Genomic DNA, 72,089 nt, shown 5'->3' on the forward strand with positions numbered 1-72,089 from the left:
GTTTGTGCAATATGGCCAATATACCACACTCCTTCTGGGCTTATTGCGTTAAAATAACCAATATGAATATAATGCAAAGTTATACCACCCTGTCAACTTATTTGTCAGACAGTTCTGGTCTCTAATGTATCTACCTCTCCTCAGCTGTATGAGACGGCCAACAAGTACCACTTCTATCACAGCATAGCTCTGCTGGGGGCCTCTCGCTGTCGAAAACCTGCTGTGGTATGTACTGTATACCTCACTCCAATTCTAATTACAGAATGAACTATTGGAACTCTAGTGTTGTAATAGAACATACGGTGTCTTCAGAAAGTATTCCTACCCCTTTAGACTTATTCCACATGTTGTTGTTACAGTCTGAAATCAAAATGGATGAACCATCTACACACAATAACCAATAACGACAAAGCGGAAACATGTTTGTTGAAATTAAATCCAGAAATATTTACATAAGTATTCACACATGTTAGAATCACTTTTGGCAGTGATTACAGCTATGAGTCTTTCTGGATATGTCCAAGTGCTTTTCACACCTGGATTGTACAATATTTGCACATTTATTCTTTAAATTCTTCAACCTCTGTCAAGTTGGTTATTGATCGTTAGACAGCCATTTAAGTCAAATCGATAACTAGGCCACTCAAGGAACATCCAATGTTGTCTTGGCAAGTAACTCCAGTGTATGTTTGGCCTTGTAGTTTAGGTTGTCTTGCTGTGTCTGTCTGTAAGGAATGCAGAATGAACCAGGTTTTCCTCTAGGGTTTTGCTTGTGCTTAGCTATATTCCATTTGATTTTTATCCTAAAAAAAACTCCTTGCTGATGACGATCATACCCATAACATGATGTAGCCACCACCATGCGTGAAAATATGAAGTGGTACTCAGTGATGTGTTGGATTTGCCCCAAACATAACACTTTGTATTCAGGACATAAAGTGAATTTCTTTGCAGTTTTACTTTTGTGACTTTTTACAAACAGGATACTTGTTTTGGAATATTTTTTATTCTGTACTTTGTAAAGGCTTCCTTTTCGTTCTGTCAGTTAGGTTAATATTGTAGTTTAACTACAATGTCGATCCATCCTTAGTTTTTCCTTTGACAGCCATTGAACTCTGTTTTTAAGTCACCATTGGCCTCATGGTGAAATCCCTAAGTGGTTTCCTTCCTCTCTGGCAACTGAGTTAGGAAGGACGTCTGTATCTTTGTAGTGACTGGGTGTATTGATACACCATCCAAAGTTATTTCTTACCCGTCTACCAATAGGTGCCCATCTTTGCGAGGCATTGGAAAACCTCTTTGGTTGAATCTGTGTTTGAAATTCACTGCTCGACTGAGGGACAGATAATTGTATGTGTAGGGTACGGAGATGAGGTAGTCGTTCAAAAAATAATGTTAAACACTTCTTGCACACAGTGAGTCCATGCATCTGAACTTATTCAGGCTTGCCAGAACAAAGGGGTTGAATACTTATTCACTCAAGACATTTCAGCTTTTCATTTTTAATTAGTAAAAATGTCTAAACAATTTCACATTGACATTATGGGGTATTGTGACATATACATGTTGTAACAACAAAGTGGAATAAGTCAAGGGATGTGAATACTTTCTGAAGGCACAATAATTATGTATCTCTGTGGTTTATTTTAATCCTCCGCCCGCATGTATTCTCCATTTTTGTTTGCATTAGTGATTTGATGTCCAACTACATGTATTTTCAGATACTGTATGCCACATTCTGAGAAGGCTGTGTGTACGTCTTAAATGGTCAGCACACAGTCACTTTCCCCTCTTCTCTCTGCAGGCGGGCGCCCTCCTGGTAGTGGGCATGGGGGCTTTCTGTGGTGCCCTGTATCACCAGGCCCTGACGGAGAACCCTGTCCTGAGGAAACTGGCTCCTTACGGGGGCATGTTCCTGATCGCTGGCTGGCTGGCCATAGCCATCTGAACTCTGTCATTTTAACCACTGACCCCTACTGGTGGTGAATGACCTTTCTCTACAGGACACAAACTGACTTATGTTCAGAGAAGAAGGGGCGTTGGTAAAATGTCACTTATCTATCCTGCTGTTCTGTCATGGGTGTAAAGAGAAGATAAGGTTGTGAGGGATCACTTTTGAAAATGTTCTGTCATCACAGGCTGCGACGTACTCGTGACTTAAATTTCTCTGTTTTTGTGTGTGGGTGTTAACGCACCCACGTTTCAGTTTGAATGGATACGATGTATATTAATCCTTAATCATAAATAAACCTTTTGAAAAGAGTTGATCACTTCTCTGTAACCCCTTATTTGTTCCTACTGAGGAAGCCTTCTGATAGTGAATGTCTCTGGCCCATCAGCATTTCATCTTCTAAGTACCGGTGTACAGAGAACACGGAGTTCATTAACCACTGGCCTCACTTTAGCCGGGGCTACGTTCCTTCAAACCTATCTGTATTCAAATTGGATGAAGCGTTAATTCCTTCCTTCATTCCATCCTCCCGTTTCCTGATTGTAGGCTGTGTGTGTGTGTGTGTGTGTGTGTGTGTGTGTGTGTGTGTGTGTGTGTGTGTGTGTGTGTGTGTGTGTGTGTGTGTGTGTGTGTGTGTGTGTGTGTGTGTGTGTGTGTGTGTGTGTGTGTGAAGGCCGTCTGCGCGAGGATCTTTTGAAAATTGCTTTATAAATCTCCAGGTCAATTTGCAGGGGGTGGCTCGACGCTCATAAGCCAGCCCACTGACTCGGGAGTCCATTGAAAGTAGAAATCCTATTGACTAAAGCACATCCCAGTGAACTTTGATCACGACTCATAAAATGCTAATTAGAAGGCCGATTAGTGGGCTTTGGGGAAAACGGGGTCAGGCTATCAAACTGCGATTGTTATCTCTGGAATGGAAACACTGGTTACACAAGTTAGTTAATTTGGGCTCCTGAGACAAGGAGAGGAAGCAGGAAAATGTATGGGCTGTTTGTGTGGGAGGGCTGCTGGAGGCTCATGTATGCGCATTTTAAGTTGATAATGTGAGATGGTGCCACGGACAAAGGAGAGAGATCTGCACCATCATAATGTGTTCAGAATCCATTCACACTCACCCAGCCACATCACATTGTGCCCGTTTCCCTCCACCTCCTGGTTGCTGACATTTTGGGCGTGCAGCGTTGGGACTACACACACTCCCAAACAGTCACTCATTACTGAAGCAGCACAGTATCCCCTCGTTAGAATTGACAACCCTGATCACAACGTTCTGCTCCAACACGCTGTGTTAACTCCCTTTTTTTGGTTTCTCAATCTCTGGTCTCTCTTTCTCCCTCTCTCTCAGGCTGTGTCCCTCGCTCTTGGGCTCAGTCTCTCTCTCTCAGGGCCTGTGCTTCACACTTTCTCTTTTGGTCTCTGTTCACTATCCCAGTCTTTGTTTTTGCAGGCCAAAGAAATCACTGGCCTATGAGGATTCACCCGGTGAGTTTATTGCCTCAGCAATAAACTCTGCCGTTTTATTCTGTGTCCTCACTCAGCTTTTATTATCCTAAAGTTGAGGCTGGGCACATACTGTAAAGCAGGTTGCAATGCAATTAGCCCTTTGGCTAAGGGGTTAGGAATGGTGTTCTAGCTACAACTGGACCTCTCTCTGGTGTAGTAGGCGGGAGAGAGAAGGGAGATATTGTTAATTGTATCTCAAGGGAGTTTTGCTTCACAACCCTCTACTTTTGTTACACTGTAGAATGTATTAATTAGTTTAAAGTATATATTTTTATTTGTTTCTCTCACACCACCAAACTCGGTTAGGTAATTACCTCAGAACTGAGCTGTGTCCCAAATGGCATCATATTCCCTGCATTGTGCACTATTTTTGACCATGGCCCTTAGTGCTCTTGTCAAAAGTAGGGCACTCTGAAGGGAATAAGGTGCCATTTGGCATGCAGAACAAGCTTCTTTAGGGAGAGCTCTACGGCCAATTGATTTCTTGGTTGTGGTCAAAATGAGCGTGAAGCTTGGCTGGTGTAAGACTATCGCTCACACAAATAGTCTGTCTGAATGCTGGTGGGACTGAGAGGAGAGAGAGACTGACGACTAGATGGGAAGATGTGCTTCTCAGGATATTTTCCTCAATAAAAGTGTGAAATGAAACTATGCCTATACCACCCGACACGATTACCCAAAGCCTCTCTCTCTCTCTCTAATACATTGAACACACACTATACTATTGAGAGAGAACAGCAGCAACTAATCCTCTCTCTGAAGCATCAATTCACAGTACACAGCAGCCCACACATTGAAGCGGAATAAAAAGTCATGGCTGTTCAAAGCTCTCACACCACTGCTCCCTCCTGACCTTTACAGACCCTTAAATGGTCAGCACTGTCACACATTCAGGTAGATCATCATCCCCTCCCTTCAATGGGCACCGCGCCTCCGCATTAAACACTGGCCAAGTCCCAAATGACCTACATAGTGCACTACTTTTGACCAGGACCCATAGGGTGCCATTGCCTCTTTCAGAGCAGCACACACCTCTTTCTCTATCCCATTGTATTACTGCAATTGAGGCTTCTATACAGGTTAGACACTGCATGTCAGGCTAAGAGGAGTATGTATGGCATATAAAATTTCCCCCAGCAACCACCCAATGATTGCTACCTTTGATGGAATGACTGAGGCTGCAGAGTAATGTTGACAAATAAATAGACTGCATTCACACAGAACTCGTATGTCATAGACATAAACTGTAGCTATAAGTGCTGCCCCTCTCTGCCCTGCACCTCTCTGTCTCTCTACCACTTTCCTCACTTTGTCTTTGATGAATTTGCTGATAGAAGAATTTGAGAAGTGGTTCAACAGATTTCAGTTCCTGGTTGGCTCTAGGTCCTCTCGAGTCTCTCCTCCATTACCTCCACTGGGCCAATTATCTGCACTGTCAGCCTCTCTGATATGGCTTCAAAGGGGGAGGTATTTCAAGGTGACACCGGCAAAGATGGGGTGATGGAGGAGAAACTGGTAATGGTTTGAAGATCTTTTGATGACTTTGCAAATCTCTCCCGTCCTGAAGAAAAAGGGCAAAGGAGGAGAGGAAGGAGTTCAGAAGCTGTCAGAGGCAGAGCATCTCGTTCTGCAAGGGGAGCCTGTGGTGTCCCTTTGTCTTTTAAAAGCAGAGGGCTAGTTCAGGCGCCATCTCACCCCCTTGTTCTGCATACGAGTAGAGGTGTCACTTCACGTCAGCTGTATGGAAGCTTTATTTTGCATATTTTTTTATTTATTTAACCTTTATTTAACTAGGCACGTCAGTTAAGAACACATTCTTGTTTACAACCATGGCCTACCAAAATCCTTCCGGCTTGGACGGGGGAATAAAAATATAGGACAAAACACACAATGACGAGAGACACCACAACACAACCTAAAGAGAGACCTAAGAAAACAACAGAAGGTGGAGACAACAATACATCATGCGTAGCAACCACAACTGTCAATAAGAGTGATTGGGTCTTTGAATGAAGAGATGGAGAAAAAAACTGTCCAGTTGGAGTGGTTTTTTTTTTTGCAGCTTGTTCCAGTCACTAGCTGCACCGAACTGAAAAGAGGAGGAACGCGAGTTTACTGAGATGACCTGTTTACAGAGGAGTATAGAGTGCAGTGATGTGTCCTATAAGGAGCACTTGTGGCAAATCTGATGGCCGAATGGTAAAGAACATCTAGCCCCTCCAGAGCACCCTTACCTGCTGATCTATAAATTATGTCTCCGTAATCTAGCATGGGTAGGATGGTCATCTGAATCAGGGTTCGTTTGGCAGCTGGGGTGAAAGAGGAGTGGTTACGATAGAGGAAACCAAGTCTAGATTTAACCTTAGCCTGCAGTTTTGATGTGTGCTGAGAGAAAGACAGTGTACCGTCCAGCCATACTCCCAAGTCCTTGTATGGGGTGACTACCACAAGCTCTAAACCACATGACCTTTGTTTTGGAGGTGTTCAGAACAAGGTTAAGGACAGAGAAAGCTTGTTGGACACTAAGAAAGCTTTGCGGTAGAGTGTTTAACACAAAATCCAGGAAGGGGCCAGCTGAGTATAAGACTATCATCCAACTGCCTGAGCTATGTTGTTGATGTAAATTAAGAAGAAAGTGGGGCCTAGGGTCAAGCCTTGGGGTACTTCCTTGGTAACAGGCAGTGGCTGAGACAGCAGATGTTCTGACTTTATACACTGACCTCTTTGAGAGAGGTAGTTAGCAAACCAGGCCAAAGACCCCTCAGAGACACCAATACTCCTTAGCCGGCCCACAAGAATGGATTGGTCTAGCATATCAAAAGCTTTGGCCAAGTCAATAAAAATATCAGCACAACATTGCTTAGAATCAAGGGCAATGGTGACACCATTGAGGACCTTTTGAGGTTGCAGTGACACATCCATAACATGAGTGAAACCAGAATGCATACCAGAGAGAATAGTATAGACATCAGGTAAGCCAGTCAGTTGATTATTGACAAGTTTTTCCAAAACTTTTGATAAACAGGGCAAAATAGAAAGTGGCCACCTTGATCTCCCCGTTTAAATAAAGAACGCGCCTGTGGCTGCCTTACAAGTAATGGGAACCTCCCCAGAGAGGAGAGACAGGCTAAAAAGGTCAGAGATTGGCTTAGCGATGATAGGGGCGGCAACCTTAAAGAAGAAAGGGTCAAAACCATCCGATCCAGATGGTGACTTGGGGTCAAGTTTAAGGAGCTCCTTTTGCACCTCAGACTGAGTGACTGCCTGCAGGGAGAAAGTTTGTAGCTGGACAGAGGAAAAAGAGGGAGAAGCATCAGGGCTAGTCGCATACGAAGGGGTGGGAGATGAGGAAATGTTGGACGGGCAAGGAGGCATGGCTGGGTCAAGTAGGAATCCTGACATAATGAGGTGGTGATTAAAGAGCTCAGCCATGTGCTCCTTGTCAGTAACAACCACATTATCAATATTAAGGGTCATGGGCAGCTGTGAGGAGGAAGACTTATTCTTTTACCGTTTTCCAGAACTTCTTAGGGTTAGACCCACAGAAAGAGAACGGCTCCTTAAAGTAACTAACTTTGGCCTTCCGGATAGCCTGAGTGTACTTATTTCTCATTTGCCTGAACGAGAGCCAGTCAGCCTGAGTATGCATGTGCCGAGCCTATTGCCAAATGGAATTCTTGAGGTGGGTTAACTCGGATCACAGTCGAACCAGGCGCTGAACCTGCTTTTAATTATCATTTTCTTTATGTGGGCGTGTTTGTTAACAATACCACTGAAAATATTTAAAAAAAGAAAGTCCAAGCATCTTTGACAGAGCTAATTCTATATCAATTTACAGAGGCCAGGTCATGAAGGAAGGCTTGCTCATTAAAGTTTTTTAGCAAGAGTCTTTGACAAATCAGGATAGGTCGTTTTACTGATTAGCCATTATGAACACAGGCTTTAAAACAGTGATCACTAAGGTCATTACAGGAAACACCAGACTGATACATGTCAAGATTATTGGTGAGGATAACATCAAGGAGAGTAGCCTTTTCTGGGTATTTGGAGTCATACCTTGTGGGATTGGTAAAAATCTGAAAAAGATTTAGGGAGTCCCATTGCTTTAGGACTTGGTCATGCGGTTTAAGCATGTCCCAGTTTATGTCACCCATCAGGACAAATTCAGACTTAGTGTAAGGGGCCAGGAGAGAGCTTAGGGCAGGTAGGTTACAGGCCGGTGCTGATGGTGGACAATAACACCCGGCAACAGTCAACAAAGAACAATTTGAAAGTCTAATGCTTAAAACAGAGCAAATCCAATTGTTTGGGGACAGACTTGTAGGAGACAACCGAGCACCGAAGGTGTTCCTTGGTCAAGATTGCTACTCCACCACCTTTGGAAGATCTGTCTTGCTGAAAAAGTTGTAACCAGTGTTCAAAACACTCTTTCTTAACCACGTCTCAGTAATGACCAACACATCTGGATTGGAGCTGTGAGCCCACACTTTCAATTGATACATTTGAGGTAATTAGCTTCTAGTGTTAACGTGCAGGAAACCCAGGCTTTTACGAGAGTAGAAATCAATTAAGCAGATATCAGAGCACAAGTCACAATTGAGCACAAGTCAGAATATCATCAGCAGTAATACAATCAGGGCACGGCAGAGGACACAGAGAGCTCTGCAGTGTTCATTTTTTATGACATTTGAATGTGCATCAGATAGCAGCAAGATCATATTGTATAGCAATTTCAACAGGTAACATGAGTACCAAGCCAGTGAGATGTGGTTAGAATAGGATGGGAGGCCAAGAGTCTGTGTAACCAATAGTGTCCCGAGTGTGGGAACAAACAGTCTGTTCTACGGTCAAGTAAACAAGCATGTTCATAGTCAACAAAGCACAGGCCAGGGCAGACGGTGAACAGATCGCCAGGTGAAATCCAAGCTGCAGTGAGGCAGGCAATGGAAGTAGGTGTCACACCCACTTGGGAGAAGCTTTTCTTCAGGAGGCAGATTCCTTGTAGAAAATCCCAGCTAGCTAGCTAACGTAGCTGGCAAGTCTCTGTCCACCGTTTTTTTTACATGGAAAAGTAGGTTGTTAGCTAGCTATATCTCTTCAGTTTCAGTGAATGGTCCTTTATGACATCCAAACAAGGTTTGGACAACAGTCCTGTGGCTGTTGTATTTTGGAGATTGCGAGGAGGATGTTTTCTGATGTGATCAAAGCAACAATATTGTTTTCTTATTGAGGTAATTTACAACTGAAGTGTCCTGGCTGCATATCAGTTCAAAATAGAGATGAATCCAGGGGGTACTATATTGTAATGACGTCTGCACAGAGGGAGGGGGCTTCAGGCCTCTGCATTTGGGTGGGGGAGGCTGTGAAATTCTCCTGCCATTGCTGGGCTCAAGGGCTTTGACACCTCTCACTTCACACCTAAGTGCTAATTGAAGTTGCAGTCGGGATCTGTTCTGTCCTAGCAAGCTTGGTAGCCTTAATTTAGCATTCAGCCCTTATAAGGTAAAATATATCATTTTAATGTATTTTTCTGCTTGGCTTTAAAAGTAGCTTCAGAGTAAACATTACTCACTCAGTTCCAAGTTGAATGGTGTTTTCAGGTTTCTGTTGTGCTTCTTTTGCTGGTTGTTGGTTTGCCAGAGCATTTGCTGTCTTGGCATTGGAATTATCATGTAAATTATAAATTATAGTCCTATTAATTGCATGCAAATGCTTCATAATCATGTTAACCACCATGTTCTATTGGGAAATAATAATCTTGATTTTTAATTGTATTAGATTTATTTGTAATCGCATTAGACTCCAACAGAATTGATAATCATAGCACCCTATGAAATCTCTGACCAGGGCTGTGCTGCACTGTCCTTATCTCAAGTGATCCACTTTACAGTAGTCCAGGGTTTCCCAATCCCCCAGCACTACACAACTGTTTCAAATAACCAACTCATCCATCAAGCTTTGATTATTTTAATCAGCTGTGTAGTGCTAGTGTAAAAAAACAAAAAACAAAACGTGCACCCAGGTGGGGCCTCAGGACCGAGCATCGGGAAATCATGCAGTAAGCTACAGAGTGACACAAATGTAATCATAGGCTTCAAATCAAGCTTTGTAGTTTTGAGGCGATATTACAAACACTACTAATCCCAAGATTCTCAGTGGAGGGCCGTGATTTCCGGGTTCTGTGTTGCTAGGGGGAAGGTGGCGCAGAGGACCTGTTGGAAATGACGGTAGAAGAAGTCGGATTTCAATATAAAGTCCAAAACAGTAAACCTGGAAGATAGCAAAGAAACTTCACCAGACCTGCGTGCTAAGGGTGTGTGTGCGCGCGCTCGCGCGCTTGTTCAAATGTGTATTTATGTAGTCAAATAATGCAACGCTGCGGTGTGTGAAGGAATCGCTGGCTCGCTTGCTGCTAGCTCAGCTGTGTTGTTGCACTTATCCCCACCTGTGTGGGTAACACGCCAATCGGCTAGCTAGCTAATTTATTATCGAAAATCGACTCCGGTGTCCTCTCCGAATAATCTGAACTAGTTAGGAAGTCTAAACTGTTATCCAAATATGGCTGTTGTGTTAAGATAATTTGCAGTTAACTTGCTTCCTAGCTAGCTGAATAAGTGGCTAACGTTAGACTCATAAATTAGCCAGCTAATTAGCATGCTAGCCAGTTAGTTAACTAGCTAGCTAATTGACCTAGTTTTGAGGACAGCGCCCATGCTGTCAGTGCTTGACTACTGTATACGTAGTGTATGAGATTAATATTACTTTTGATGTTCATTTGAGGTCTGCGTTTACTGTGGATTAAGAGATCAAAACAATGACACTTAGTCTAATTTGTTAGCTAGCTAGGTAAAATAGTTGATATGATTAGCTAATAATCAATGTGTGTGTGATTCATAATCATAACAATGGTTCACAACCCTCCAAGTTCCTGGTGTCACGCCCTCAGAATTCCAATTAATCCAGTTAGTCAGTGCTAGGACTGAGAGTGTAATAACAAAGTTTTACAATCCACTTTGTTTGCCTCTCACACACAATATGCAAACAACTGTCCTCTCCCCTCCATGATAAACATTCCTGACACCCGTCTGCCCCCTCCCTCTCCTTCATAGGGTGTGACTCACCATGGAGTCCCTGATGAGTGCGGTGGCCCCACGGACCCCGGCCCTGTTGAAGAAGGCCTCTGAGGTGGACTTCCGGTCGGGGGCCACACTGGAGCAGCTGTCGGCCCAGGTGTCTGAGTTGGTCACCCTGGAGCAGGGGGACTTCGGGGACCAGCTCGCCCTCGAGGTCCACACGGCCAAAGACTTCATCTTCAACATGCTGGGTAAGACTCACCCACAGGCATTTTATATATGCTATTACATTTGGGTTAATACATTTTTGATTCACTACTGATATAGACAGTATTATAAGCTGGGTGCTTCGAACCCTGAATGCTGATTGGCGGACAGCTGTGGTATAGCAGACCGTATACCACGGGTATGACACAACATTTATTTTTACTGCTCTAATTACGTTGGTAATCAGTTCATAATAGCAATAAGGCACCTCGGGGGTTTGTGATATATGGCCAATATACCACGGCTAAGGGCTGTGTCCAGGCACTCCGCTTTGCGTCGTGCATAAGAACATTCCTTATACCGGGTCCATTAATGCCATATACAGTATATAAGACTTTGACCGAGGCCTATTGTGTGCTTGATAAAAACGTATCGTGAGTAATGTGGTTGTGGATAAGTACAGATAGAGGAAAGGTGGTGGCTCAGCTGTGTTTATTTTCTGTGTCATGGATCAAGGTCCTAATATGCTTATCAGCCAGGTGAAGTGAGGTTCATTGTCCAATAGGTGGCACTATTCCCTCTCCCTCTGTTCCTCAAGCTCTGCCTTTGCCTGCTCCTACGCCCTCTCCTCTCTGCTTGTCCCAGTGCAACTGGAACCGAAGCCCCTTTTGGCCGGGATCCCTCCCTCTCTTGAGCCGCATATCCTCTCCTTTATTTCACTTTCTTTTGTTTTACTACTCTATCCATCTCTTTCTTTCTCTCTTTCTGTTTTGCTTACCCCCCTCCTTATTGTGCCTGTTTGTTGATCATGTGCAGTTTGAGTGGGAAGCACAATACAAACAATCTAACTAGCACTAAGTCCACTCCCCTGTCCACCCCCCTGTAACTATGGCTGTGAATAGGAGCCATGATTGGCAGTGAGTATTGTTTGCAGTAAAATATCATAACAGCCCCTTCTAATCCGGTCATATTGGATTAGTTTACTGCCAACCCTCCTGTATCTCTCTGCCTCTCAACTTCTGCACTAGATAGCCTAGCGTCCTCTTTTCCACTCTTGCTCTCGCTCTCGCCACACTCTCTAGCTCTCCTCTCGCTCTTTGCTCTCCTCATCTCTTTCTCCTCTCTCCTCTCTCTCTCTACTCACTCTCTCTCTACTCACTCTCTCTCTACTCACTCCTCCCTCTTTCTCTCCTCCCGCTTTCTCTCTTCACTCTCTCAATGTGTACATGCCTGAGAACCCCCCCCCCAAAAAAAACAGTCATCTGTGCCTATTATCATCCTATTAAGCCTGGTGACTGAGAAGCATGTGTAAGGAATGTTAATACATTGTTTGTCATTAACACTTTTTAATTACTGTTGAATTAAAAACCAGCCTCATGGCTTCCCGTCCTCCCTCATCTGTGAGATGGGTCTCTCGCTCGCTCTCGACCATTTTGCACTCTCACTCACACACTTAACCCTCTATCCCAATTGAATGACTCCCCCTGCCCTCACGGTGCACCCCCCCCCCCCCTTTTCCTGCTTCTCCCATATTTTTTTTGTTATTAATTAACTCATCCGCTGTCTCCGTTGTCAGTCAGGCTGACTGCTCTTTAATTTCCAACCGTTTGCCATTAAAAATAATATAAATTTGCACCTTGACAGGGAAGTGTAGGATTTAAGATGATTTGTAAATGCACGGTGTGTGCATTAGCGAGTAGCACTGTGACACTGTTTTTGAAGAACTTTGAAGAGGGAGCCCAGGCAGTTGAAAGGAAACATCTCCCCAACTACTAGAGCTCTTTATATGGAACATTTGCAGTGGTCTGTGTGTGTGCATCTCTATGGCTGTGTTTACACAGGCAGCCCAATTCAGCTCTTTTTCCCACTGGTAAAAACAAATATATAAATCACATATTTTTCTGAGCTGATCTGATTGGGCTAAATACCAATTAGTGACAAGATCAGAATTAGGCTGCCTGTGTAAACGTAGCCTACGTGTCTGTATCCTTGTGCATGTTAGCCCGCGTGTGTTTGTTTGACTTTCTTTTCTAGTTGGGTCTTTGTAAAAGTTCTCTAGCCTAGTTTGAGAAGCAGGAGGCTCCCCACCGGGAATTCAGTGCTGACAGACAGGGAGAAGAGAGGAGGCGATGCATTGCACCACACAGTGAAACAGATCCACAGTTTGACAGATCCAAGGAAGGAAAAGCCACTTATTTACCCGGTAGCTCTTCAGTAAACAGTGTTAGGCTGGCCTATAGCATGCCTGTGGAAACATGGATCTAGAATTCCCACAGGACTATATGGGTTGTGGGAATGTAGAATAATGACCAAAGGCTGGTTTATACTTGGTCTAACAAACATGTCTGTATACCACAAGTGATTTGAGCTTATTTACGGTTAGATAATATATCTTATTATTGTAGAGGTGTAGCTTAAACCCCCTCAGGTTGATGTGAAATCTAATTAGTATAAATAAATAAATCCCCTTAATCTGCCAGTTTAAGGTAGAGATGCAGTGCATTCGGAAAGTATTTAGACCCCTTGACTTTTCCCACATTTTGTTAAGTTAGGCTTATTCTAAAATTGATTTAAATTTGTTTTTCCTCATCAATCTACACACAATACCCCAAAATGACAGAGCGAAAACCGTTCTTTACATTTTTTGTGGAAATCTATTAAAAAATAAAAACGGACGTTAATTACATACGTATTCAGACCCTTTTCGAAATTGAAGTCTGGTGCATTCTGTTTCCATTGATCATTCTAGAGATGTTTCCTCAACTTGATTTGGAGTCCACCTGTGGTAAATTCAATTGATTGGACATGATTTGGAAAGGCACACACCTGTCTATATAAGGTCTCACAGTTGACAGTGCATGTCAGAGCAAAAACCAAGCCATGAGGTCGAAGGAATTGTCCCTTGAGCTCCGAGACAGGATTGTGTTAAGACACAGATCTGGGGAAGGGTACCAAATAATTTCTGCAGCATTGAAGGTCCTCAAGAACACAGTGGCCTCCATCATTCTTATATGGAAGAAGTTTGGAATCACCAAGACTCTTCCTAGAGCTGGCTGCCTGGCCAAACTGAGCAATCGGGGTAGAAAGGAGGTGACCAAGAAGCCTATGGTCCCTCTGACAGAGCTCTAGAGTTCATGTGGGGATGGGAGAAACTTCCAGAAGGACAACCATCTCTGCAGCACTCCACTAATCAGGCCTTTATGGTAGTGTCCAGACAGAAGCCACTCCTCAGTAATAGGCTCATGACAGTCTGCTTGTAGTTTGCCAAAATGCACCTAAAGGATTCTCAGACCATGAGAAACACGATTCTCTAGTCTGATGAAACCAAGATCGAACACTTGGGCTTGAATGCCAAGTGTCTCGTCTGGAGGAAACCTGGCACCGTCCCTACAGTGAAGCATGGTGGTGGCAATATCATGCTGTGGGGATGTTTTTCAGCGGCGTGGACTGGGAGACTAATCAGGATTGAGGGAAAGATGAATGGATAAAAGTACGGAGATCCTTGATGAAAACCTGCTCAGGACCTCAGACTGGGGCGAAGGTTCACCAACAGGACAAATTCTACAGATTCTAAACTTTAAAATGTATGTAAATAACATGTAGATTTGCACATTCTCTTTTTCCATGTGTCTCTGACTACGGCTGACCTCGCCTTCCCCACAGAGCTCATTAAACAAGCCTATGTTTTATTTTTTACATTTAACCTTTATTTAACTAGGCAAATCAGTTAAGAACAAATTCGTATTTACAATGATGGCCTACCTACCCCAGTCAAATCTGGACGACACTTGTGCACCATCCTATTGGACTCCCGATCACGGCCGGATGTGATGCAGCCTGGATTCGAACCAGGTACTGCAGTGACTCCTCTTGCACTGAGATCCAGTGTCTTAGACCTCTGCGTCACTCGGGAACCCCTTTTAATACGGCGTTAACGTCGGTTTAATTCAAACACAAAGAAGGCCAGAGGGTTGGAAACAGGAGGGGAGCTCCATTTCACGTTCAGCCGACACAAAAACTAAGAACGGGGTGCAAGTCAGCCGTTGTCTCTTAAGAAGTCCAGACCCACAGAGTTGAGGCTGAAAGACTAAACAAAACCAAAACGCCCAAACAAGCGGTTTTGTTTCTTCCCGCAGAGCTTGTTTTTTGTGGTCTGCGTTTCGGCTCGTCCCTCTGACAGTGGTTTTCAATGTCATAATCTATTTCATATTGAATAATATTTGATAATGTAACTTTTCACTAAAATCAAGCTAGCTAGATTGATTAAAGATTTCTAGCATGTTTTTCTGTCAGTAATGCCAACCCAATCACTGTCAGAATGTGAACTGAATGTTGAGTTATTGTTTTTATGGCTATGGGCTAGGCTGTAGCAGCTACTGTCATTCAGCCTGTGTTCAGGTAATGATCGGTTGTGTTGACTGCTCCCAAGTTGGTCTGTATTTTATGACTTCTGTTCTCAGGGTGTCGCTCCCACTCGCATACTTTTTGAGGAATGTCGCTGTAAATACCTACGGTCCACTGTAGCTCTGGCAGCCGGCAGACACACAGCAGCTCCCGCTGGAGCCCTTGAGGTGAATTCAGACGAAGCCGCCTTGAAGGAGTTCAGTACCGTCGCTTATATGGGAATGGAAATTCGCCGCATGTGTCGCAGGCTTTTGGTTGAGGTTCTCCCAGAGAATCTGAAAGGTCGGTTAGGCCTCGTTTGACATGAGCAAATCACTACAGAGCGTGGGAGTGTTCCCAAAGAATATTGTTGGTCTCACGTGGGGACACTGTGCATCTCGGTATGGAGTGCAGTTCACTATTCATGCATCATCTTATCAGCTGATTACTTTTTTTGTGACCAATACATGTGCTCCTGCATAGCCTCTAGGCAGGCTACACAGTAATATCATTGCTTTAATTAAACTGGTGCGCACTCCATTCAAATAGCATTTCTGGGCCTTGTTAACTGTCAAGAGTAGACCCATCACTGATCCAAATGGTTTGCCTAATCGGGCTTCGGCTAGATGCAGTTTGAATGAAACGTGCATTCAAAACGCAGATCTTTCGAGCGTTTATTTAGAAGACCTATTCACTGTAGTTTACACTATAGACTAGTGTTGTACCACTCAAGCGACAATACCGTTCATTGCGTTGTCTTTTTGGGGAGATTTTCAAACTGCGTGCTCTGACTGAGCGCATCTGTCATTTCATAATCTAACTTATTTTTTTCTTGCACTGTGATATGTAAATTTAGCCTGTATGTATATGCTCTGTTTTTAAAAAGATGTGGAACTATGCATTGCGCAGGTAATACATTCAATGCCGTATTAACCTTGTGTTTAGCTAATGTATGATGGGTTACTATGCATAAGCTTCTAACTCATCTAGTCGATGTCTTACTGTTCTCTGACGCTTTAAGAATATACACCCCTGCTCTCTTGTGCAGTCCCAGGAAAAGCTGGACTATAATAGCTTGGACATTTTAAAGACTTAATTTTTTAAATGTACTAATATACTGTTCGAAGAGCGTCGCAAGCTTGCTCATTTTTTATTTTTAGCTGAATGCAAAGTACTTGTGCAGTTAGAAAGCGAGAATGAGCGACGCGTAGAGCAGACAGTTGTTTATTCAGACCCGTAAACATGAAGCTCTCGTGAAGAGAACTCTTTTGATCTTATTCTAGTCCCATGTTATGAGAGCAAGAGAGAGTCAACCTATTAATTATTTAAATAGGCCCTATTATTATAATTTAATATCAGTTGAAATGAACTATCCTGTAATTGGAACTTCGTAGGCTGCGTGTCCTGCACAAATCAATGAACTATCACCGTTGCGCGTTCTCTCCCAGCTTCATGGTTTGACAGTGGTGTGGAATTCCAGTCCATATACTACAGTACAATCCACACACCCAAAAATATTTTTACTGGAGCTTGTTTAAGTTATTTACCCAAGAGTGCATCCATCTATGGGCTGCTATTTTTTTCTGTTGTGCGTAATGTACATGGGACTGGTCTAAATTGGTAGTTGGATCATGGGGTGCGGGCGTTCTGATGAGTTGGGTCTGGGGGGAGTCGGGATGGAATTGATTTTCAACTAGCCTTAGTCACTCACTGTCATAGCAGCTCTGCTAGCACCATCGTTGTTCTGACTGCATCTCCTCCTACGTTCGCTAACGCACACCAAGTCTCCCGTCTATGAACTGCTCTATGTGTGTGTGTGTGTGTAGCGACCCTATCCATATGACCCTGTCCCTCTGGTGTAGGGTCGTATGGGCAGCAGGAAGGTTACAGCTCATTAACTGAAGACTAACTGATAATTAACCATGCGAGTGCCGTCGTATGGTTGAACTGCTACAGCTAAATGTACATTACTCTCTCCCTCTGGGCTCTCTTTCTCTGGTCTATCTCTCCCTCCATTTAGTGAATCACTTTTAATGTACATTACATGAAAAGCAATTTGACATTTGCCATGTGTGAAAACCCAAAGGGACATATTGTGTTCAGGTTTTTAATAGCCCAATCTGATCTGTCCCTGAACATGACCCATCGCTCTATTAAACTCTGCACTACAGAACTCTATGGATCACACACGCACACCTTTCAATAACCTTGGTTATGCTGCCCAGTGTTAGATAGCCTTTGACCCTCTTCAGCTTCAAAAGAGGGTTTCTCGTCGCTCTAACAATCCCAGACAATCCCATCCAATCGGATAAAATGGGAACAATTTCTAATTCTGTTTTATTTAAAGAATGAGCAAGGCCTATTTTAAAAGCTTGATGAGAATTCATAAACACTGGAGTCGGCAGGGAGCAACACACACACAGCAGAACCCACCTATGACTGACAACTACATGTGTGTGTTAATCCATCTCTGTCTGAAAGCACATTCTCTTTAGATGGCTGATAATGCCTTTCTGGGGCTAATTGTTTGCTCTTTAAAAGAGCAAATGAGTGTAAAGCAGAGAGAAAGCGCTCCATGGTAATTGAATTGGTGAAACGCTCTCTGTTGGCAGGATCTGTGTTTCACGATTTATTGGATGGTTTGGATGGTCTATCTTTGAATTATTCTTAAAGCTAAGGCCTGCTGTCCGGCATCCCAACTTTTCCATTGTGTGTCGATGTATTTACACAGTTACTCTTACCCTTTGTCTTTTACTCTGCATTCTCCTCTTGTCTCTTTTACTCTGCACCCCCCTCTCCTCTCTCTTACTCTGCATCCCCCTCTCCTTTCTTTTACTCTGCATCCCCCTCTCCTCTCTCTTACTCTGCATCCCCCTCTCCTCTCTCTTACTCTGCACCCCCCTCTCCTTTCTTTTACTCTGCATCCCCCTCTCCTCTCTCTTACTCTGCATCCCCCTCTCCTCTCTCTTACTCTGCATTCTCCTCTCTCTTACTCTGCATCCCCCTCTCCTCTCTTTTACTCTGCATCCCCCTCTCCTCTCTTTTACTCTGCATCCCCCTCTCCTCTTTTTTACTCTGCATCCCCCTCTCCTCTTTTTTACTCTGCATCCCCCTCTCCTCTTTTTTACTCTGCATCCCCCTCTCCTCTCTTTTACTCTGCATCCCCCTCTCCTCTCTTTTTACTCTGCATCCCCCTCTCCTCTCTTTTACTCTGCATCCCCCTCTCCTCTCTTTTACTCTGCATCCCCCTCTCCTCTCTTTTACTCTGCATCCCCCTCTCCTCTCTTTTACTCTGCATCCCCCTCTCCTCTCTTTTACTCTGCATCCCCCTCTCCTCTCTTTTACTCTGCATCCCCCTCTCCTCTCTTTTACTCTGCATCCCCCTCTCCTCTCTTTTACTCTGCATCCCCCTCTCCTCTCTTTTACTCTGCATCCCCCTCTCCTCTCTTTTACTCTGCATCCCCCTCTCCTCTCTTTTACTCTGCATTCTCCTCTCTTTTACTCTGCATTCTCCTCTCTTTTACTCTGCATTCTCCTCTCTTTTACTCTGCATTCTCCTCTCTTTTACTCTGCATCCCCCCCTCGTCTCTTTTACTCTGCATCCCCCCTCGTCTCTTTTACTCTGCATCCCCCCCTCGTCTCTTTTACTCTGCATCCCCCCCCCGTCTCTTTTACTCTGCATTCTCCTCTATTTTACTCTGCATCCCCCCCCCTCCTCTCTTTTACTCTGCATCCCCCTCTCGTCTCTTTTACTCTGCATTCTCCTCTCTTTTACTCTGCACCCCCCTCCTCTCTTTTACTCTGCATCCCCCTCTCGTCTCTTTTACTCTGCATTCTCCTCTCTTTTACTCTGCATCCCCCCTCGTCTCTTTTACTCTGCATCCCCCTCTCGTCTTTTTACTCTGCATCCCCCCTCGTCTCTTTTACTCTGCATCCCCCCTCGTCTCTTTTACTCTGCATCCCCCCCTCGTCTCTTTTACTCTGCATCCCCCCTCGTCTCTTTTACTCTGCATCCCCCCCTCGTCTCTTTTACTCTGCATCCCCCCCTCGTCTCTTTTACTCTGCATCCCCCCTCGTCTCTTTTACTCTGCATCCCCCCTCGTCTCTTTTACTCTGCATCCCCCCCTCGTCTCTTTTACTCTGCATCCCCCCCTCGTCTCTTTTACTCTGCATCCCCCCCTCGTCTCTTTTACTCTGCATACCCCCCTCGTCTCTTTTTACTCTGCATCCCCCCTCGTCTCTTTTACTCTGCATTCCCCCCCTCGTCTCTTTTACTCTGCATCCCCCCCTCGTCTCTTTTACTCTGCATCCCCCCTCGTCTCTTTTACTCTGCATCCCCCCCTCGTCTCTTTTACTCTGCATCCCCCCCTCGTCTCTTTTACTCTGCATCCCCCCCTCGTCTCTTTTACTCTGCATCCCCCCCTCGTCTCTTTTACTCTGCATCCCCCCTCGTCTCTTTTACTCTGCATCCCCCCCCCCCTCGTCTCTTTTACTCTGCACCCCCCCCCTCGTCTCTTTTACTCTGCATCCCCCCCCCTCGTCGTCTCTTTTACTCTGCATCCCCCCTCGTCTCTTTTACTCTGCACCCCCTCGTCTCTTTTTACTCTGCATCCCCCCTCGTCTCTTTTACTCTGCATCCCCCCCTCGTCTCTTTTACTCTGCATCCCCCCTCGTCTCTTTTACTCTGCATCCCCCCCCCTCGTCTCTTTTACTCTGCATCCCCCCTCGTCTCTTTTACTCTGCATCCCCCCTCGTCTCTTTTACTCTGCATCCCCCCCCTCGTCTCTTTTACTCTGCATCCCCCTCTCCCCCGGAATGACATTACTATGTTTATACTGTAGCACCATATAGGCTACGCTACTATGAATCTGAACATGGCAACACACTTTGAATGGTGATTCAAAGGTTTTCATCACTCACTGCACTGTCTGTTATGGGGAGTTTGTCAGTGTGACATTTTGTGTGTGAGACAGCAATCTTGGGCAGCTCTCCAGTGCTAATCGTCACAGTTCCCAGACTGGCTCTATGGAAATGAGATCCGCTATTATTGACCTCCCAGTTACCTGCTGTGTGTGTGTGTGACCTCCCAGTTAGCTGGGTGCATCACACTGGGGCTGTTTTAAATGACAACTGGATTCATTAATATTAGTAATCCTCAAACACAGAGGGGCTTTTAGTTTTGAAAACTAGGCTAGTGTGGTCCTTACTGTAGAGTTTCTCATCCAAGCTCCAAAGCTTTTTTGGACCTCACCTAAAATGATGTAACCTAAACTGTTGGCCACAACCTTTGTAGACTTGTTTCCATGTACGTCATGGTTTGCCTGTGTTTCTGTATGCGCAAAGGAGACCGTAAGTGGCCCATGGGATTAGAATGTAGATTGTGTTCTCTGGAACAGCCTCACATCTCCTCTGGGTCAAACAGACTAACATCCAGGGCCTCATTAGTGGAGAGGGAGAGAGCGAGAATCTGTCTCCTTCCCCATCGTTCTCTTTCGCCCTTTCGTTCCTTCCCCATCTCTCTCTTTTTCCCCTCTCCTCTCTGAGCACCACACTAGCTACTGGAGAGATGAGACAAAGATCTCTGCTCCCCATTTGACCCAATTGATCAACTGTAGAGAGAACAAATCAGAGGAAGTTCCTGCTCGCCAACTCTGCCCTTTGCCTGTCTGTAAGATATTTTCTCGACCTCCGCTGTACTTGGCTTCTCAAATTTTTGGGGGGAGTGGAACAGAGATTTGATTTCTCTATCTGATTATTGCTTGGTGCTCTGTTCGCTCTTTCTTCCCCTCTCTCTTTCTCTGCGCTCATGTCCTTTTCTGTCAGTAATACACACTCTGTAGAGAAAAAAACAGCCTGGATTTAGAGCTACCTTAGTTGAGAACACAGCTAAGTACTTGATTGGCTGTAGTATTCTTCATAAACTCTTTTATAGAGTTTTTGGTTGTGATGGGTGGAGAAATTGTTTCCCAGAAGCTAGATGATAGAATGCTAGTAGTGTGGCGTTAAGTATTGTACCATTTTTATGTCGGACTTATACTGAACAAAAATAAATGCAAACATTTTACGGCATTACAGTTCATAAGGAAATCGGTCAATTAAAATAAATGAATTAGGCCCCAATCTATGGATTTCACATGACTGGGCAGGGGTGTGCCTGGGATGACTTGGGCCCATCCACTACTTTTCTCAGTGTAGCAGACTTTACATTTACATTTAAGTCATTTAGCAGACGCTCTTATCCAGAGCGACATTGTCCTGTAAAATGCCAGATTAACTTCAAGGAAAACTTTTAGGAAATGTAGCTGGCTACATATATTCTATGAAAAGCATTAGAAATAGGATGGCCATGCATTCATTGTTTTTTGCCCCCTAAACAACTTGCCTTTTCATTGTTATCTTATTTACTTGCGTGGCTGCTTGCCAAATGATAGCGTGGCACTTCTGTTCTCATTTGATGAAAATGAAGCTACACATGTTTTTTATTTCCTAGTCTCCCACTCCTTTCCCCCTCTGTCTAAGCAGTTTGCACAGTCAGTCAGGCTGTATTCAGTAAAGACTCCCTCTTGGAGTGGAAAGCCGGGGTTGGTTGAGGACAACCAGCTAATTTGGAGAATAACAATCAAACTTTCATTAAATCACACATGCAAATTAAAGCTACACTTGTTGTGAATCCAGCCAACATGTCAGATTTCAAAAAGGCTTTTCGGTGAAAGCAAACGATGCTATTATCTGAGGATAGCACCTCCGTAAACAAAGAGAGACCATATTTCAACCATCCAGGCGCGACACAAAACGCAGAAATACAAATATACTTCATGCCTTACCTTTGACGAGCTTCTTTTGTTGGCACTCCAATATGTCCCATAAACATCACAAATGGTCCTTTTGTTCGATTAATTCCGTCTATATATATATATATATATATATATATATATATATATCCAAAATGTCAATTTATTTGGCGCGTTTGATCCAGAAAAACACTGGTACCAACTTGCGCAACGTGACTACAAAATATCTCAAAAGTTACCTGTAAACTTTGCCAAAACATTTCAAACTACTTTTAAAATACAACTTTAGGTATTTTTTTTATGTAAATAATCGATGAAATTGAAGACTGTGTTCAATACAGGAAGAAAACAACTAACCGAGGCATGCTTTCTGGTCACGTGCCTCTATCTAACAGTACACTTCAAGTGACCCTCGTTCAAGATGGCCGTACTTCATTACACAAAGAAATAACCTCAACCAATTTCTAAAGACTTGACATCCAGTCTAAGCGATAAGAACTGCAAGAAGGTCCCTTAGAAATCTAGATTCCCAATGAAAACCCATTGAAAAGAGTCACCTCAAAAAATATATATATATCTGAATGGTTTGTCCTCGGAGGTTTGCCTGCTAAATAAGTTCTGTTATACTCACAGACATGATTCAAACAGTTTTAGAAACTTCAGTGTTTTCTATCCAAATCTACTAATAATATGCATATCTTATCTTCTGGGGGATGAGTAGCAGGCAGTTGAATTTGGGCACGCATTTCATCCGGATGTGAAAATACTTCCCCCTGTCACCAATAAGAACAAATTCTTATTTACAATGACGGACTACCGGGGAACAGTGGGTTAACTGCTTTGTTCAGAGGCAGAACGAGAGCTCGGGATTCTATCCAGCAACCTTTCGGTTACTGGCCCAACACTCTAACCACTAGGCTACCAGCCACAGTCATAAAGGGAGCTGTGTAGACCTCATATGACCCAGCAACTATGTTCAGTCTTATGTAGCAACATTCCATTTTTTACTTTACATTGGATAAAACTACAGACTCAAAAAACAAAATGGTATATCATACACTGCTGTTGAGGAACTTTTGAGAAATGGCCCTTAAAAGTTTTGGTTCAGTTTTTACACCGCTTTGTTCACACCCATTCAGTCAGACACACCCTAGTAAGCTTTAGCCCCTCCCGTCTCTAAGGATTCACATGTGAGGCCATGTGCTGAACAGAGTAAGGTAGTGCAGTAAACAACCAAAGATTTCAAGACTAAAAGGGGCGAGTAGTAGTAAAAATACACTATCTTGGCCTATATCGTAATCCGACGTTGGTGCAGGTCATGTTCTTCACATTACTGTCTCTGGTCAAATCTACGTTTTATTTGTCACATGCACAGGATAGACTGTGTGAAATGTACAGTGAAATGGTTACAAGTTGTTATATTTTTGATATGACTAGCTATGACAATCGTAATCACTCCCTGGCTAACTTGATGGGTCATGTAATCATCTGGCAAAGTGGATTTTGTTTTTGTTTAGACATGCAAGTTAGCTAAACAATAATCTCAGCTCATACATTACTAGCAATACAAACTGATTGTCACAGCTAGCCAACATTCATGAAATGCTGTAGTATGACTCTGCAGGTAGCTAAAGCTAACCAACTAGGTTCAAAATTAGGCTATAATTAGCAAGGCAAATGTTACCTAGCTAGCTAATGAACCATAACCGTTTATTCCCCATCACTGTCATCAGAAGACTCCACAATGTCTGGTTCAATGAAAAATGTTCTTACCTAAATCAGGTATTTCCTTATCGTCTGATTCATTTTCAGAGTCAGAGAGGGTCAGCATGACACGATCGTCCTCCAGAAAGTAGTCCAACTTTTTCCCACAGATCTTTTGTCGATAGCACTTGGTAATTCAGGCCAGCAATGTTGTTGAGAGCAGTAGCAACACTTTTGCAGTTGTCCATACATTTCCAAAAATCTGCGGTAGCAAGGATTATCTACACCTACTGAGCAGCTCATGTTATGGACAGAGGCATGCTACGTGACAGACCAATCCAAACTCATCTCTCGGCATGTCTAGACCATCCATTATACATTTACATTTACATTTAAGTCATTTAGCAGACGCTCTTATCCAGAGCGACTTACAAATTGGTGCGTTCACCTTAAGACATCCAGTGGAACAGCCACTTTACAATAGTGCATCTAAATCTTTTAAGGGGGGTGAGAAGGATTACTTTATCCTATCCTAGGTATTCCTGAAAGAGGTGGGGTTTCAGGTGTCTCCGGAAGGTGGTGATTGACTCCGCTGTCCTGGCGTCGTGAGGGAGTTTGTTCCACCATTGGGGGGCCAGAGCAGCGAACAGTTTTGACTGGGCTGCGCGGGAACTGTACTTCCTCAGTGGTAGGGAGGCGAGCAGGCCAGAGGTGGATGAACGCAGTGCCCTTGTTTGGGTGTAGGGCCTGATCAGAGCCTGGAGGTACTGAGGTGTGCCGTTCCCCTCACAGCTCCGTAGGCAAGCACCATGGTCTTGTAGCGGATGCGAGCTTCAACTGGAAGCCAGTGGAGAGAGCGGAGGAGCGGGGTGACGTGAGAGAACTTGGGAAGGTTGAACACCAGATGGGCTGCGGCGTTCTGGATGAGTTGTAGGGGTTTAATGGCACAGGCAGGGAGCCCAGCCAACAGCGAGTTGCAGTAATCCAGACGGGAGATGACAAGTGCCTGGATTAGGACCTGCGCTGCTTCCTGTGTGAGGCAGGGTCGTACTCTGCGGATGTTGTAGAGCATGAACCTACAAGAACGGGCCACCGCCTTGATGTTAGTTGAGAACGACAGGGTGTTGTCCAGGATCACGCCAAGGTTCTTAGCGCTCTGGGAGGAGGACACAATGGAGTTGTCAACCGTGATGGCGAGATCATGGAACGGGCAGTCCTTCCCGGGAGGAAGAGCAGCTCCGTCTTGCCGAGGTTCAGCTTGAGGTGGTGATCCGTCATCCACACTGATATGTCTGCCAGACATGCAGAGATGCGATTCGCCACCTGGTCATCAGAAGGGGGAAAGGAGAAGATTAATTGTGTGTCGTCTGCATAGCAATGATAGGAGAGACCATGTGAGGTTATGACAGAGCCAAGTGACTTGGTGTATAGCGAGAATAGGAGAGGGCCTAGAACAGAGCCCTGGGGGACACCAGTGGTGAGAGCACGTGGTGTGGAGACGGATTCTCGCCACGCCACCTGGTAGGAGCGACCTGTCAGGTAGGACGCAATCAAGCGTGGGCCGCGCCGGAGATGCCCAACTCGGAGAGGGTGGAGAGGAGGATCTGATGGTTCACAGTATCGAAGGCAGCCGATAGGTCTAGAAGGATGAGAGCAGAGGAGAGAGAGTTAGCTTTAGCAGTGCGGAGGGCCTCCGTGATACAGAGAAGAGCAGTCTCAGTTGAATGACTAGTCTTGAAACCTGACTGATTTGGATCAAGAAGGTCATTCTGAGAGAGATAGCGGGAGAGCTGGCCAAGGACGGCACGTTCGAGAGTTTTGGAGAGAAAAGAAAGAAGGGATACTGGTCTGTAGTTGTTGACATCGGAGGGATCGAGTGTAGGTTTTTTCAGAAGGGGTGCAACTCTCGCTCTCTTGAAGACAGAAGGGACGTAGCCAGCGGTCAGGGATGAGTTGATGAGCGAGGTGAGGTAAGGAGAAGGTCTCCGGAAATGGTCTGGAGAAGAGAGGAGGGAATAGGGTCAAGCGGGCAGGTTGTTGGGCGGCCGGCCGTCACAAGACGCGAGATTTCATCTGGAGAGAGAGGGGAGAAAGAGGTCAGAGCACAGGGTAGGGCAGTGTGAGCAGAACCAGCGGTGTCGTTTGACTTAGCAAACGAGGATCGGATGTCGTCGACCTTCTTTTCAAAATGGTTGACGAAGTCATCTGCAGAGAGGGAGGAGGGGAGGAGGATTCAGGAGGGAGGAGAAGGTGGCAAAGAGCTTCCTAGGGTTAGAGGCAGATGCTTGGAATTTAGAGTGGTAGAAAGTGGCTTTAGCAGCAGAGACAGAAGAGGAAAATGTAGAGAGGAGGGAGTGAAAGGATGCCAGGTCCGCAGGGAGGCGAGTTTTCCTCCATTTCCGCTCGGCTGCCCGGAGCCCTGTTCTGTGAGCTCGCAATGATTCGTCGAGCCACGGAGCAGGAGGGGAGGACCGAGCCGGCCTGGAGGATAGGGGACATAGAGAATCAAGGGATGCAGAAAGGGAGGAGAGGAGGGTTGAGGAGGCAGAATCAGGAGATAGGTTGGAGAAGGTTTGATTATTATCTCAGCCAATCATGTCTAGCGGGAAGGTTCCTGACTTTTTCCGTGGCTAAATCAGCTGGGCTTGTAATTTAACCTGTTTGGGCTAGGGGGCAGCATTTTCACTTTTGGGTGAAAAGTGTGCCCAGAGTAAACTGCCTGCTACTCAGTCCCAGATGCCAATATATGCATATTATTAGTAGTATTGGATATAAAACACTCTGAAGTTTTTAAAACTGTTTGAATGATGTCTGTGAGTATAATAGAAATCATATGGCAGGTGAAAACCTGAGAAAATCCAACCAGGAAGTGGTTGGACAAAAACTCGAAAAAATGGTGCCTCATACTTGTATGTTTGAGAAATTTGAATTATGAGATTTCTGTTGTTTTGAATTTGGCGCCCTGCAATTTCACTTGCTGTTGGCGAGCGTTCCCAGACAGGTTAACAATTATATTCACAGGTGGCTTACACGTTTAAGGCACTTGAAAGTTTACATGTTTCAGAAGGCATTTCTGGCCCAAAATTTTGCTTTTTGCTAATATTTTTTTTTGTTTACGTTCAAATGCCTCTCCTGTGAAGTAGTGACGTGCGACAGACACCTAGTTTCCTGAAATGAGTCAAATGTACTTGTTTCATTGTGTAGGTGTTTACCCCGCTCATGTTCACCCTTGTACATACTTTTGTATATATAGTGTATGTGGACACTCCTTCAAATGAGTGGATTTCAGCCACAACCATTGCTGGCAGGTGTATAAAATTGAGCACACCGCCATGCAATCTCCATAGACAAGCATTACCAGTGGAATGGCCTTACTGAAGACCTCTATGGCACGGTCATAGGATGCCACCTTTCCAACAAGCTTGTCAATTTTTTTGCCCTGCTACAGCTGCCCCGGTTAACTGTAAGAGCGGTTATTGTGAAGTGGAAACATTTAGGAGCAACAATGGCTCAGCGTTGTTATTAAAGCACATGAAAGTTTACATGTTCCAGAAGGCATTTCTTGAATAAAAAAATGCATTTGCATAATAAAATGTACGTTCAAATGGTTCTCCTGTGAAGTAGTGACGTGCGACATACGCGTAGCTTTCTGAAATGGTTCACACATACTTTTGTCAGTAGCACTACTGCGCTTTTTCATGAATACTTCATGAATGTATGCATTGCATTTGCTTCTGACCAAGAACTGCTCAAGGTCTGCTTTTAGAATTTCATATTATGCTCATTCTTTGTGCGTTTTCTTCCTCCAGGCCTTGTACAGAAGGTGGACCAGCGTCTCCCGGTGGCCAATGAGTACCTGCTCCTGTCTGGGGGTGCCAGGGAGGGGGTTCTGGACCTCAACCCAGAGGAGCTGGGGGACTACGCCAAGGGGGCCGATTTCGACCTGGACTTCACCCTCCTGGTGCCCGCCCTCAAGCTCCATGATCGCAACCAGGTTGGTGCAATACGGATGGAATGGGAAACGTTTAATTTGTTTTGTATGTATCTTATTGATATTAAGTTGTGTTTTGTGATGTATGTGACGTTTTTACTGTGCCCTTTTTAAAAACTTTTTGATCTATGTTGTCATATGAAGTTTGATGCAAAACAAATACTAGTGTTTTCTCAGGAAAAGGTGTAATGAAGTATTTTTTCTTCTAATGTCAACCAGCCGGTCACCCTGGACATGCGCCAGTCGGCCCCCTGCCACTCCTGGCTCTCCCTGCGGCTCTGCGACCCCAACACCCAGGCAAGATGGAGGATCTGCTGCCAGGAGGAGACGGACTCACCCCCCGACAATGATGATGATGAGGAAGAGAAAAGGGAAATGGGTCACAAAGCCTCTGGTGCCGTCCCCCCCTCCCTCTACGTAATGCGTTTTCTAATGTTCTTCTCTTTTAGCGCTTTTAGTTTTCTATTTTACTGTGTTATTGTATTTTACTGTAAGGTGTGTTGCATTGGTTTTAATGAAGTTCAATTTGTATTTGATTCTAGTCGCCCCACCAGTCTCTGGATGGCTGCTACATGTCCCCGGCGCTGGTGGCTGACTGGTTCTGGGGAGTGGTGGGTGAGGCGGTGGACGAGCTGAGGCGTTCCCCCAAGAGAGGCATCCCCGTCCCAGAGAGGCTGGAACGCAACGGGCCCCTGACCACCCTCATCCTCCAGGCGGGCTCCAGCCGGGTGCTCTATGACCTGCTGCCAGTGGTGTCCTTCCGGGGCTGGCCCGCCGTGGCCCAGGGCTGGCTGACGGCCAATCACTTCTGGGACGGGAAGATCACAGAGGAGGAGGCCATCTCTGGGTTCTACCTGCTGCCCTGCCCGGCTCCGCTGGGGGGGAGGCCCGACCGGGAGTGGAGGCTGGCCTTCTCACGCAGCGAGGTGGGTAGCTAGCTGCACGTTGTAGTTGGCTAGTTAACCATCGGGTAGCTTCTTCTTTTGAATAGCTGTATAGTTAGTTAGATTGGGCATGGGATTTCTGCTGGACAACAATGGCTAGCTAGCCTAATTTGTTCAACTGAAACTCAGCGGTATGTAATTGCCACGAGCAGCCAAAAGAATTGCAGATAAACTCGATGCACTCACCCAGAGTATGTGCACGGGTGTGCTTCATGCTGCTACAACATGATAGCTGCGGGACCAAAACAGCATAAAAGTTTTAGCCTTCTGTGTCATACTCTTAGTTGTTGCCGAAGTCCGTCCTATTCTGGTGTTTACTTTGTGCACCAATGACTTTACCGTTAAATAAAACTGAGCGGAAGTACAAGTTCACTTACCGGTGGAACATTTTGAACTTTTAAATATGAAAGTAGTAAGGTTCTTAACGGTCTTCAAGTACCGTTGACAATGACTCGGTATAACATCGATCCAGGCTGTGTCTCTGGGGCATGCATGTGTACCGTACCGTCTGTTAATGCTGTTTGCGTCTTGCTGGGGACAAATCTGATTACCCCTCGTGGGATTAATAAAGTGACCTGGCTGCCATATCATTGTCCCCTGTCATATATATCTCCAGGTGCAGCTGAAGAAGTGCATCCCGTACCCCATGGCCCAGGCCTTCCAGGCTGCCAAGGCTGTCCTCTCCCGCCTCCTGGCTCGCCCCCGCACTGGCCTCAGCCCCTACCACCTTCGCACCCTCCTCTTCTGGGCCTGTGACCGCCTACCGCCCGCCTACCTCTCCTCGCCTGACCCAGAAACCCCCGCCCGCCTCCTCCTGGGCCTCCTGGATGATCTGGCCCACTGCATCCTGGGTAAGAACTGTCCCAACTACTTTCTGCCCCAGTGCAACATGCTGGAGCACCTGTCGGACAGCCAATCCCTGCTGGTGGCCCGGAAGCTGGCCCATGTCCGGTCTGACCCGACCGAGCACCTACGGGCGGCCCTGGACCAGGCCAGACAGGCGAGCCAGCTGAAGAGGGAAGCAGCGAGCGCTACCAACGGGCACGGAGGGTCGCCCAGGCAAGGTTACCCGGCCAGCGGCATCATCTCGCCCTCGGACGACAAACTGGCTGCCAGGCTGCAGCAGCTGGTGACCGAGAACCCCGGGAAGTCGATTTCGGTTTTTCTCAACCCCGATGATGTCACAAGGCCGCACTTCCGCATCGATGACAAGTTCTACTGACCTGAGAGTAATGGTGTGCTATCGACACACACTCTCTTCAAAACACATGTAAAACGGCGAGTCAACTAGGATGGCTCGAGAGTCAAAACACTACAGAGCCTCACTGCTCTCCTATCCCACCCCCTCCTGGAGGCTAACGACAATGATGCTAACGACGCTGCTGAACTATGACACTACCAAAAACACCTTTGCACACTCCCAGGAGCAGGAGGCTGACCCTAGAGAGCCCTAGGCTAGAGAAACCAACACTCTTCTATCCATTTAGCAGTGAGTGATGTCATAAAGAGACCTTGCCACAGGAAAAATGCTCGTTGAGTTACCACGGAGACTGCTGCTCTTTTATGAGCTTGCCGTAAGGAGATGTTTTTTTTTTTAGAATAAAGAACCGCTTTAGAATGAAGAAAGTCTGCTGCTGCTCCCATTCAATGGCATGGCTTACCCAAAGGATTTCTCCTCTCTCCACACTAATGAGAAACTGTATTTGCCCCCCCGCCCAATCAAAGTGGGTGATAGTACCAGGATTCTCCATTTATTTTATATTCAACTATGATGTATCTGAATGTAATTTGGTGTGGGGCAATGTCTTTGAACAAATAGTATTTTCTTTCTATACGTTTTATCCCTTTTCCCTCTCGTTCTCATTCTTCCTTTCTCTCTCTTTCCCCCTCTCTCTCAGGTATTTTTAACGTTGTTCATTGTTTTTTTGTGACTCCAGGGTTATGGTTCCCCTCCATCGATCTTGAATGGTATAACCCAGGGTTGTCCTTCCGTTTCAACACTTACTATGTGACTCCAGACTCCCTCTGGGAGGGTGATGGTTCCCCTCCATCGATCTTGAATGGTATAACCCAGGGTTGTCCTTCCGTTTCAACACTTACTATGTGACTCCAGACTCCCTCTGGGAGGGTGATGGTTCCCCTCCATCGATCTTGAATGGTATAACCCAGGGTTGTCCTTCCGTTTCAACACTTACTATGTGACTCCAGACTCCCTCTGGGAGGGTGATGGTTCCCCTCCATCGATCTTGAATGGTATAACCCAGGGTTGTCCTTCCGTTTCAACACTTACGATGTGACGTAACGCACCAAAGAGCCACTGGATGGGTGTTTCGGGGAGCCTTTGCTTCTTCAATCTACCACCCCATAAGAAAGGTATCTGTACTCACTGACCCAGAGTCAGTCTGTACTCTTAAAGGAAAGATTCACCCATTTTTGAATGCTATATTATTTTTGTTCATCTCAGCGATGTTATCTCTCTTCCCGGGGTAATTTCATGTTGATCTGAGCTTTTGCTGTTCAAGCAGGCCGAAATAAAGCCGCTCTCACTACACTGGAAGTTCATTTGAATACGACTTTTCGATCGCGAAAACGTCTATCATGCATGTCACATTTCAATACTGGCTTGATGTCATGTCGCGGGAGGTTATTTTCTCTCAAATTAGCCAATGATCATATTTTTGCAATATTCGTACCTCTGAATTTCTTATAAGAGGGTCCACCACATTTCTCCTATTTGTCTGCTTCTTCAGTCCAGAGTGCATTGCATGGTGCCGTTGCGAATGTCCGACTCCTCTCTGTGAGGTACATCGATCTGCAGGTTGAACATGGTGAGATTGTATACTCCTAAATTCATAGTGCAGTTTAGGTGATTTTTACAGCCAACTCCCTACTTCACATGCTGATATTGTCTTTGGTGTTGTTGTGTCTAGCTACCGACCAAGCTAGCCAGACAGCCAGCCAGGCCATAGAGCGAGCATTGCATTGTGGGTTTGGTTGTCGATCTGAGCTGCAACAGATTTCCACATGTTTCTACCAACCTTATTATAACGACAAAATGAAACATTTGTTCACCAGAAATATTGATCTCACACAGTGTTATTTAACATTGTAAATTATACCAATTAGTGGTTTTGGGTGGATTTAGTCTTTAACGCTCATATTCCCCACCTTTACCTTCCAGACCAACATGCTCCTCAGTGGTCACCTCATCAATTTTCCTCGATTCAGAGGGGTTGGGTTTATCCCATGAAAGCTTGAAGCTGCAGTTTATCATCAAATAAGGGTAATATCACAGGGGCTATAAACCTTTTAATTCAGTTGTTTTCTTACAGTCCCTTTTGAAAATGTGTACCATGGTACAGTTTACATTGGGGCTTTAATGGTGGGATGTGGTCATTAAATGTTGTATGCTATTAACAAACTACCTATAATGGAGGCAGGTTGGTCCGGAAAGGAGGAAAGGCAGGGTTAGCTGCTGAAACGGTTGGCACACTGCTCGATTGTATTCTCATCTTCATGTTACGAAATGAAAGCACTGCCATGGCTTGGCTAGGCTACATCATGTCATCTGTATGAGGCTTGTGTAAGGGCTATTTTCTTTGTTCCACTTGTGTGTATGAAGATGGGGAGGTTTTCATGGTTTGTGGTTGAAACTCAGAGGAAAAGCTTTTTGTCTCAGATTTTAATTGGAGGAAACTTGACTGGTTTTGTAATGGTCCCTCTCTCGCTCTTCTGCTTGGTTTGCCTGTTTTAATAAGCTGTGTGTGATCGGACCACTGATCAAGCTGTGCTGATGGAGAGAGCGTTAGAGATCCAGAGAGATGGAACAGGAACAAATGCACAGCAGGACACAAACACCCAATGTGCTAGCCTCTTTTCCACATCCCCTTGTGCCCTCTTCTCTCTCTCTGTGTGAGAGACTTGGGGGGCCTTATCTTGTCCACCCAGATGTGTTGGATGGGGAGACGGGCCAGCCTCTGGCCCTTAGTACAGATTAGTGGTAAAGGATGGGGCTGCTGGGAACTGGGACAGCTGCTTGTCTGTCTCGTTATATATCTGTCTCGCTTTCTCATTATATAGCTGCGTCTCTCTCCCCTCGTTTTCCTTCTATAACTTCCCATCCAATGAGTGGAAGTCACATCTCCTGAATACAAACAGTATCAACACCTTTCTATCATCAGATTGGCTCTAATCGGCATTAGCTTAGACTGAGGGTGTGTCCAAAATGGCACCCAATTCCCTATATAGTGCACTTCTGCCCCATGGTCTCCGGTCAAAAGTAGTGCACTGAATAGGGTACCATTTAAGACGCAAGAGTATCAGAGGTGCTTGTTGAATATCATTAGTGGAATGTCATGGTGGACATCACTCGAGCATCATCGGAACACTAAATCAAATAACATGCGCCGAGTTCAACAGGTGTAACCTTACAACAAAGCAGTTTTAAGAAAAATAAGTCTTAGGTAAAAAATAGATAAGTCAGAAATAAAATGAACAAATAATTAAAGAGCAGCAGTAAAATAACAGTAGCGAGGCTATATACAGGGGGTACCGGTACAGACTATGTGCGGGGGCACCGATTAGTCGAGGTAATATGTATGTAGGTAGAGTTAGTGGCTATACATAGATAATAACCAGAGAGTAGCAGCAGTGTAAAACAGGGTGGAGGGACAATGCAAATAGTCTGGGTAGCCATTAGATTAGCTGTTCAGGGAGTAGAAGCTGTTAAGTCTTTTGGACCTGGACTTGGCTCCCCGGTACCGCTTGCCGTGTGGTAGCAGAGAGAACAGTCCATGACTAGGGTGGCTGGAGTCTTTGAACATTTTTAGGGCCATTGACACACCGCCTGGTATAGAGGTCCTGGATGGCAGGAAGCTTGGCCCCAGTAATGTACTGGGCCGTACACACAACCCTCTAGTGCCTTGCGATCGGAGGGCGAGCCGTTGCCATACCGGGCAGTGATGCAAACAGTCAGGATGTTCTCGGTCTTGCAGCTGTATAACTTTTTGAGGACCCATGCCAAATCTTTTCAGTCTCATGAGGGGGAATAGGCTTTATTGTGCTCTCTTCAAATCAAATTTATTGATATAGCCCTTCTAAGATCATCTGATATCTCAAAGTGCTGTACAGAAACCCAGCCTAAAACTCCAAACATTAAGCAATGCGGGTGTAGAAGCACGGCTGTCTTGGTGTGTTTGGACCGTGATAGTTTGTTGCTGTACACCAAGGAACTTGGTCCACTACATCCCTGTTGATGAGAATGGGGGTGTGCTCTGTCCTCCTTTTCCTGTAGTCCACAATCATCTCCTTTTGTCTTGATCACATTGAGGGAGCGGTTGTTGTCCTGGCACCACATGGCCAGGTCTCTGACCTCCTCCCTATAGGCTGTCTCGTCGTTGTCGGTGATCAGGCCTACGACTGTTGTCGTCGGCAAACTTGATGGTGTTGGCTTCGTGCCTGGCCATGCAGTCATGGGTGAGCAGGGAGTACAGAAGGGGTCTGAGCACGCACCCCTGAGTGGCCCCCGTGTGGAGGATCAGCATGGCAGATGTGGTGTTGCCTACCCTTACCACCTGGGGGAGGCCCGTCAGGAAGTCCAGGATTCAGTTGCAGAGGGAGGTGTTTAGTCCCAGAGTCCTTAGCTTAGTGATGAGCTTTGAGGGCACTATGGTGTTGAACGCTGAGCTGTAGTCATTGACTAGCATTCTCATGTAGGTGTTCCTTTTGTCCAGGTGGGAAAGGGAAGTGTGGAGTGCAACAGAGATTGCGTCATCTGTGGATCTGTTGGGGCGGTATCCGGGAGGATGCTGTTGATGTGAGGCATGACCAGCCTTTCAAAGCACTTGATGGTTACAGACGTGAGTGGTATGGGTTGGTAGTCATTTAGGCAGGTTACCTTCGTGTTCTTGGGCACAGGGACTAGGATGGTCTGCTTAAAACATGTTGGTATTACCGACTCTGTGAGGGACAGGTTGAAAATGTTAGTAAATACACTTGGCAGTTGGTGAGCGCATGCTCAGAGTGCACGTCCTGGTAATCCGTCTGGCCCTACGGCCTTGTGAATGCTACAGGTCTTTGAAAACTTTTCTTTGTGATTTGATATTCTATATTCTCTGGAATGTGATAGAATCACTACTTTATTGGTACTGCATATATTGGGTACAGTACTACTATATCAGTATTGATACTGTTTTTGAATAGCTTCTGTTAGTGGAGTGAATTAGGAACTACTGGTGAATTGTGTGGGTACTTCTGTTCTATATAGCCTTGGTACAGGTGAGTGTATGAATCAAAAGGACACCTTGACAAACCAAAGAATGTAGTGTTGCTGACAATACAGAAGGATGAACACCCCGAGGATAGAGTGGAGTGCGGGTATGTAAACTGCAAAGTAATCAAATTAAGTGTATTGGTCGTGTACACAGATTTGCAGGTGTAGCGAAATGCTTGTTTCTAGCTCCGACAGTGCAGTAATACCTAGCAATATAACAAAATAAGCACAATCCAAAAAATGTATTAAAAAATCAATTAAGAGATATCAATATGAGAAGTATAATATAGAAGTATTTGTGTGTGGGTGTGTGGTCCTAGCACTTTCAAGGTGGTGGTTTTCGACACACCACAGCCTGACGTTGTAATAATGTTCATGAACGTTGCCTTGAGCATTTATGAAAGTTGTCAGGATGGTTGAGACTTCCTATTGTCATGTTTTTCCTTCCTGAATGCTTCCCTAAGTTAACGCGCCACAGTTCAACGTTGTAGTGAAGTTGTTAGAACATTGACAGACTTCCTGAATGCTCCCCTGAAGTTTTAAATTCAGTGCCAGCGTTTGAAATATGCAATGTCAGGTGTATCTCACTGTGTACTGCCTAGTTAGTAGGCATATACATTAGTATGATGCTTTAGCCTATCTGTGATAAATGGAAACGTACACAATTTGATACTGGTGCCGAATGTCAAGATCAAAAGTTAACAGCAGCAGTGCTATGCAATCGTGTACCCAATCTAACTTCTAATGGACTATCTGCTGCAGAAAGAGCTGTTTTCAGCAATATGAGGTAATTGTACTGCTAAAACTACTAAATGTTATATTATTTTGCGCTTAAACTACTGATATTTGTTTTTGATTGAAAATGAACAAATAATGAATGTAACTAATTTTACCTCCTTGACTCACTCAATCAATTAAAATATAGTTGGGGGGAAAAAAAGTTTTCCATGCAAATCCTGACTGAATTACCATATAAAAGAGCTGCAATATCGTCAATGACTCCACCCCATATCTGGAAATATTTGCCATTTAAAACTTGACTACTTTCTACTTCCTCTTCCTTCATAAAGTGCAAATGAACTTTATCATGAATGTTTTGCTGTATTTATTTTCTCTGGGTTGTGTTGAATGATGATCAGTGATGGTACTGCTGTAGCATGAAATAAATCTACATCTTGATCACTATGGGTCTGTACAACTTCCTTTAGACTCTGTATGCAACTTCCTTGTCGACTGTCTGTCTGTCTGTGCTGTATAGCCAACTCTTAACATGCTGACCAGACCGCACGCATGTTGATTTTGGTTGAAAAATGGTTGGTTTTGGTTGAAAAATCAAAACTAACTCAAGCAAATATATTAATCTGAGGACCGGTCGAAAAGCATTAAACATTTGTCAATTTAGCTAGCTAGTTTGCTGTTGCTAGCTAATTTGTCCTGGGATATAAACATTGGGTTGTGCATTTCAGGTAAAATAACAATGCCCTCTGACAATTAATGCACAGATTAAAGGGTAAACCGCGTTTTGTTTCTAGTAATCTCTCCTTCAGACTTCTTTGGACTTTATATGGTGGTTGGCAACCAACTTTAAGGTGCGTTACCACCACCAACTGGAGTGGGGACCTCAGTTAATCTTTCAATCACCTACGTGGGTATATGCTCCTAAAATCCAATGAGGAGATGCGAGAAGAAGGACTTGCAGTGCGTCAAGCATCACAAAAAGTGAATCAATTCCTATTTTAGCTCCTGGCTACGCAGACGCTCGTTGATGCTCGCGAGCAGTGTGGGTGCAAATGATTGAATACCATGTACGTGTACATTTATTTTGCAGCACACGCGATGGGGCAGGTTGGTCAGCATGTTAGGTTGGCATGAACAGATCTGGGACAGTGCTAAAGGAATGTTAAGGTTCTGATGGCTGCATTGGTTCAAGCAACATCAGTGTTTGTCGTTTTGATCTATTCATGGGCTACATTTTGTAGCTGTCCAGGGAAAAAAAGTCTCACAAATTGAAAGTAGTCATCCCCCTGAATGTTGAGTTTTCTAAACTCCTAGGAGAAACACCTTGTGAACTTCCATTAATACATGGCGGTGGCCTTGAAGAAAAGGAAAATAAATCCTGAAAAGGTTTTTCCAGTACACCAACAATATGCTATATAATGTATATTCAGTACCTTTTGGATAAAACGTGTAAAAATCCTCCGGTTTGGAGTGGAGCTCCCCTTTCTGTCTGGGATGCAGTGCAGTTCCAACAGAGGGCGCTAGGAGACAGCACTTCTGCCTCCAGCACTATGTACTCTGTCCAGCGCTGCTCGTCTCCAGATAGTCACACTGTGTGAGATAAGAACATCAGGAGAGGTTACCGAGGAGAGAGGGGGTGTGTGTCTGTGGCCCATATATACACACCCTGACTAACACTGCAGCAATCCTGCTGGTATATTCAGAAGATTACTAGGCCAAGAACTTCTAGGTATGTGTGACACATCTGGCACAGGACATCCTGCCAGTGAACTCGGGACTGACCTCACTGCCAGTTACATCGCCCTGGCTCTATATCAGTCACTGGTCTGGCTCAGCCACTCTGGCCTGGCTCAGCCACTCTGTCCTGGCTGAGGCTGGGGATGAGACGACAGAGGACAGGGGGTTATGTATGACTCTGCCCTTCTGGGTCACTGAAGCGCAGTGGCGATGAGGGATGCAGACAATCCTAGATCCCTTGGATGTTGTATGTACTATGAATACATGTATAAGAACACTCTGGTGCCCTACCTAAACAGACAGTCCTGCAGAAAGGGAGCGGGGGAGGGGAGGCAGAGAGGAGAAGAGGAAGGAGGGAGTTCTGTTCTCTCCCTAACATCTGCCAGTATGCTGGGCTGCTGTGACCGAGACACACTAGTGACTGAACGCTCAGGATATTCACTGCACTCTAGGTATAATTGCCTATACATTTACATTTAAGTCATTTAGCAGACGCTCTTATCCAGAGCGACTTACTAGTCACACACTGCTAACTGAATAGGATCAGATGTGTCTACTTGTATATGTGCCCGAGACCGTGCAGTGTTTGACGGCATAGGATACAACAGCATTAACTTGTCTGTTACGTTATTTGATGTAGACCCTTCTGTTTTGAGTTGTTTGATTGTTAATATCTATTTGCATGTTTGTCTTTTTAAATGTGGTCACCAGTCCAGTCTCCCCTGTTCTGTACAGGTGAAGTGGGCCAGTGTAACCTCACCCTTAGACATGGTTACCACCTGGCCTCATTCACTAACTGCAGACAGACCGCTAAAGTAGGCCTGGACATGGACACAACGTATCTCACTCAACAGGCACGTCCTGGTCACTGTCCTATTGTGTGACGTAACGGTGTCTACAGGTCAAACTGGATGTAATGGTAAATGCTCTCTGTTTCCCCTGGCGGGCATAGTATGTCTCCCATAAATATTTAAAGCATGTACAGTATAGGGATACAGTAAAGGCCTACTGTAAAACACTACTTCAAGCAAGGCGAGAGGATGTGGAAGTACCTCTGGCATAGATATCCCTAATCATTAAAACCAGTCAATGTAGACTACTACCACCCACTGTTTGCTTGTACTCTACAGTAGTAGCTCTATTTGACGAAGTCAACTTTGACAAAGCAATTTCACTTCAAAAGATTTTGAGGCATGACCAATTTCTTGCTCGACTCTCCAATTCCCTTCAGTAGGACTGTAATTACTGGGCGATTTAATTAATATGGGACGAGTGGGGGGATGAGAGAGAGTAGGGAAGGAGGGATGAAATCTTTGAACTATCGCTGTATTCAGAGATGCTGTAAGAGGGAGGGATAGGGAGGAAGAACACACTCTGATCTCAAACAGATGTTCGTTTCTACAACTGTATACTCCCTTTTCCCTCTCTCCCGCTCCCTTTTCCCTCTCTCCCGCTCCCTTTTCCCTCTCTCCCGCTCCCTTTTACCTCTCTCCCGCTCCCTTTTACCTCTCTCCCGCTCCCTTTTACCTCTCTCCCCCTTTTCCCTCTCTCCCGCTCCCTTTTCCCTCTCTCCCGCTCCCTTTTCCCTCTCTCCCGCTCCCTTTTCCCTCTCTCCCGCTCCCTTTTCCCTCTCTCCCGGGCTGTGGAAAGGGGAACTGTAGAAGACAACTTCTCCACGCTGCGTCAGCATAGCCCCCCCTCCAGAGAACAACGACAGAGGAATAATCCACCACTGAAGAACTGAGTGGGGGGGGGTCGTTAGGGAGGCGGACAGAGAAACAACGGTGGCAGGTGTTTCTAATACCAGGTGGGACAGTCCAGTGGCTGAGCACCATGGTCTATATTGACGTATAAAGTTATACGGTAAAGAAGATGTAGTGAATTAGCTTTGGGTTTGGTTAAGTGGCCTTGCGTTTGCCCAGGGAGAGTCACTACTTGGGTAGTATTCACAAGGCACCAAACGGACAAACAGGATGGGACTATACGTTTGCGGTTCCCGTTGCAGAACGTTTTTCTACGGTGTGCAGTAATGAATACAACCCTGAAATTATCTCCAGTATTGTGAGGTTAGACTAGAGGAACCAGGGGGAGGGGGGTGGTTAAAGGTGGGAAGACACCCAGGCCTAGTCTGGTGGTAGATCTGTTTGTGTTGTCTTGCCAACATTGCTATGTCAAGACAGCACAAACAGATCTGGGACCAGGCTAACCCAGGCCAGCCCTGGTGTAAAATGTGCCTGTGGAATGCCGCAGCAGCATCAGTAGTAGCAATCTCCTCTCTCTCGTTCTTCTCTGTCTCACCCCAGAAACTCTTAATACACCGGATTCTATAATGGAGATTAATGCAGACTGGCAAAGGAACAGGTTCTCAGAGAGCGAGTGGATTTGGAGGGGAAATGGGGACAAGGATGAAGAATGGATAGAATTAGAAAAAGGAGATGGAGAAATGAAAGGAGCGTCGACCCTCAGGTGAAGAAACACAGTTGAAATAAACAAAAACATCAACAAATAAATAATGAACAACCACAGAGAGATTAATGGCACCGCTGGTGTCCCCAGACGACTCGAGTCCTGTAGCCTGCAACACAGTGGTGACAACCTCCACATAACACACACTCAGAAACACCACCAGTAATACCTTTAATTCAATCAAATGTAATTAAATACGCACAATGAAACTATTTGTGCATTTAATAAATTAAAAGTTTTGAAAAGTAAGATGAGTCCTGAAATAAATGAAGATAAGGAGATTATTAAATTATTCTGGAAGTGACGTCACACACTTTGTTCGGAGGTCTTCCTTATTCTCAAGTTCTCTGTCTCTCCTTCTGTTAGTGAATCCCTTGTTCTCCTTGAAGAAGACCTTTTGGTCTCGCTCCTTCCGCCATCTGTTTGATGTCGCCAGGCATCCCCTCGGCTCCCACAGAAGGGATGCGTTCAGCAGGACGTTTTTGCAACGTTCAAATAGAAATGTGCTATGTAGATTAACATGCCTCTCTGACGGCAATTGCGTCGGCTCTATTCATGGCATTTCTATCTGCAGTGTTCTACATTCGTTTGGCTAACGGAACAGCCCCAAAATGGCAAAACCTGCCCATGTGGCACTCAAGGCAGGCTAGAGTAAATGAAACATATAACATAATGTTGAACCCTGTCTGGCAGGAATAGACATCAGTACAGTATGAATGGGCAGGCTGTGGGGAATATAACACAGCATCATTTCTGGGTTATTATTCATCCTTGGATATTAACCTCTTAGAGGGCAGTAATTACCCTATGACCTGTTATCACCTCTCTGTGTTTATTTACCAGTTATTACCATGGTGTTTATGGCCGTCGCTCACATCGCTTGTATTGCTAGAGGAGTAGCTAGTCTGCAAGAGAAGACCCAATGGGCTTTGAACTTGAACTCTCCACATGCGTGTAAACACAGACACAAATAGAAAAAAAAGGAATGTCGGGAGTCGTAAAGGACATCGCGCACTTGCTTAGCGAGTACCACTTCCCCCTGATTCGGTTCACACCGAGGCTCAAACCCAGGACCTCTGCCTTGCTAACACACGTGACTGCTCTCCTGAAGCGTCTTACCAGTCTGCGCAAGGTGAAAGGCTAGCAATTTAGCGGTGCAAGTAGCAACACATAAAATCAAAATCAAACTTTATTTGTCACATGCGCCGAATACAAGTCTAGACCTTACCGTGAAATGCTGCAAGTCCTTAACCAACAGTGCAGTTCAAGAAGAGTTAAGACCGCATAAATACTCATTCTGAGTAGTAACAGAGTATCCACCCTTCATCTGTCTACCTCCCCTCCCTGTCTCTCACCTCTCTTTTTCTACTCTTTCTATCCCCCTTTGTACTGTACTTCATGTACTTTATTTCTCTCTCTCGCTTGTCCCTCTCTTCCTCATGATGAGTAGGTCCAGTCTTGGTAATGTTGTCCATTAATAATTTGGGAGCAGTCCTGTGTTTATTGTTGCACTTAGTTTAATGGGACCAGATTTTAAAGGGAGTGTGTGTGTGTGTGTGTGTGTCGCCAGACGGCCACAGTTGGGAGATGATGGGATATCACTTATCCCCTCCCTCTAGCCCTCCCCCGATCAAAAGTACCACCTCAGTCTACTAACTAGAAGAATTCATTCTAAGAATGGCAACTCATTGAGAGGAATAAAAATCCATGCCGCGACTTGCCTACGTAAGCATACACACGTGTGAGCACATACACACACAGACACATACACACGTGTGAGCACATACACACGCAGGCACATACACACGCAGGCACACACACACACGCACACACTGCTGAGTGAAATTAAAATGAGGCACGTGTTGATGGAAAATGGATTTCCTAATGGGACGCCCAATCTGCCTGTACAGTCAGTGTGTCGCTGGCACAGACTGTGTGTTTCTATCTATTGACATTGAGGACGGTGGAGGGCGAGAGGGAGGGAGGATTGGGGGTGTGTTAAGTATTGTCTCCTGTACTCCTGTCTACACTCCAGACAGACAAACAGGGTAAAGTGACAGCAGAGTAATTGTACTACCCTCACCTCCCACTCACTCACACACCTCCAATCCCAACAAGATCTCACGGCTTCACCAATTTGACTTCAGATTCGGATGTCAATATATCCACGTTTCTCCAAACGTCGAATGTTTAAGTGTTTTTGACTCCCTGGGTTGACTCCTGCTCAGCATCGTTCCGTCAAATTTTTCAGTTGAGTTAACGTTTGGGATAGAAAATAAAAATAAAATAAAAAATAAATGGAGTGTCTACCACTTGGCTTGAACACGCAACCTTTTGTTTCAGAGTCATGGAAGGGAAAGGGGATACCTAGTCAGTTGTATAAATGAATGCATTCAACCAAAATGTGTTTTCTGCATTTAACCCAACCCTCTGAATCAGAGAGGTGGGGGGGGCTAGTCTAAATCGATGTCATCGGCGCCCGGGAGCAGTTGTTGTTGGGGATTAACTGCCTCGATCAAGGGCAGAACAGAAGATTTTGCCACCATGCCGGCTCAGGATTCATTCCAGCGACCTATTCAGTTACTAGTGCCCAACGCTCTTAACCGCTAGTCTACCTGCCACTCATCCACCACCCCTGTCCACAACGTAAAACCCAAGCCTACTTGATGGTAATAGCACTCACAGTTGCCCCCTAGTGGCCAGTTTGGAAGGCATTCTTCCGACGTCCTCAAGACATCCAATTTCGAAGTCAATCTTGAGGGATCTGCCTCCCCAATCCCAACACCCTCTCACCCCCTTTTTCAAATGGATTATTCCCTTTACTGGGCTTATGAATTAGGAATCATATTGTAAGGACATTTACTCCTGTCCTTTACTCCAGTCTGACCTCTGTCATTGTTTACTGATTGTATATTGTTCATTTCGTATCTGAACTGCACACTGGAGAGGAGAGAGGTTCCCAATGGCCCTACATTATACTGGGATGATGGTAAAGCTGTGAGTAAAATAAAGGTTTAACACACCTGCTAGACACACACGTGCTAGACACACACGGTACACTCCTCCGACACTATAATCTATTACCCTGGCTGCTTTTGGACAATAAATTGCTAAGAAAGCTACTGTAATTTTAAAAAACAGAAGAAGACGAAAAATTGTCCGGGATTGTAGGAAATATAGAACAGTCGTGAGATAATTAATAGTGGAAACCGATGAGCGGAGGAGAGGTGTAGAGATGTGTACGTTCCTAATATTGCGTTTGTGTCAGGGCACTGGTGCGAATGTGTCATTACAACACCAATCCAGTCAGGTGTGTGTGTGTGTGTGTGTGAGACAGCAGGAGTGGTAGAGATACCCTTAATGATTAGCTATGAAAAGCCAACTGACATTTACTCCTGAGGTGCTGACTTGCTGCACTCTCGACAACTACTGTGATTATTATTAGACCATGCTGGTCATTTATGAACATTTTAACATCTTGGCCATGTTCTGTTATAATCTCCACCCGGCACAGCCAGAAGAGGACTGGCCACCCCTCATAGCCTGGTTCCTCTCTAGGTTTCTTTCTAGGTTGTGGCCTTTCTAGGGAGTTTTTCCTAGCCACTGTGCTTCTACACCTGCATTGCTTGCTGTTTGGGGTTTTAGGCTGGGTTTCTGTACAGCACTTTGAGATATCAGCTGATGTTCGAAGGGCTATATAAATACATTTGACTTGATTTGATAAATACACCCACTTGCAAACATACAGCCCATGCACATTACATCAGAGAGAAGACCAGACATGCATTGACACAGGGGTAGCTTAAGTGCAGAACCATGTTCCCACAAGGGTTCCACATATTTGTAGAACACGCGGAACACACACTCATGCATGCACAACCACATGATCTCGCCACAGGACCACAGCCAAGGGTATAACACCTTCATCACGCTATAGGTTTCCTTCTAACGGTCCAACATACAACACACATACCCCTTACCAGGAACCGTGCATATTGGTCACATACTGTGTCGTATTCATGGCTACATATAGGTGGATGTGAGAGTCCATCGGTGTCTATTAGAAAAGTGGATGTGTGGGTCAGTGCATAGATGGAGAGGGCTTGAGTGATGACTGGGGAAGAACACAGGGAGGAAGGGAACAGTGCTGGGCAGAGCTGCTGGCTGGTATGTCTTGGAAAAGATGGAGGGAGGGATGGAGGGCAGAGCGGGAGGTTGGGCTGTCGGACAGAGCGGGAGTTTGGGTGGGAGGGATGGAGGGGCGCCGTGCAGAGCGGTTGGCTGGTGTTTCTTGTCTTTCACACAGTAGGATGAGTCATCTCACTCAGCACTGCACTGAGAATGAAACACAGAGGGGTGGAGACACCTGGAGAGAGGGAGTGAAAGAGATGGGAAAGGAGAGAGAGAGAGAGAACTACGGCAGTGGTACAGGACATTGTGTGCTTGCCTATACATGTGTATGTGGGCATATGTGTGTGTATGACGGTGTGAGAGAGAATACACGACAGAGGTCTATGAAATCAGTCTGTACTACAGCATCTCTCACTTTCCTCCATCCCACTTTCCTCCCTATACTCCACGTGACAGTGGAGGCGAAGCTGGAAGACTGTCAGAGCCAGCGGGAGGGCAGGGCAAGAATGGTATCTGTCACTCCCTATTCCCTCAGACATACATCTCCCCCTCTCCCCTGTCCCTCTCCACACACAGAAGGCCAGTCCTCAGATACACTGTTCCACTATACCCTAGGGCCTTCTACTTTCAGATCACAAACTGATGGAGAATACTGTAGCGTATTGAATAGCGTACTGAGAAGCTAGACCAAACTGATGGAGAATACTGTAGTGTATTGAATAGCGTACTGAGAAGCTAGACCAAACTGATGGAGAATACTGTAGTGTATTGAATAGCGTACTGAGAAGCTAGACCAAACTGATGGAGAATACTGTAGTGTATTGAATAGCGTACTGAGAAGCTAGACCAAACTGATGGAGAATACTGTAGGGTATTGAATAGCGTACTGAGAAGCTAGACCAAACTGATGGAGAATACTGTAGGGTATTGAATAGCGTACTGAGAAGCTAGACCAAACTGATGGAGAATACTGTAGTGTATTGAATAGCGTACTGAGAAGCTAGACCAAACTGATGGAGAATACTGTAGCGTATTGAATAGCGTACTGAGAAGCTAGACCAAACTGATGGAGAATACTGTAGTGTATTGAAGAGTGTACTGAGAAGCTAGACCAAACTGATGGAGAATACTGTAGTGTATTGAAGACCGTACTGAGGAACTAGTCCTTGAAGATGACTTGAAACACTCTGCTAGTGCACTCTTTACGCACTACTGTGTTAGATCCTGTTACTGTAAATGAGAATGTGTCCTCAGTCAACTTCCCTGGTGAAATAGTAAAGGGTTAAAATAAGTTAGGAGGGAATACTTGTTCAAACAGTTTGAGTCAGAATGTCACATCTCCTATAGACTGACCAAATAAAAGGTCAAATCTCCAATAACCTCTGTTCACTACAGCGTTGGAGATCCATGTCTCAAGACAGGATTTGGTCTTTTATTTGGTATGACACCCTTTTACGACAGACGTCAATGGATGAATACGTTCCTCAATTAATCCCAAAGTCATTTGTGACAGTGCATGGCCCTTCAGCTCTTCAGCAACAGTGTCACAAGGGACTTCTGCATTAAATAACACATTTTGTGGGACAAAACCGAATTGTTAAATTAGTGACATAAATACAAAAATACCAATATCAATAACAGCATCTGTTGTGAGAGACAAAATGAACCAATAGATCAGATCAGTGTAATAGAACAGCGATCAGGGTAGTGTAGTATTGAGCTGGGTTGAGTATTGGTAGCTTTGGTGTATTGAAGCCAGACAGAGAGAACCAATACACAAAGACGCGCAGAGAGCACACACACACACACACACACACACACAAAGAGGACCCCCACTCCACACACACATAGAGAGAGAACCCACACACATAGAGAGAGAACCCACACACCAAGACAGAGAGAGTACCCACACACCAAGACAGAGAGAGTACCCACACACCAAGACTGAAAGAGAGAACACACACACGAAGACACAAAGACACATAGAGAGAACCCACACACAAAGACAAAGTGAGAGAGAACCAACACACAAAGACAAAGTGAGAGAGAACCAACACACAAAGACACAGAGAGAACCCACACACAAAGACAAAGTGAGAGAGAACCCACACACAAAGACAAAGTGAGAGAGAACCAACACATAAAGACAAAGTGAGAGAGAACATACACACAAAGACAAAGTGAGAGAGAACCAACGCACAAAGACAAAGTGAGAGAGAACCAACACATAAAGACAAAGTGAGAGAGAACATACACACAAAGACAAAGTGAGAGAGAACCAACACACAAAGACACATAGAGAGAACCCACACACAAAGACAAAGTGAGAGAGAACCAACACACACACAAAGACAAAGTGAGAGAGAACCAACACACACAGACACAGAGAGAACCCACACACAAAGACAAAGTGAGAGAGAACCCACACACAAAGACAAAGTGAGAGAGAACCAACACACAAAGACAACGTGAGAGAGAACCAACACACAAAGACAAAGTGAGAGAGAACCCACACACAAAGACAAAGTGAGAGAGAACCCACACACAAAGACAAAGTAAGAGAGAACCCACACACAAAGACATAGAGAGAACCAACACACAAAGACAAAGTGAGAGAGAACCCACACACAAAGACAAAGTGAGAGAGAACCCACACACAAAGACATAGAGAGAACCCACACACAAAGACAAAGTGAGAGAGAACCCACACACAAAGACAAAGTGAGAGAGAACCCACACACAAAGACAAAGTAAGAGAGAACCAACACACAAAGACAAAGTGAGAGAGAACCCACACACAAAGACAAAGTAAGAGAGAACCCACACACAAAGACAAAGTGAGAGAGAACCAACGCACAAAGACATAGAGAGAACCCACACACAAAGACAAAGTGAGAGAGAACCAACACACAAAGACAAAGTAAGAGAGAACCCACACACAAAGACAAAGTGAGAGAGAACCCACACACAAAGACAAAGTAAGAGAGAACCCACACACAAAGACAAAGTGAGAGAGAACCAACGCACAAAGACAAAGTGAGAGAGAACCAACACACAAAGACATAGAGAGAACCCACACACAAAGACAAAGTGAGAGAGAACCAACACACAAAGACAAAGTGAGAGAGAACCAACACACAAAGACAAAGTGAGAGAGAACCCACACACAAAGACAAAGTGAGAGAGAACCAACACACAAAGACATAGAGAGAACCCACACACAAAGACAAAGTGAGAGAGAACCAACACACAAAGACAAAGTGAGAGAGAACCAACACACAAAGACACATAGAGAGAACCCACACACAAAGACACATAGAGAGAACCCACACACAAAGACAAAGTGAGAGAGAACCAACACACAAAGACAAAGTGAGAGAGAACCAACACACAAAGACAAAGTGAGAGAGAACCAACACACAAAGACAAAGTGAGAGAGAACCCACACACAAAGACATAGAGAGAACCCACACACAAAGACATAGAGAGAACCAACACACAAAGACAAAGTTAGAGAGAACCCACACACAAAGACATAGAGAGAACCCACACACAAAGACAAAGTGAGAGAGAACCCACACACAAAGACAAAGTGAGAGAGAACCAACACACAAAGACAAAGTGAGAGAGAACCCACACACAAAGACATAGAGAGAACCCACACACAAAGACATAGAGAGAACCAACACACAAAGACAAAGTTAGAGAGAACCCACACACAAAGACATAGAGAGAACCCACACACAAAGACAAAGTGAGAGAGAACCCACACACAAAGACAAAGTGAGAGAGAACCAACACACAAAGACATAGAGAGAACCCACACACAAAGACAAAGTGAGAGAGAACCCACACACAAAGACAAAGTGAGAGAGAACCAACACACAAAGACAAAGTGAGAGAGAACCAACACACAAAGACAAAGTGAGAGAGAACCCACACACAAAGACAAAGTGAGAGAGAACCCACACACAAAGACATAGAGAGAACCCACACACAAAGACAAAGTGAGAGAGAACCCACACACAAAGACAAAGTGAGAGAGAACCAACACACAAAGACAAAGTGAGAGAGAACCAACACACACAGACACAGAGAGAACCCACACACAAAGACAAAGTGAGAGAGAACCCACACACAAAGACAAAGTGAGAGAGAACCAACACACAAAGACAAAGTGAGAGAGAACCAACACACAAAGACAAAGTGAGAGAGAACCCACACACAAAGACAAAGTAAGAGAGAACCAACACACAAAGACATAGAGAGAACCCACACACAAAGACAAAGTGAGAGAGAACCAACACACAAAGACAAAGTGAGAGAGAACCCACACACAAAGACAAAGTAAGAGAGAACCCACACACAAAGACAAAGTAAGAGAGAACCCACACGCAAAGACATAGAGAGAACCAACACACAAAGACAAAGTGAGAGAGAACCCACACACAAAGACAAAGTGAGAGAGAACCCACACACAAAGACACCCACACACAAAGACAAAGTAGAGAGAACCCACACACAAAGACAAAGTGAGAGAGAACCCACACACAAAGACAAAGTAAGAGAGAACCCACACACAAAGACAAAGTAAGAGAGAACCCACACACAAAGACAAAGTGAGAGAGAACCAACGCACAAAGACAAAGTGAGAGAGAACCAACACACAAAGACAAAGTGAGAGAGAACCCACACACAAAGACAAAGTAAGAGAGAACCCACACACAAAGACAAAGTGAGAGAGAACCAACGCACAAAAACAAAGTGAGAGAGAACCAACACACAAAGACATAGAGAGAACCCACACACAAAGACAAAGTGAGAGAGAACCAACACACAAAGACAAAGTGAGAGAGAACCCACACACAAAGACAAAGTAAGAGAGAACCCACACACAAAGACAAAGTGAGAGAGAACCAACGCACAAAGACAAAGTGAGAGAGAACCAACACACAAAGACATAGAGAGAACCCACACACAAAGACAAAGTGAGAGAGAACCAACACACAAAGACAAAGTGAGAGAGAACCAACACACAAAGACAAAGTGAGAGAGAACCCACACACAAAGACAAAGTGAGAGAGAACCAACACACAAAGACAAAGTAAGAGAGAACCCACACACAAAGACAAAGTGAGAGAGAACCAACACACAAAGACAAAGTGAGAGAGAACCAACACACAAAGACACATAGAGAGAACCCACACACAAAGACACATAGAGAGAACCCACACACAAAGACACATAGAGAGAACCCACACACAAAGACAAAGTGAGAGAGAACCAACACACAAAGACAAAGTGAGAGAGAACCAACACACAAAGACAAAGTGAGTGAGAACCAACAAACAAAGACAAAGTGAGAGAGAACCAACAAACAAAGACAAAGTGAGAGAGAACCCACACACAAAGACATAGAGAGAACCCACACACAAAGACATAGAGAGAACCAACACACAAAGACATAGAGAGAACCCACACACAAAGACAAAGTGAGAGAGAACCAACACACAAAGACAAAGTGAGAGAGAACCAACACACAAAGACAAAGTGAGAGAGAACCCACACACAAAGACATAGAGAGAACCCACACACAAAGACATAGAGAGAACCAACACACAAAGACAAAGTTAGAGAGAACCCACACACAAAGACATAGAGAGAACCCACACACAAAGACAAAGTGAGAGAGAACCCACACACAAAGACAAAGTGAGAGAGAACCAACACACAAAGACAAAGTGAGAGAGAACCAACACACAAAGACATAGAGAGAACCCACACACAAAGACAAAGTGAGAGAGAACCCACACACAAAGACAAAGTGAGAGAGAACCAACACACACAGACACAGAGAGAACCCACACACAAAGACATAGAGAGAACCCACACACAAAGACAAAGTGAGAGAGAACCCACACACAAAGACAAAGTGAGAGAGAACCAACACACAAAGACAAAGTGAGAGAGAACCCACACACAAAGACAAAGTGAGAGAGAACCAACACACACAGACACAGAGAGAACCCACACACAAAGACAAAGTGAGAGAGAACCCACACACAAAGACAAAGTGAGAGAGAACCCACACACAAAGACAAAGTAAGAGAGAACCCACACGCAAAGACATAGAGAGAACCAACACACAAAGACAAAGTGAGAGAGAACCCACACACAAAGACAAAGTGAGAGAGAACCCACACACAAAGACATAGAGAGAACCCACACACAAAGACAAAGTGAGAGAGAACCCACACACAAAGACAAAGTGAGAGAGAACCAACACACAAAGACAAAGTGAGAGAGAACCAACACACAAAGACATAGAGAGAACCCACACACAAAGACAAAGTGAGAGAGAACCAACACACAAAGACAAAGTAAGAGAGAACCAACACACAAAGACAAAGTGAGAGAGAACCAACAAACAAAGACAAAGTGAGAGAGAACCCACACACAAAGACATAGAGAGAACCCACACACAAAGACAAAGTGAGAGAGAACCAACACACAAAGACAAAGTGAGAGAGAACCCACACACAAAGACAAAGTAAGAGAGAACCCACACACAAAGACAAAGTGAGAGAGAACCAACACACAAAGACATAGAGAGAACCCACACACAAAGACAAAGTGAGAGAGAACCAACACACAAAGACAAAGTGAGAGAGAACCAACACACAAAGACACATAGAGAGAACCCACACACAAAGACAAAGTGAGAGAGAACCAACACACAAAGACAAAGTGAGAGAGAACCAACACACAAAGACAAAGTGAGAGAGAACCCACACACAAAGACATAGAGAGAACCCACACACAAAGACATAGAGAGAACCAACACACAAAGACAAAGTTAGAGAGAACCCACACACAAAGACATAGAGAGAACCCACACACAAAGACAAAGTGAGAGAGAACCCACACACAAAGACAAAGTGAGAGAACCAACACACAAAGACATAGACAACACAAAGACAAAGTGAGAGAGAACCAACACACAAAGACAAAGTGAGAGAGAACCAACACACAAAGACACATAGAGAGAACCCACACACAAAGACACATAGAGAGAACCCACACACAAAGACAAAGTGAGAGAGAACCAACACACAAAGACAAAGTGAGAGAGAACCAACACACAAAGACAAAGTGAGAGAGAACCAACAAACAAAGACAAAGTGAGAGAGAACCCACACACAAAGACATAGAGAGAACCCACACACAAAGACATAGAGAGAACCAACACACAAAGACAAAGTTAGAGAGAACCCACACACAAAGACACAGAGAGAACCCACACACAAAGACAAAGTGAGAGAGAACCCACACACAAAGACAAAGTGAGAGAGAACCAACACACAAAGACAAAGTGAGAGAGAACCCACACACAAAGACATAGAGAGAACCCACACACAAAGACATAGAGAGAACCAACACACAAAGACAAAGTGAGAGAGAACCCACACACAAAGACAAAGTGAGAGAGAACCAACACACAAAGACAAAGTGAGAGAGAACCAACACACAAAGACAAAGTGAGAGAGAACCCACACACAAAGACAAAGTGAGAGAGAACCCACACACAAAGACAAAGTAAGAGAGAACCCACACACAAAGACATAGAGAGAACCAACACACAAAGACAAAGTGAGAGAGAACCCACACACAAAGACAAAGTGAGAGAGAACCCACACACAAAGACATAGAGAGAACCCACACACAAAGACAAAGTGAGAGAGAACCCACACACAAAGACAAAGTGAGAGAGAACCCACACACAAAGACAAAGTAAGAGAGAACCAACACACAAAGACAAAGTGAGAGAGAACCCACACACAAAGACAAAGTAAGAGAGAACCCACACACAAAGACAAAGTGAGAGAGAACCAACGCACAAAGACATAGAGAGAACCCACACACAAAGACAAAGTGAGAGAGAACCAACACACAAAGACAAAGTAAGAGAGAACCCACACACAAAGACAAAGTGAGAGAGAACCCACACACAAAGACAAAGTGAGAGAGAACCAACACACAAAGACAAAGTGAGAGAGAACCAACACACAAAGACAAAGTGAGAGAGAACCCACACACAAAGACATAGAGAGAACCAACACACAAAGACAAAGTTAGAGAGAACCCACACACAAAGACATAGAGAGAACCCACACACAAAGACAAAGTGAGAGAGAACCCACACACAAAGACAAAGTGAGAGAGAACCAACACACAAAGACAAAGTGAGAGAGAACCCACACACAAAGACATAGAGAGAACCCACACACAAAGACATAGAGAGAACCAACACACAAAGACAAAGTTAGAGAGAACCCACACACAAAGACATAGAGAGAACCCACACACAAAGACAAAGTGAGAGAGAACCCACACACAAAGACAAAGTGAGAGAGAACCAACACACAAAGACAAAGTGAGAGAGAACCAACACACAAAGACATAGAGAGAACCCACACACAAAGACAAAGTGAGAGAGAACCCACACACAAAGACAAAGTGAGAGAGAACCAACACACAAAGACAAAGTGAGAGAGAACCAACACACAAAGACAATGAGAGAGAACCCACACACAAAGACAAAGTGAGAGAGAACCCACACACAAAGACAAAGTAGAGAGAACCCACACACAAAGACAAAGACCCACACACAAAGACAAAGTGAGAGAGAACCAACACACAAAGACAAAGTGAGAGAGAACCAACACACACAGACACAGAGAGACAAACAAAGACAAAGTGAGAGAGAACCCACACACAAAGACAAAGTGAGAGAGAACCAACACACAAAGACAAAGTGAGAGAGAACCAACACACAAAGACAAAGTGAGAGAGAACCCACACACAAAGACAAAGTGAGAGAGAACCAACACACAAAGACATAGAGAGAACCCACACACAAAGACAAAGTGAGAGAGAACCAACACACAAAGACAAAGTGAGAGAGAACCCACACACAAAGACAAAGTAAGAGAGAACCCACACACAAAGACAAAGTGAGAGAACCCACACGAAAGACATAGAGAGAACCAACACACAAAGACAAAGTGAGAGAGAACCCACACACAAAGACAAAGTGAGAGAGAACCCACACACAAAGACATAGAGAGAACCCACACAAAAGACAAAGTGAGAGAGAACCCACACAAAGACAAAGTGAGAGAGAACAACACAAAGACAAAGTAGAGAGAACCAACACACAAAGACAAAGTGAGAGAGAACCAACACAAAAACAAAGTGAGAGAGAACCAACACACAAAGACATAGAGAGAACCCACACACAAAGACAAAGTGAGAGAGAACCAACACACAAAGACAAAGTGAGAGAGAACCCACACACAAAGACAAAGTGAGAGAGAACCCACACACAAAGACAAAGTGAGAGAGAACCAACACACAAAGACAAAGTGAGAGAGAACCAACACACAAAGACATAGAGAGAACCCACACACAAAGACAAAGTGAGAGAGAACCAACACACAAAGACAAAGTGAGAGAGAACCAACACACAAAGACAAAGTGAGAGAGAACCCACACACAAAGACAAAGTGAGAGAGAACCAACACACAAAGACATAGAGAGAACCCACACACAAAGACAAAGTGAGAGAGAACCAACACACAAAGACAAAGTGAGAGAGAACCAACACACAAAGACACATAGAGAGAACCCACACACAAAGACAAAGTAGAGAGAACCCACACACAAAGACAAAGTGAGAGAGAACCAACACACAAAGACAAAGTGAGAGAGAACCAACACACAAAGACAAAGTGAGAGAGAACCAACAAACAAAGACAAAGTGAGAGAGAACCAACACACAAAGACAAAGTGAGAGAGAACCCACACACAAAGACATAGAGAGAACCCACACACAAAGACATAGAGAGAACCAACACACAAAGACAAAGTGAGAGAGAACCCACACACAAAGACAAAGTGAGAGAGAACCCACACACAAAGACAAAGTGAGAGAGAACCAACACACAAAGACAAAGTGAGAGAGAACCCACACACAAAGACATAGAGAGAACCCACACACAAAGACATAGAGAGAACCAACACACAAAGACAAAGTTAGAGAGAACCCACACACAAAGACATAGAGAGAACCCACACACAAAGACAAAGTGAGAGAGAACCCACACACAAAGACAAAGTGAGAGAGAACCAACACACAAAGACATAGAGAGAACCCACACACAAAGACAAAGTGAGAGAGAACCCACACACAAAGACAAAGTGAGAGAGAACCAACACACAAAGACATAGAGAGAACCCACACACAAAGACATAGAGAGAACCCACACACAAAGACAAAGTGAGAGAGAACCCACACACAAAGACAAAGTGAGAGAGAACCAACACACAAAGACAAAGTGAGAGAGAACCCACACACAAAGACAAAGTGAGAGAGAACCAACACACACACAAGAGACACACACAAAGACAAAGTGAGAGAGAACCCACACACAAAGACAAAGTGAGAGAGAACCCACACACAAAGACAAAGTAAGAGAGAACCCACACGCAAAGACATAGAGAGAACCAACACACAAAGACAAAGTGAGAGAGAACCCACACACAAAGACAAAGTGAGAGAGAACCCACACACAAAGACATAGAGAGAACCCACACACAAAGACAAAGTGAGAGAGAACCCACACACAAAGACAAAGTGAGAGAGAACCAACACACAAAGACAAAGTGAGAGAGAACCAACACACAAAGACAAAGTAGAGAGAACCCACACACAAAGACAAAGAGAGAGAACCAACACACAAAGACAAAGTAGAGAGAACCAACACACAAAGACAAAGTGAGAGAGAACCAACACACAAAGACAAAGTGAGAGAGAACCCACACACAAAGACATAGAGAGAACCCACACACAAAGACAAAGTGAGAGAGAACCAACACACAAAGACAAAGTGAGAGAGAACCCACACACAAAGACAAAGTAAGAGAGAACCCACACACAAAGACAAAGTGAGAGAGAACCAACACACAAAGACATAGAGAGAACCCACACACAAAGACAAAGTGAGAGAGAACCAACACACAAAGACAAAGTGAGAGAGAACCAACACACAAAGACACATAGAGAGAACCCACACACAAAGACACATAGAGAGAACCCACACACAAAGACAAAGTGAGAGAGAACCAACACACAAAGACAAAGTGAGAGAGAACCAACACACAAAGACAAAGTGAGAGAGAACCCACACACAAAGACATAGAGAGAACCCACACACAAAGACAAGAGAGAACCAACACACAAAGACAAAGTTAGAGAACCCACACACAAAGACATAGAGAGAACCCACACACAAAGACAAAGTGAGAGAGAACCACACACAAAGACAAAGTGAGAAACCAACACACAAAGACAAGAGAGAACCCACACACAAAGACAAAGTGAGAGAGAACCAACACACAAAGACAAAGTGAGAGAGAACCAACACACAAAGACACATAGAGAGAACCCACACACAAAGACACATAGAGAGAACCCACACACAAAGACAAAGTGAGAGAGAACCAACACACAAAGACAAAGTGAGAGAGAACCAACACACAAAGACAAAGTGAGAGAGAACCAACAAACAAAGACAAAGTGAGAGAACCCACACACAAAGACAAGAGAGAACCCACACACAAAGACATAGAGAGAACCAACACACAAAGACAAAGTTAGAGAGAACCCACACACAAAGACACAGAGAGAACCCACACACAAAGACAAAGTGAGAGAGAACCCAACACACAAAGACAAAGTGAGAGAGAACCAACACACAAAGACAAAGTGAGAGAGAACCCACACACAAAGACAAGAGAGAACCCACACACAAAGACAAAGTAGAGAGAACCAACACACAAAGACAAAGTTAGAGAACCCACACACAAAGACATAGAGAGAACCCACACACAAAGACAAAGTGAGAGAGAACCCACACACAAAGACAAAGTGAGAGAGAACCAACACACAAAGACAAAGTGAGAGAGAACCAACACACAAAGACATAGAGAGAACCCACACACAAAGACAAAGTGAGAGAGAACCCACACACAAAGACAAAGTGAGAGAGAACCCACACACAAAGACAAAGTGAGAGAGAACCAACACACAAAGACAAAGAGAGAACCCACACACAAAGACATAGAGAGAACCCACACACAAAGACAAAGTGAGAGAGAACCCACACACAAAGACAAAGTGAGAGAGAACCAACACACAAAGACAAAGTGAGAGAGAACCCACACACAAAGACAAAGTGAGAGAGAACCAACACACACAGACACAGAGAGAACCCACACACAAAGACAAAGTGAGAGAGAACCCACACACAAAGACAAAGTGAGAGAGAACCCACACACAAAGACAAAGTAAGAGAGAACCCACACGCAAAGACATAGAGAGAACCAACACACAAAGACAAAGTGAGAGAGAACCCACACACAAAGACAAAGTGAGAGAGAACCCACACACAAAGACATAGAGAGAACCCACACACAAAGACAAAGTGAGAGAGAACCCACACACAAAGACAAAGTGAGAGAGAACCAACGCACAAAAACAAAGTGAGAGAGAACCAACACACAAAGACATAGAGAGAACCCACACACAAAGACAAAGTGAGAGAGAACCAACACACAAAGACAAAGTAAGAGAGAACCAACACACAAAGACAAAGTGAGAGAGAACCCACACACAAAGACAAAGTAAGAGAGAACCAACACACAAAGACAAAGTGAGAGAGAACCAACACAAAACAAAGACAACACACAAAGACATAGAGAGAACCCACACACAAAGACAAAGTGAGAGAGAACCAACACACAAAGACAAAGTGAGAGAGAACCCACACACAAAGACAAAGTAAGAGAGAACCCACACACAAAGACAAAGTGAGAGAGAACCAACACACAAAGACAAAGTGAGAGAGAACCCACACACAAAGACAAAGTGAGAGAGAACCAACACACAAAGACAAAGTGAGAGAGAACCAACACACAAAGACACATAGAGAGAACCCACACACAAAGACACATAGAGAGAACCCACACACAAAGACAAAGTGAGAGAGAACCAACACACAAAGACAAAGTGAGAGAGAACCAACACACAAAGACAAAGTGAGAGAGAACCCACACACAAAGACATAGAGAGAACCCACACACAAAGACATAGAGAGAACCAACACACAAAGACAAAGTTAGAGAGAACCCACACACAAAGACATAGAGAGAACCCACACACAAAGACAAAGTGAGAGAGAACCCACACACAAAGACAAAGTGAGAGAGAACCAACACACAAAGACAAAGTGAGAGAGAACCAACACACAAAGACAAAGTACCCAAAGACAAAGTGAGAGAGAACCCACACACAAAGACAAAGTGAGAGAGAACCCACACACAAAGACAAAGTGAGAGAGAACCAACACACAAAGACAAAGTGAGAGAGAACCCACACACAAAGACAAAGTGAGAGAGAACCAACACACAAAGACAAAGTGAGAGAGAACCAACACACAAAGACAAAGAGAGAACCACACACAAAGACAAAGTGAGAGAGAACCAACACACAAAGACAAAGTGAGAGAGAACCAACACACAAAGACAAAGTGAGAGAGAACCCACACACAAAGACAAAGTGAGAGAGAACCAACACACAAAGACAAAGACAAAAGACAAAGTGAGAGAGAACCAACACACAAAGACAAAGTGAGAGAGAACCAACACACAAAGACAAAGTGAGAGAGAACCCACACACAAAGACAAAGTGAGAGAGAACCAACACACAAAGACAAAGAGAGAACCCACACACAAAGACACATAGAGAGAACCCACACACAAAGACAAAGTGAGAGAGAACCAACACAAAGACAAAGTGAGAGAGAACCAACACACAAAGACAAAGTGAGAGAGAACCCACACACAAAGACATAGAGAGAACCCACACACAAAGACAAAGTAATAGAGAGAACCAACACACAAAGACAAAGTTAGAGAGAACCCACACACAAAGACATAGATAGAACCCACACACAAAGACAAAGTGAGAGAGAACCCACACACAAAGACAAAGTGAGAGAGAACCAACACACAAAGACATAGAGAGAACCCACACACAAAGACAAAGTGAGAGAGAACCCACACACAAAGACAAAGTGAGAGAGAACCCACACACAAAGACAAAGTGAGAGAGAACCAACACACAAAGACAAAGTGAGAGAGAACCCACACACAAAGACAAAGTGAGAGAGAACCAACACACACAGACACAGAGAGAACCCACACACAAAGACAAAGTGAGAGAGAACCCACACACAAAGACATAGAGAGAACCCACACACAAAGACAAAGTGAGAGAGAACCCACACACAAAGACAAAGTGAGAGAGAACCAACACACAAAGACAAAGTGAGAGAGAACCCACACACAAAGACAAAGTAAGAGAGAACCCACACACAAAGACAAAGTGAGAGAGAACCAACGCACAAAGACAAAGTGAGAGAGAACCAACACACAAAGACATAGAGAGAACCCACACACAAAGACAAAGTGAGAGAGAACCAACACACAAAGACAAAGTGAGAGAGAACCAACACACAAAGACAAAGTGAGAGAGAACCCACACACAAAGACAAAGTGAGAGAGAACCAACACACAAAGACATAGACCCACACACAAAGACAAAGAGAACCCACACAAAAGACAAAGTGAGAGAGAACCAACACACAAAGACAAAGTGAGAGAGAACAAACACAAAGACAAAGTGAGAGAGAACCCACACACAAAGACAAAGTGAGAGAGAACCAGACACACACAAAGACAAAGTGAGAGAGAACCCACACACAAAGACAAAGTGAGAGAGAACCAACACACAAAGACAAAGTGAGAGAGAACCCACACACAAAGACACATAGAGAGAACCCACACACAAAGACAAAGTGAGAGAGAACCAACACACAAAGACAAAGTGAGAGAGAACCAACACACAAAGACAAAGTGAGAGAGAACCAACACACAAAGACAAAGTGAGAGAGAACCCACACACAAAGACAAGACAACACAAAGACATGAGAGAGAACCAACACACAAAGACAAAGTGAGAGAGAACCCAACACAAAAGACATGAGAGAGAACCCACACACAAAGACAAAGTGAGAGAGAACCCACACACAAAGACAAAGTGAGAGAGAACCAACACACAAAGACAAAGTGAGAGAGAACCCACACACAAAGACAAAGTGAGAGAGAACCCACACACAAAGACAAAGTGAGAGAGAACCAACACACAAAGACAAAGTGAGAGAGAACCCACACACAAAGACAAAGTGAGAGAGAACCCACACACAAAGACAAAGTGAGAGAGAACCCACACACAAAGACAAAGTGAGAGAGAACCAACACACAAAGACAAAGTGAGAGAGAACCAACACACAAAGACATAGAGAGAACCCACACACAAAGACAAAGTGAGAGAGAACCCACACACAAAGACAAAGTGAGAGAGAACCCACACACAAAGACAAAGTGAGAGAGAACCAACACACAAAGACAAAGTGAGAGAGAACCCACACACAAAGACAAAGTGAGAGAGAACCAACACACAAAGACAAGAGAGAAACCCACACACAAAGACAAAGTGAGACATAGAGAACCCACACACAAAGACAAAACCCACACACAAAGACAAAGAGAGAGAACCCACACACAAAGACAAAGTGAGAGAGAACCCACACACAAAGACAAAGTAAGACAACACAAAGACAAAGTGAGAGAGAACCCACACACAAAGACAAAGTGAGAGAGAACCAACACACAAAGACAAAGTGAGAGAGAACCCACACACAAAGACAAAGTGAGAGAGAACCAACACACACAGACACAGAGAGAACCCACACACAAAGACAAAGTGAGAGAGAACCCACACACAAAGACAAAGTGAGAGAGAACCAACACACAAAGACAAAGTGAGAGAGAACCAACACACAAAGACAAAGTGAGAGAGAACCAACACACAAAGACAAAGTGAGAGAGAACCACACACAAAGACAAAGTGAGAGAGAACCAACACACAAAGACATAGAGAGAACCCACACACAAAGACAAAGTGAGAGAGAACCAACACACAAAGACAAAGTGAGAGAGAACCAACACACAAAGACAAAGTGAGAGAGAACCCACACACAAAGACAAAGTGAGAGAGAACCAACACACAAAGACAAAGACAAAGACAAAGTGAGAGAGAACCCACACACAAAGACAAAGTGAGAGAGAACCAACACAAAGACAAAAAAGACAAAGTGAGAGAGAACCAACACACAAAGACAAAGTGAGAGAGAACCAACACACAAAGACAAAGTGAGAGAGAACCAACACACAAAGACAAAGACAAAGAGAGAGAACCCACACACAAAGACATAGAGAGAACCCACACACAAAGACATAGACAACACACAAAGACAAAGTTAGAGAGAACCCACACACAAAGACAAACACAAAGACAAAGTGAGAGAGAACCCACACACAAAGACAAAGTGAGAGAGAACCAACACACACAGACACAGATAGAACCCACACACAAAGACAAAGTGAGAGAGAACCCACACACAAAGACATAGAGAGAACCCACACACAAAGACAAAGTGAGAGAGAACCAACACACACAGACACAGAGAGAACCCACACACAAAGACAAAGTGAGAGAGAACCAACACACACAGACACAGAGAGAACCCACACACAAAGACAAAGTGAGAGAGAACCCACACACAAAGACATAGAGAGAACCCACACACAAAGACAAAGTGAGAGAGAACCCACACACAAAGACAAAGTGAGAGAGAACCCACACACAAAGACAAAGTAAGAGAGAACCCACACACAAAGACAAAGTGAGAGAGAACCCACACACAAAGACAAAGTGAGAGAGAACCAACACACAAAGACAAAGTGAGAGAGAACCCACACACAAAGACAAAGTGAGAGAGAACCAACACACAAAGACACAGAGAGAACCCACACACAAAGACAAAGTGAGAGAGAACCCACACACAAAGACAAAGTGAGAGAGAACCCACACACAAAGACAAAGTGAGAGAGAACCAACACACAAAGACAAAGTGAGAGAGAACCAACACACAAAGACAAAGTGAGAGAGAACCAACACACAAAGACAAAGTGAGAGAGAACCAACACACAAAGACAAAGTGAGAGAGAACCCACACACAAAGACAAAGTGAGAGAGAACCAACACACAAAGACAAAGTGAGAGAGAACCAACACACAAAGACAAAGTGAGAGAGAACCAACACACAAAGACAAAGTGAGAGAGAACAAACACAAAGACATAGAGAGAACCCACACACAAAGACAAAGTAGAGAGAACCCACACACAAAGACAAAGTGAGAGAGAACCAACACAAAAGACACAAGAGAGAACCCACACACAAAGACAAAGTGAGAGAGAACCAACACACAAAGACAAAGTGAGAGAGAACCAACACACAAAGACAAAGTGAGAGAGAACCCACACACAAAGACAAAGAGAACCCACACACAAAGACAAAGTGAGAGAGAACCCACACACAAAGACATAGAGAGAACCAACACACAAAGACAAAGTTAGAGAGAACCCACACACAAAGACATAGAGAGAACCCACACACAAAGACAAAGTGAGAGAGAACCCACACACAAAGACAAAGTGAGAGAGAACCAACACACAAAGACAAAGTGAGAGAGAACCAACACACAAAGACATAGAGAGAACCCACACACAAAGACAAAGTGAGAGAGAACCCACACACAAAGACACATAGAGAGAACCCACACACAAAGACAAAGTGAGAGAGAACCAACACACAAAGACAAAGTGAGAGAGAACCAACACACAAAGACAAAGTGAGAGAGAACCAACACACAAAGACAAAGTGAGAGATAACCCACACACAAAGACAAAGTGAGAGAGAACCCACACACAAAGACACATATAGTGAACCCACACACAAAGACAAAGTGAGAGAGAACCAACACACAAAGACAAAGTGAGAGAGAACCAACACACAAAGACAAAGTGAGAGAGAACCAACACACAAAGACAAAGTGAGAGAGAACCCACAAACAAAGACATAGAGAGAACCCACACACAAAGACATAGAGAGAACCAACACACAAAGACAAAGTGAGAGAGAACCAACACACAAAGACAAAGTGAGAGAGAACCAACACACAAAGACAAAGTGAGAGAGAACCAACACACAAAGACATAGAGAGAACCCACACACAAAGACAAAGTGAGAGAACCCACACACAAAGACAAAGTGAGAGAGAACCAACACACAAAGACAAAGACACAGAGAGAACCCACACACAAAGACACAGAGAGAACCCACACACAAAGTGAGAGAGAACCCACACACAAAGACAAAGTGAGAGAACCCACACACAAAGACAAAGTGAGAGAGAACCCACACACAAAGACAAAGTGAGAGAGAACCCACACACAAAGACAAAGTGAGAGAGAACCCACACACAAAGACAAAGTGAGAGAGAACCCACACACAAAGACAAAGTGAGAGAGAACCCACACACAAAGACAAAGTGAGAGAGAACCCACACACAAAGACAAAGTGAGAGAGAACCCACACACAAAGACAAAGTGAGAGAGAACCCACACACAAAGACAAAGTGAGAGAGAACCAACACACAAAGACAAAGACACAGAGAGAACCCACACACAAAGACACAGAGAGAACCCACACACAAAGTGAGAGAGAACCCACACACAAAGACAAAGTGAGAGAGAACCACACACAAAGACAAAGTGAGAGAGAACCCACACACAAAGACAAAGTGAGAGAGAACCCACACACAAAGACAAAGTGAGAGAGAACCCACACACAAAGACAAAGTGAGAGAGAACCAACACACAAAGACAAAGACACAGAGAGAAACCACACACAAAAGACAAAGTGAGAGAGAACCCACACACAAAGACAAAGTGAGAGAACCCACACACAAAGACAAAGTGAGAGAGAACAACACAAAGACAAAGTGAGAGAGAACCAACACACAAAGACAAAGTGAGAGAGAACCAACACACAAAGACAAAGTGAGAGAGAACCAACACAAAGACAAAGTGAGAGAGAACCCACACACAAAGACAAAGTGAGAGAGAACCCACACACAAAGACAAAGTGAGAGAGAACCCACACACAAAGACAAAGTGAGAGAGAACCAACACACAAAGACAAAGTGAGAGAACCAACCACAAAGACACACAAAGACACACAAAGAGAGAACCCACACACAAAGACAAAGTGAGAGAAACCAACACACAAAGACACATAGAGAGAACCCACACACAAAGACAAAGTGAGAGAGAACCCACACACAAAGACAAAGTGAGAGAGAACCAACACACAAACACAGATAGAACAACACAAAGACAAAGTGAGAGAGAACCCACACACAAAGACAAAGTGAGAGAGAACCCACACACAAAGACAAAGTGAGAGAGAACCAACACACACAAAGACACACACAAAGACAAAGTGAGAGAGAACCAACACACAAAGACACAGAGAGAACCCACACACAAAGACAAAGTGAGAGAGAACCCACACACAAAGACAAAGTGAGAGAGAGACAAAGTGAGAGAGAACCCACACACAAAGACAAAGTGAGAGAGAACCCACACACAAAGACAAAGTGAGAGAGAACCCACACACAAAGACAAAGTGAGAGAGAACCCACACACAAAGACAAAGTGAGAGAGAACCAACACACAAAGACAAAGTGAGAGAGAACCCACACACAAAGACAAAGTGAGAGAACCAACACACAAAGACACAGAGAGAACCCACACAAAGACAAAGTGAGAGAGAACCCACACACAAAGACAAAGTGAGAGAGAACCAACACACAAAGACAAAGTGAGAGAGAACCAACACACAAAGACAAAGTGAGAGAGAACCAACACACAAAGACAAAGTGAGAGAGAACCACACACAAAGACAAAGTGAGAGAGAACCAACACACAAAGACAAAGTGAGAGAGAACCAACACAAAGACAAAGTGAGAGAGAACCAACACACAAAGACAAAGTGAGAGAGAACCAACACACAAAGACAAAGTGAGAGAGAACCACACACAAAGACAAAGTGAGAGAGAACCAACACAAAGACACAAGAGAGAACCCACACACAAAGACAAAGTGAGAGAGAACCAACACACAAAGACAAAGAGAGAGAACCCACACACAAAGACATAGAGAGAACCCACACACAAAGACAAAGTGAGAGAGAACCCACACACAAAGACAAAGACAAAGACAAAGTTAGAGAGAACCCACACACAAAGACATAGAGAGAACCCACACACAAAGACAAAGTGAGAGAGAACCCACACACAAAGACAAAGTGAGAGAGAACCAACACACACAAACAGAGAGAACCCACACACAAAGACAAAGTGAGAGAGAACCAACACACAAACACAGAGAGAACAAAGACAAAGTGAGAGAGAACCAACACACAAAGACATAGAGAGAACCCACACACAAAGACAAAGTGAGAGAGAACCCACACACAAAGACAAAGTGAGAGAGAACCCACACACAAAGACAAAGTGAGAGAGAACCCACACACAAAGACAAAGTGAGAGAACCCACACACAAAGAACCCACACACAAAGACAAAGTGAGAGAGAACCAACACACAAAGACAAAGTGAGAGAGAACCCACACACAAAGACAAAGTGAGAGAGAACCAACCACACAGACACAGAAGAACAACACAAAGACAAAGTGAGAGAGAACCCACACACAAAGACAAAGTGAGAGAGAACCAACACACAAAAGACAAAGTGAGAGAGAACCAACACACAAAGACAAAGACAAAGAGAGAGAACCAACACAAAGACAAAGTGAAGACAAACAAAGACAAAGTGAGAGAGAACCACACACAAAGACAAAGTGAGAGAGAACCAACACACAAAGACATAGAGAGAACCCACACACAAAGACAAAGTGAGAGAGAACCAACACACAAAGACAAAGTGAGAGAGAACCAACACACAAAGACAAAGTGAGAGAGAACCCACACACAAAGACAAAGTGAGAGAGAACCAACACACAAAGACATAGAGAGAACCCACACACAAAGACAAAGTGAGAGAGAACCCACACACAAAGACAAAGTGAGAGAGAACCAACACAAAGACACATAGAGAGAACCCACACACAAAGACAAAGTGAGAGAGAACCAACACACAAAGACAAAGTGAGAGAGAACCAACACACAAAGACAAAGTGAGAGAGAACCCACACACAAAGACATAGAGAGAACCCACACACAAAGACAAAGTGAGAGAGAACCCACACACAAAGACATAGAGAGAACCAACACACAAAGACAAAGTTAGAGAGAACCCACACACAAAGACATAGAGAGAACCCACACACAAAGACAAAGTGAGAGAGAACCCACACACAAAGACAAAGTGAGAGAGAACCAACACACAAAGACAAAGTGAGAGAGAACCAACACACAAAGACAAAGTGAGAGAGAACCCACACACAAAGACAAAGTGAGAGAGAACCCACACACAAAGACAAAGTGAGAGAGAACCCACACACAAAGACAAAGTGAGAGAGAACCAACACACAAAGACAAACAAAGACAAAGTGAGAGAGAACCAACACACAAAGACAAAGTGAGAGATAACCCACACACAAAGACAAAGTGAGAGAGAACCCACACACAAAGACACATATAGTGAACCCACACACAAAGACAAAGTGAGAGAGAACCAACACACAAAGACAAAGTGAGAGAGAACCAACACACAAAGACAAAGTGAGAGAGAACCAACACACAAAGACAAAGTGAGAGAGAACCCACAAACAAAGACATAGAGAGAACCCACACACAAAGACATAGAGAGAACCAACACACAAAGACAAAGTGAGAGAGAACCAACACACAAAGACAAAGTGAGAGAGAACCAACACACAAAGACAAAGTGAGAGAGAACCAACACACAAAGACATAGAGAGAACCCACACACAAAGACAAAGTGAGACAGAACCCACACACAAAGACAAAGTGAGAGAGAACCAACACACAAAGACAAAGACACAGAGAGAACCCACACACAAAGACACAGAGAGAACCCACACACAAAGTGAGAGAGAACCCACACACAAAGACAAAGTGAGAGAACCCACACACAAAGACAAAGTGAGAGAGAACCCACACACAAAGACAAAGTGAGAGAGAACCACACACAAAGACAAAGTGAGAGAGAACCCACACACAAAGACAAAGTGAGAGAGAACCCACACACAAAGACAAAGTGAGAGAGAACCCACACACAAAGACAAAGTGAGAGAGAACCCACACACAAAGACAAAGTGAGAGAGAACCCACACACAAAGACAAAGTGAGAGAGAACCAACACACAAAGACAAAGACACAGAGAACCCACACACAAAGACAAGAGAGAACAACAGTGAGAGAGAACCCACACACAAAGACAAAGTGAGAGAACCCACACACAAAGACAAAGTGAGAGAGAACCCACACACAAAGACAAAGTGAGAGAGAACCCACACACAAAGACAAAGTGAGAGAGAACCCACACACAAAGACAAAGTGAGAGAGAACCAACACACAAAGACAAAGACCCCACACACAAAGACAAAGACCCACACACAAAGTGAGAGAGAACCCACACACAAAGACAAAGTGAGAGAACCCACACACAAAGACAAAGTGAGAGAGAACCCACACACAAAGACAAAGTGAGAGAGAACCAACACACAAAGACAAAGTGAGAGAGAACCAACACACAAAGACAAAGTGAGAGAGAACCCACACACAAACAAAGTGAGAGAGAACCCACACACAAAGACAAAGTGAGAGAGAACCCACACACAAAGACAAAGTGAGAGAGAACCCACACACAAAGACAAAGTGAGAGAGAACCAACACACAAAGACAAAGTGAGAGAGAACCCACACACAAAGACAAAGTGAGAGAGAACCCACACACAAAGACAAAGTGAGAGAGAACCAACACACAAAGACACATAGAGAGAACCCACACACAAAGACAAAGTGAGAGAGAACCCACACACAAAGACAAAGTGAGAGAGAACCAACACACAAAGACAAAGTGAGAGAGAACCCACACACAAAGACAAAGTGAGAGAGAACCAACACACAAAGACAGAGAGAACCCACACACAAAGACAAAGTGAGAGAACCCACACACAAAGACAAAGTGAGAGAGAACCAACACACAAAGACAAAGTGAGAGAGAACCAACACACAAAGACAAAGTGAGAGAGAACCCAGACACAAAGACAAAGTGAGAGAGAACCAACACACAAAGACAAAGTGAGAGAGAACCCACACACAAAGACAAAGTAGAGAGAACCCACACACAAAGACACATAGAGAGAACCCACACACAAAGACAAAGTGAGAGAGAACCAACACACAAAGACAAAGTGAGAGAGAACCAACACACAAAGACAAAGTGAGAGATAACCCACACACAAAGACAAAGTGAGAGAGAACCCACACACAAAGACACATAGAGTGAACCCACACACAAAGACAAAGTGAGAGAGAACCAACACACAAAGACAAAGTGAGAGAGAACCAACACACAAAGACAAAGTGAGAGAGAACCAACACACAAAGACAAAGTGAGAGAGAACCCACAAACAAAGACATAGAGAGAACCCACACACAAAGACAAAGTAGAGAGAACCAACACACAAAGACAAAGTGAGAGAGAACCAACACACAAAGACAAAGTGAGAGAGAACCAACACACAAAGACATAGAGAGAACCCACACACAAAGACAAAGTGAGACAGAACCCACACACAAAGACAAAGTGAGAAAGAACCAACACACAAAGACAAAGACACAGAGAGAACCCACACACAAAGACACAGAGAGAACCCACACACAAAGTGAGAGAGAACCCACACACAAAGACAAAGTGAGAGAACCCACACACAAAGACAAAGTGAGAGAGAACCCACACACAAAGACAAAGTGAGAGAGAACCCACACACAAAGACAAAGTGAGAGAGAACCCACACACAAAGACAAAGTGAGAGAGAACCAACACACAAAGACAAAGTGAGAGAGAACCAACACACAAAGACAAAGTGAGAGAGAACCAACACACAAAGACAAAGTGAGAGAGAACCCACACACAAAGACAAAGTGAGAGAGAACCCACACACAAAGACAAAGTGAGAGAGAACCAACACACAAAGACAAAGTTAGAGAGAACCCAACACAAAGACAAGAGAGAACCCACACACAAAGACAAAGTGAGAGAGAACCCACACACAAAGACAAAGTGAGAGAGAACCAACACACACAGACACAGAGAGAACCCACACACAAAGACAAAGTGAGAGAGAACCCACACACAAAGACATAGAGAGAACCCACACACAAAGACAAAGTGAGAGAGAACCAACACACAAAAGACAAAGAGAACCCACACACAAAGACAAAGTGAGAGAGAACCAACACACACAGACAAAGACCCACACACAAAGACAAAGTGAGAGAGAACCCACACACAAAGACAAAGAGAGAACCCACACACAAAGACAAAGTGAGAGAGAACCAACACAAAAAGACAAAGTGAGAGAGAACCCACACACAAAGACAAAGAGAGAGAACCCACACACAAAGACAAAGTGAGAGAGAACCACACACAAAGACAAAGTGAGAGAGAACCAACACACAAAGACAAAGTGAGAGAGAACCCACACACAAAGACAAAGTGAGAGAGAACCAACACACACAGACACAGAGAGAACCCACACACAAAGACAAAGTGAGAGAGAACCCACACACAAAGACAAAGTGAGAGAGAACCAACACACAAAGACAAAGTGAGAGAGAACCAACACACAAAGACAAAGTGAGAGAGAACCAACACACAAAGACAAAGTGAGAGAGAACCACACACAAAGACAAAGTGAGAGAGAACCAACACACAAAGACAAAGTGAGAGAGAACCCACACACAAAGACAAAGTGAAAGAGAACCAACACACAAAGACATAGAGAGAACCCACACACAAAGACAAAGTGAGAGAGAACCCACACACAAAGACAAAGTGAGAGAGAACCAACACAAAGACACATAGAGAGAACCCACACACAAAGACAAAGTGAGAGAGAACCAACACACAAAGACAAAGTGAGAGAGAACCAACACACAAAGACAAAGTGAGAGAGAACCCACACACAAAGACAAAGTAGAGAGAACCCACACACAAAGACAAAGTGAGAGAGAACCCACACACAAAGACATAGAGAGAACCAACACACAAAGACAAAGTTAGAGAGAACCCACACACAAAGACATAGAGAGAACCCACACACAAAGACAAAGTGAGAGAGAACCCACACACAAAGACAAAGTGAGAGAGAACCAACACACAAAGACAAAGTGAGAGAGAACCAACACACAAAGACATAGAGAGAACCCACACACAAAGACAAAGTGAGAGAGAACCCACACACAAAGACACATAGAGAGAACCCACACACAAAGACAAAGTGAGAGAGAACCAACACACAAAGACAAAGTGAGAGAGAACCAACACACAAAGACAAAGTGAGAGATAACCCACACACAAAGACAAAGTGAGAGAGAACCCACACACAAAGACAAAGTGAGAGAGAACCCACACACAAAGACAAAGTGAGAGAGAACCAACACACAAAGACAAAGTGAGAGAGAACCAACACACAAAGACAAAGTGAGAGAGAACCAACACACAAAGACAAAGTGAGAGAGAACCCACACAACAAAGACATAGACAAAGAGACCACACACAAAGACATAGAGAGAACCAACACACAAAGACAAAGTGAGAGAGAACCAACACACAAAGACAAAGTGAGAGAGAACCAACACACAAAGACAAAGTGAGAGAGAACCAACACACAAAGACATAGAGAGAACCCACACACAAAGACAAAGTGAGACAGAACCCACACACAAAGACAAAGTGAGAGAGAACCAACACACAAAGACAAAGACAAGAGTGAGAACCCACACACAAAGACACAGAGAGAACCCACACAAAGACAAAGTGAGAGAGAACACAAAAAGACAAAGTGAGAGAAACCCACACACACAACACACAAAGTGAGAGAGAACCCACACACAAAGACAAAGTGAGAGAGAACCCACACAAAAGACAAAGTGAGAGAGAACCCAACACAAAGACAAAGTGAGAGAGAACCCACACACAAAGACAAAGTGAGAGAGAACCCACACACAAAGACAAAGTGAGAGAGAACCCACACACAAAGACAAAGTGAGAGAGAACCAACACACAAAGACAAAGACAAGAGAACCCACACACAAAGACAAAGAGAACCCACACACAAAGTGAGAGAGAACCCACACACAAAGACAAAGTGAGAGAACCCACACACAAAGACAAAGTGAGAGAGAACCCACACACAAAGACAAAGTGAGAGAGAACCCACACACAAAGACAAAGACAAAGTGAGAGAGAACCCACACACAAAGACAAAGTGAGAGAACCCACACACAAAGACAAAGTGAGAGAGAACCACACACAAAGACAAAGACAGAGAGAACCCACACACAAAGACAAGAGAGAACCCACACACAAAGTGAGAGAGAACCCACACACAAAGACAAAGTGAGAGAAACCCACACACAAAGACAAAGTGAGAGAGAACCCACACACAAAGACAAAGTGAGAGAGAACCAACACACAAAGACAAAGTGAGAGAGAACCAACACACAAAGACAAAGTGAGAGAGAACCCACACACAAAGACAAAGTGAGAGAGAACCCACACACAAAGACAAAGTGAGAGAGAACCCACACACAAAGACAAAGTGAGAGAGAACCCACACACAAAGACAAAGTGAGAGAGAACCCACACACAAAGACAAAGTGAGAGAGAACCCACACACAAAGACAAAGTGAGAGAGAACCAACACACAAAGACAAAGACACAGAGAGAACCCACACACAAAGACACAGAGAGAACCCACACACAAAGTGAGAGAGAACCCACACACAAAGACAAAGTGAGAGAACCCACACACAAAGACAAAGTGAGAGAGAACCCACACACAAAGACAAAGACACACAAAGAGAACCCACACACAAAACACAGACACACACAAAGTGAGAGAGAAACCCACACACAAAGACAAAGTGAGAGAACCCACACACAAAGACAAAGTGAGAGAGAACCCACACACAAAGACAAAGTGAGAGACCCAACACAAAGACACAGAAGACAACACAAAGACATGAGAGAGAACCCACACACAAAGACAAAGTGAGAGAACCCACACACAAAGACAAAGTGAGAGAGAACCCACACACAAAGACAAAGTGAGAGAGAACCAACACACAAAGACAAAGTGAGAGAGAACCAACACACAAAGACAAAGTGAGAGAGAACCCACACACAAAGACAAAGTGAGAGAGAACCCACACACAAAGACAAAGTGAGAGAGAACCCACACACAAAGACAAAGTGAGAGAGAACCAACACACAAAGACAAAGTGAGAGAGAACCCACACACAAAGACACAGAGAGAACCCACACACAAAGACAAAGTGAGAGAGAACCAACACACAAAGACACATAGAGAGAACCCACACACAAAGACAAAGTGAGAGAGAACCCACACACAAAGACAAAGTGAGAGAGAACCAACACACAAAGACAAAGTGAGAGAGAACCCACACACAAAGACAACGTGAGAGAGAACCAACACACAAAGACAGAGAGAACCCACACACAAAGACAAAGTGAGAGAGAACCCACACACAAAGACAAAGTGAGAGAGAACCAACACACAAAGACAAAGTGAGAGAGAACCCAGACACAAAGACAAAGTGAGAGAGAACCAACACACAAAGACAAAGTGAGAGAGAACCCACACACAAAGACACATAGAGAGAACCCACACACAAAGACACATAGAGAGAACCCACACACAAAGACAAAGTGAGAGAGAACCAACACACAAAGACAAAGTGAGAGAGAACCAACACAAAAGACAAAGTGAGAGAGAACCCACACACAAAGACAAAGTGAGAGAGAACCACA

At 44.4% G+C, this 72,089-nt stretch overlaps 2 protein-coding genes across 2 annotated transcripts in view; both read left to right on the forward strand.

Moving 5' to 3' along the window:
* Positions 1 to 2,265, forward strand: part of LOC115138886 (transmembrane protein 256-like) — a 7,392-nt gene extending 5,127 nt beyond the window's left edge. Inside the window, exons 3-4 of the mRNA XM_029676075.2 lie at positions 145 to 225; positions 1,805 to 2,265. Of these exons, the coding sequence (XP_029531935.1) occupies positions 145 to 225; positions 1,805 to 1,948 (225 nt within the window). The 3' untranslated portion in view covers positions 1,949 to 2,265. The remainder of the gene's footprint in view (positions 1 to 144; positions 226 to 1,804) is intronic.
* Positions 2,266 to 9,626: 7,361 nt separating this feature from the next.
* LOC115138002 (nucleotidyltransferase MB21D2-like) lies at positions 9,627 to 36,006 on the forward strand. The gene is made up of 6 exons (XM_029674384.2): positions 9,627 to 9,770; positions 10,567 to 10,781; positions 27,425 to 27,609; positions 27,826 to 28,023; positions 28,149 to 28,532; positions 29,167 to 36,006. The coding sequence occupies exons 2-6, from the start codon at positions 10,580 to 10,582 to the stop codon at positions 29,770 to 29,772; spliced, it is 1,575 nt and encodes a 524-aa protein (XP_029530244.1). The 5' UTR covers positions 9,627 to 9,770; positions 10,567 to 10,579; the 3' UTR covers positions 29,773 to 36,006.
* The last annotated feature ends 36,083 nt before the right edge of the window (positions 36,007 to 72,089 follow it).

Source organism: Oncorhynchus nerka, linkage group LG12 (genome assembly GCF_034236695.1).
Source record: "Oncorhynchus nerka isolate Pitt River linkage group LG12, Oner_Uvic_2.0, whole genome shotgun sequence".
Taxonomy (NCBI): Eukaryota; Metazoa; Chordata; class Actinopteri; order Salmoniformes; family Salmonidae; genus Oncorhynchus; species Oncorhynchus nerka.

What these genes read in the sequence shown, in the direction of transcription:
- LOC115138002 (XM_029674384.2), top strand. Translation starts at nt 10,580, where the DNA reads ATGGAGTCCCTGATGAGTGCGGTGGCCCCACGGACCCCGGCCCTGTTG. An exon ending in CCGTCCCCCCCTCCCTCTAC is followed by an intron (nt 28,024 to 28,148) that starts GTAATGCGTTTT and finishes ATTTGATTCTAG; the next exon opens with TCGCCCCACCAGTCTCTGGA. An exon ending in TGGCCTTCTCACGCAGCGAG is followed by an intron (nt 28,533 to 29,166) that starts GTGGGTAGCTAG and finishes ATATATCTCCAG; the next exon opens with GTGCAGCTGAAGAAGTGCAT.